The sequence below is a fragment of the Heptranchias perlo genome, chromosome 20, assembly GCF_035084215.1.
Source record: "Heptranchias perlo isolate sHepPer1 chromosome 20, sHepPer1.hap1, whole genome shotgun sequence".
NCBI lineage: Eukaryota > Metazoa > Chordata > Chondrichthyes > Hexanchiformes > Hexanchidae > Heptranchias > Heptranchias perlo.
This window is the reverse complement of record NC_090344.1, coordinates 6,342,775-6,414,863: the sequence shown is the minus strand read 5'-3', so window position 1 is coordinate 6,414,863 and position 72,089 is coordinate 6,342,775. Positions and strand designations below refer to the sequence as shown.

General features: G+C 45.0%; 6 non-coding genes across 6 annotated transcripts; 3 read left to right on the top strand and 3 right to left on the bottom strand.

The window, feature by feature from the left end:
• The first annotated feature begins 1,448 nt into the window (after positions 1-1,448).
• On the top strand, positions 1,449-1,530 carry trnas-gcu (transfer RNA serine (anticodon GCU)). The gene has a single exon. It is a non-coding gene; the product is annotated as a tRNA-Ser (tRNA).
• Positions 1,531-4,974: 3,444 nt separating this feature from the next.
• Positions 4,975-5,045, top strand: trnas-gcu (transfer RNA serine (anticodon GCU)). The gene has a single exon. It is a non-coding gene; the product is annotated as a tRNA-Ser (tRNA).
• A 17,108-nt stretch (positions 5,046-22,153) lies between these two features.
• trnak-uuu (transfer RNA lysine (anticodon UUU)) lies at positions 22,154-22,238 on the top strand. Its single transcript is given in 2 exon segments — positions 22,154-22,190; positions 22,203-22,238. It is a non-coding gene; the product is annotated as a tRNA-Lys (tRNA).
• A 19,845-nt stretch (positions 22,239-42,083) lies between these two features.
• Positions 42,084-42,176, bottom strand: trnac-gca (transfer RNA cysteine (anticodon GCA)). Its single transcript has 2 exons — positions 42,140-42,176; positions 42,084-42,119 (listed from the first exon to the last, which is right to left on the bottom strand). It is a non-coding gene; the product is annotated as a tRNA-Cys (tRNA).
• A 3,582-nt stretch (positions 42,177-45,758) lies between these two features.
• Positions 45,759-45,851, bottom strand: trnay-gua (transfer RNA tyrosine (anticodon GUA)). Its single transcript has 2 exons — positions 45,815-45,851; positions 45,759-45,794 (listed from the first exon to the last, which is right to left on the bottom strand). It is a non-coding gene; the product is annotated as a tRNA-Tyr (tRNA).
• A 3,584-nt stretch (positions 45,852-49,435) lies between these two features.
• trnay-gua (transfer RNA tyrosine (anticodon GUA)) lies at positions 49,436-49,528 on the bottom strand. The gene is made up of 2 exons: positions 49,492-49,528; positions 49,436-49,471 (listed from the first exon to the last, which is right to left on the bottom strand). It is a non-coding gene; the product is annotated as a tRNA-Tyr (tRNA).
• Between the last annotated feature and the right edge of the window lie 22,561 nt (positions 49,529-72,089).

The window sequence follows — 72,089 nt, the reverse complement described above, 5'->3', positions numbered from 1 at the left end:
GGGTGTTTTCAGGAAAACAGCCATTCTGAAATCATAAAAATGAAACCAGAAAATGCTGAAAACACTCAGCAGGTCAGGCAGAACCTGTGGAGAAAGAGCCAGAGGTAACGTTTCAGCTCTATGACATCTTTCAGCCGCAACGAATCGATTGCCATGTGGGACAGTGGCTTAGTTTTCGAAAATGTTAGATTTGGTTTCTGAACTGCAAGGTTCGAATTCCACCGCTGTAAGAATTTGCTGGTGCTGTTCAGTTTGGTCTCTTCACCAAAAATCCTTCTTTTCTAAGAAGTGCCTTTCCGCATTGCTGGCGAACATCTGTTTGCTCAAATCAGCAAAGTCAAATTAGCACCTAAACTGTTTCTTGCACGGAGGTGTTGGGACTGTAAAGTGTGATCTAGGTGAATTATCAATCAAAGTGCACAATGGTCCCCTGGTAAACCGAGTATCTCTAGTGGTCAGCATAAGATAAAAAATAAGTACAATAATTATGAATTTCTTCTTTCCCTCACACTAGGATTTATTATCAGGGAATGTACATGATCAGGTCGATTGACGTCACGCTCCGGTCGTTTTGCATCGCCTCCTACAAATAGAATAGAATCATAGAAATGTTACAGCACGGAAAGAGGCCATTCGGCACATTGAGTCCGTGCCGGCTCTCTGCAAGAGCAATTCAGCAAGACCCACTCCCCCACCCTTTCCCTGTAGCCCTGTATTTTTTTCCTTTCAAATACTTATCCAGTTCCCTTTTGAAGGCCATGATTGAATCTGCCACCAACAACCCCTCGGACGGTGCATTCCACATCATAACCACTCGCTGTGTAAAAAAAAGTTTTTCCTTCAACTTTGGTTCTTTTGCCAAAGACCTGAGATCTATGTGCTCTGGTCCTTGACCCTTCCGCCAACGGGATCAGTTTCTCTCTATCTACTCTCTTCATGATTTTGAATACTTCTATCAAATCTCCTCGCAACCTTCTCTGTTCGAAGGAGAACAACCTCAGCTTCTCCAATCTATCCATGTAACTAAAGACCCTCATCCCTGGAATCTTTCCAGTAAATCTCTTCTGTGGGAGATTACCATTACTATGGCATTACCATCGCCGAATCCCCCCGAGTAACATCCTGAGGATCACCATTGACCAGAAACTTAACTGGGCCAGCCACATAGATACTGTGGCTGTAAGAGCAGGTCAGAGGCTGGATGTTCTGCGGTGAGTGACTCACCTCGTGACTCTCCAAAGCTGTTCTCCGATCTGCAAGGCGCAAGTCAGGAGTGTGATGTAATACTCATGTGATGGTCATCGACCTGAAACGTTAACTCTGTTTCTATATATAAAGATTCTGCCTGACCTGCTGAGGATATCCACATTCACTGTTTTTATTTCAGATTGGCAACATAACCAGTATTTTCATTTTGAGTAAAAGGGATTTCGCAGGTTTCCTCATGTGACGAGGTGGCCGAGAGGTTAAGGCGATGGACTGCTAATCCATTGTGCTCTGCACGCGTGGGTTCGAATCCCACCCTCGTCGTTATTGTGTTTAAGTCTTCTTTCCCGAATTCAGGATGTCCAGCAGGTCTGGTTAAAGTCCCATCCTTCTCGAAACGGCGGGCAGAGGTTTTTGCGTTGTTTGCTGAAATCAGCAAAAGTTCCTTCCACGAACGTGTTGAAATGAGAATGGTCGCGAAGTATCAAAGAGAAAAGCGGAGTCATTGAAAAAGGAGCAAATCTTATGGTCAACGTCAGAAAAACATAATGATGATTTATGTCCGCATCATTCCGTGCCTGTGTCTGTTTAAAAGGGATGTGCTGCAAGTCCCGGATCATTCCGTGTCTGTGTCAGTTTCAATGGGAATTGCTGTCAGTCTCGGATCATTCCGTGTCTGTGTCACCCGATTTTCTTGATACCTTTTTCCTTCTGAACTGAAATGACGATCCTCTCTCGAGAAGAAGGTTCACCGCCTGCTTGGGGCAACTGGTAGGAAAAATAACAAAAACTGATGAGACCAAGTTCTTTCTGATGAGCTTCCATTCCAATCTCCGCACTCTATCCCCCATTCAGTCCCACCCCGCCTGGATATTATAATCTGCGATATTCATAAGGGAATAGAAAAGCCGAATTTCACGGTTAAAATTCTCCTCAACTCCCCTCTAGTTCTTTTGCCAATTATTTTAAATCTATGACCTCTGGTTACTGACCCACTTGCCAGAGGAAGCAATTCCTACCTACTTGATCTTTCAAAACCCCTCATTACTTTGAATACATCCATTAGATTCACTCCTTAACCTTCTCTGCTGTAACTGGAATAATTCCAGCTTCTCCAATCTCTCCACATAACTGAAGTTCCTCAACCCTGGTATTATCCAGGTCAACCTGCTCTGAATCCTCTTCAATGCCTTTTCATTCTAAAGTGTGGTACCCAGAACCGTACAATATATTCCAGCTGAGCCGAACCAATGATTTGTAATGGTTTAGTATGACTTCCTTGTTTCTATATTCAATGTCCTATTTACAAAGCGAAGTACCCCATTCGCTTGCTTAACCGCCTTATCAACTTGCCCTGTTTTGTGAATATGCACTCCAGGTCCCTCTGCTCTTGCAATCAGCCAAAAATTGTTCTTCTTCCAAAAGTGCATCACTTCAAACTGATCTGCGTTAAATCTGTCACGTGACTTCCCGTTTCACTAGTCTGTCTATGTCCTCCTGAAATCTGCTACTATCTTCCTCACTATTTGCTACGTTGCCAAGTTTTGTATCATCCGCAAACTTCGAAATCGTACTCCCTATTCCCACATCCAAGTCATTTATAAAAACAAGAAAAGCAATAGTCCTAATACCGACCCCCGGGGGATCACACTGCATATTTCTCTCCAGTCAGAAAAACATCCGTTCACCACTTCTCTCTGCCTCCTTCCCTTTAGCCAATTATGTGCCCAGGTTATCACCTGCCCTTTAATCCCACGTTTCCGAATAAGTCTGTTATTGAGATGTGTCCTGAGACTAGCTGTAGCCCCATAATTTTATTCTTAAGCAATGAGAATACAGATATTAAGACCGAGTGATAGATCGGGTTCATTTCCATTACCGGGAGGTGACGGGACCCGAGGAGGGGAATTTCCATCTGGGTTTATATTTTCCGAAAGCGGAGACGAAAAACAGCAAAGCTCATCCCGTCGAAATAAAGCAACTGGACTGAAGATCCGACAGCCTTGTCCCATCCCGGGTTTCCAGACCTGGCCGTTCAAGGAAGCCTGATAAGTCCATCAGGGGAAATAGAGAGAAAGAAGAAACACAGACAGAGATAGAGAGATGCATGCAAAGAAAAATAGTATAAATCTCCAAATTCTGTGATTGAGCAGAATTTAAAGTACAGGTTAAAATAAATTCAGTCTCATGTCGTGAAATCTTTTAGGTGAACAATGGGCTGGATTATCCTTTATGCTCTGAGGGAGTAAACACTGCCTGGTAACTAGAGCTCTTATTTATTTGAGCATTTCACAGTGGCGATGTGAGGTGGTTTCAAGCCCCCATTGAATTACACGGCTATGTTTGACCCACTCCTTACGTAACCCACAGGAACTGCACGGCAGTGGAGCAGACTGCGTAGGGTTATCACGGGAACTCTGCCAGACTGCATGTTCTGGACATGTACCCAACGCTACACGTGCAGTTTGCAGTTGTGTGTGCATTAGTATTTCAGTGTCAGTATCTTCGCCTGCCGGTGGGAAATCAGGGATTTGGTTCCAGTCCAATTCAGCATCCTTTACCTTTTGTATTCTGTACCCGTGAGATCGCCTGAGTTGGGATAAATTAATTTGCCGGCTTCAGTCAGTCCAACTTCTAGAAAACTTGTCTTCATTTCGTCTCAGTGTGTTGCGTGGACAAACCCTCTGCATTCTGTCCTCTGGCGCTCAAACATTCTCTGCTGGAGATAAGTCAAAACCGCTGAAAAGCTGTGAGAAGCCAATTGGTGATTTTTGACCAAAAATGGGGACACAACGGGGCTGATCCGGCACTTGAACCAGTGAAACTCCCTGAGCGAGAATCAGACCCAAAGACCAACTGGCAACAGAGCCGTGCAGCCAGTGTAAAATTTCGCTGCCTTGAAGCCGATCCACCATCCTTTCAGAACGCTCTGTCCCTCCAATCTCGCTTTCTTGTACGATGTACGATGTAGAGCAACATCAGGTTCTACACGAATTATTTCACATCGACAATATTAGCCTCTCTTTATCAAATTCGTTTTGAATGTACGACTTGTATTTTCAAGTAACAATTTACAGAACGAATTGCTCCGAAACGACATTGTCGTCTGTCTCGGCATCGTCATAGTTAACACTCTACCATAAGTATGCTTCACTCAAATTGCTGCTTCCATTCACTATGAGGGCGAAGAGACATAAATGTGGGTACATTAGCTCCGAATTTATCAGCTGGGTTCCACCTTTAATTGTCCAACCGCCTCAATCTTTTTATTGTTTACCCTTCTCTGCTGGTTTTGCAGTTTCGATCAGCCTTCGCTGTTCAAGGAAGCCTCAGAATTACATCGGGGACAACACAGAGAGACAAGAGTCAGAGACAGGGGGAGATAGAGAGATGCACGAAAAGAAAATGAAGAGTAAAAATGTCAGGTCTTGTAAACTAGCAGAATTTAAGTTACAGATTGGGAGAGATTCCTTCTCGGGTCTTGAAATCTTTCAAGAGAAGTTTGGGCACCCAATCAAAAGCACCGGCCACGCTGAAATATCTGTCATGCTGAGCGAGAAATAAATGCGGTCAACTAACTCCAATTTTTCTATTTCAGCATTGAAGAGATCTTTAAACAGTGACGCTGCGAGCAGAATTCAAATCGAGGGAGAAAAACACCATTGGAATTTTGAGACCAACGCTTCAATCACTCGGCCATCCCAACAGCAAACGGCATGTTCGTTCAGAGATCATTTCAAATGGAAACAAGCAAGGTACCCCTTATGAGCATTGGTGGTTCAGGGGTAGAATTCTTGCCTGCTACGCTGGAGACCCGGGTTCGATTCCCGGCCAATGCAGCAAGTTTTTGCATTCTGGACCATGCGGAACTCAGGAACAGGAGTGGGCCATTTGGGCACATCGAGCCTGTTCCACAATTCAATGAGATCATGGCAGATCTGTGACGTAACTCCATATATGGGCCTTAGCCACATATCTCTTAACACCTTTGGTGAACAAAATAATTTCAATCTCAGCTTTAAAATCAACAATTGAGCTCGCATCAACTGCCGTTTGCGAAAAAGATTTTCAAACTTCCACCTCCTTTTGCTGATGGAAGTATTTCCTAACTTCAATCCTGAAAGTCCTGACTCCAATGTTTCGGCCGTGTCCCCCCATCCTGGACTCCCCAACCAGCGGAAATGGTTTCTCACCATCAACCCCATCAGTTCTCATTAATATCTTGAAAACTTCGATCAAATCAGCCCTTAATCTACTAAATTTCGGGGAATATAGCCCCAGTTTGTGTAATCTCTCCTCGTAATTTAACCCTTGGAGTCCAGGTATCATTCTAGTAAATCTACGCTGCACTCCATTCACGGCCAATGTATCCTTCCTAAGATGCGGTGCTAGAACTGAACACAGTACTCCAGGTGTGGTCGAACAAGAGGTTTGTATAGCTGTAGCATAATGTATATCCCCTTGTCGTCTAGTCCTCTAGATATAAAGGCCAGCATTCCATTAGCCTTTTCGATTATTTTCTGTACCTGTCCATGATATTTAATGATCGATGGACATGGACCCTATGTCCTTTTGGAACTCCACAGTTTCGAGTTTTTCTCTATTTAGATCGTATTCTGATCTATCCTTTTTAGGTCCAAAGTGGATGACCTCACACTTGCGTCAATTCAAATCCATTTGCCACAGTTTTGCCCATTCATTTATTATATTACTGTCCCTCTGCAATTTTATGCCTCTATCTACTCTGCTTACAATGCTGCCCATCTTGGTGTCATCAGCAAACTTGTATATGTGGCTCTCTATCCCATCATCCAATATCAATGAGACCGTCTGAATTGAGATAAATTCACAATCAGCTTCAATCTCCTCATCATCTTGAGACATTTTATTTACTTCACTTGTGTTGTGACATGGAAACTTCCGAACTCTGTCCTCTGGAGCTCAAACATGCTCTGGATGTAATTCAATTCTACCAACAGCAACACTGGAAAGATGTCAGAATCCAATTGGAGACTTTTCACTAAAAGCAGCGAGACAGCAGGGCTCGTCCGCGATTTGAACCCAGGATCTCTCGCATATCAATCAATAAAACCCCCGAAGCGAGAATCATATCCCGAGACCAACGAGCCGCTCTCACTGTGCAGCCAGTGTAAACGTTCACTGCCTCCGACAACCGCTTGGCCATCCTGTCAGACTTCTTCTGTCCATCCAATCTCGTTTTCTATTCCGGTGTGCAGCAATATCAAGTTGTACACTAACTATTTCCAGTCACCAATATTAGTCTCCCTTCACCAAATTGGTTTCGATTTATGACTTGTATTATCAAGTGAGACGTTCCAGAATTAGTTGCTCTGAAACCACATTGCTTGGGAGGATACTGAGAGGTGGAGACAAACAGCGGGAACTTGGAGTGCATGTCCACAGATCACTGAAGGTAGCAGGACAGGTAGATAAGGTGGTTAAGAAGACATTCGGAATACTTTCCTTTATTAGCCTAGGCGTAGGATATAATAGCAGGGAGGTTATCTGACAACTACATAAAACACTAGTAAGGCCACAGCTCGAGTACTGCGTACAGTTCTGGTCACCACATTAGGGGAAAGATGTGATTGCTCTAGAGAGGGCCATGATGTGGAGATGCCGGTGATGGACTGGGGTGGACAAATGTAAGAAATCTTACAACACCAGGTTATAGTCCAACAATTTTATTTTAAAATCACAAGCTTTCGGAGATTATCCCCTTCGTCAGGTGAATGAGTGAAAGGTTCTCAAATTGCATATCTTATATTAGGCTGGGACAGCATCACACCAATCAAAAGGTGTCGTTGTTGTTCAAACAGGCCAGTCACGGAGAACAGTACGTCCCAGTACACTGAATAAACATTGTGTCAATTACACAGACAGAGAGAAAGAGACCCAAATGGCAGAGAGAGAGAGAGAGAGAGAGAATATTAAAGGGTACAGAGGAGATTTACGACGACGTTGCCAGGAGTTGAGAATTTTAGCTATGATGAAAGATTGGATAGGCTGGGATTGTTTTCTTTGGAACCAAGGACATTTAGACTCTTATTGTCCAAGTAGCATGCGGCCTCCTTGTTCTTTCTACCAAAATGCTCCACTTCACCCGCATCTGCATTTAGATTCATTTGCTAATTATACACCCATTTTGCCAGTTTATTAATGTTTTCTTGTATTTGGTCGCAATCTTCATCAATATTATCTATACCCCACCCCACCCACCCACAGCCCCCCGCCCCGCTAATCTGGTGTCATCCGTAAATTTTGAAATTGTACTTCCGATTCCCGAGTCCAAATCGTTTATGTAAATTGTGAACAGTGTCCCAGAACCGATCCTTGTGGAACACCTCATTCCACCTTATACAGTCTGAGTAGCGACCCTTAACCCCTGCTATCTGTTATAGAGCAGTGATCAAGAGCAACTTCTTTACGTAGGGAGTTGTGAGACTGTGAAATTCACTTCCACGGTTAGTGTTTGGGGCACAACCTACTGTAATGACAAGTGGTCCTCATGTTTTTATCCAAGACAGGCCTCAGCCCAGTCATTTACTCCAAATGTTGATGCAATGGTTAAAGCTAAGAGGTGCCAGGTATCGGGAGCCGCAGTAGCAGTAAATGAAACCCAAATGCAAGTAAGCACCAATATAGTCCATCTTCATCTATTTCTAGTTTACAACTTTTGTTGAATGTGGCCCAGGCCAAGTGCCAGGATATCGGATCAGGCCCACCATAGAAAATGAGTTTCGCACCCCTGAGATAGACAATGTGAACCGGATTACCCTCATCCACTAATCCGGTAACTTCTTCAAAAAACTCAAGCAAGTTTGTGAGACACGACCTTCTTTCCCGGAAGCCGTGTTGAGTATCTCTAATGGCTCCTTCTTTTTCCCCGTGATAATAAACAGCATCTCTAAGGATCCCTTCAAGCATCTTCCCTCTGATCGAGGTCACACTGATGGGCCTGTCATTCCCCGGCTCTGATTTGTCCCCGTTAATGAAAATGGGAACTACGTGAGCTACCTTCCAATCTTAGGGAACAATCCCTGACTCTATTGAGCAGTTGAAGATACAGGCAAGGGGCTCACAGAGCACCCGTTCCATCTCTTTAAACACCCGGGGGTGGATATCATCTGGACCTGGAGCACAAAGTATTTTGAGATTTCATACATTATCCAAGATCACATCCCTTTCTATTTTAATATTTATGATGCTATTGTCGACAGCACATCCCACAGCTGGAATCTGAGCATCATCCACAGGAGTGTAGACTGATGAGAAATAGTCATTTAACAGCTCTGCCATAGCCCGGGAATCTGTCCTGAACTTTCTTTCAGTGGCCCTTATCCATCTTTCATGGTCTTCTGACTCCTGACGCAGCTGGAAAAGCTTTGACTATTATTAAAATTGTGCACCATCTTCTTTTCCAAAGATCTCTGAGCTTCTCTAATGGCTGCTTTTGTCTCCCTTGATTGTGGGTGATATTTGTCCCAATTCTCCTGTGAACTGAATTCATCCTGGCCTGACCTGAGTTAAATGTAAGACAGTTCGGGGACTCAGGAATCATTCACCCAGAGACCCACACTGACAGGTAAAACCCCAGACGGTTCCTTAGTGAGGATTCCTCTGGTTCCTCGGCATATATTTGTCAGGATACTGAAACCCAGCTTTCTTACAGTCCACTCCTGGAGGCCCGACTCCCTGAGCCTGCAACCTTCAGCAGGGTCAGTGGTGGAGTCCCGCAGCGGGGGTGATCCCAGAGTAACTGTCGGGATCGCCCCCACACCGTGAATGGTCAGGGTCGTGTATCTTTCATTATCCTGGTGTCTAACACAAAGACATCAATAAAACAGGGAATTCTGGAAACACACCGCAGATCCTTCTTTACCTACAGATCAAATGCCTGTTGTATAATTGTACCAGCAGTTAACAGGCTCATGTGAATGACCTCTTCTGCTATTTTATTGCACGCTTTAACCCACTGATTTTAAATGGGTTTATTTTCGCCTTCCTTAATTGGTGGACTCAGGACTGTCACACAAACAATTTAAATCTTCATAGAATAATTACCAGTTATTTTTAGACTGGAGACTTAAACCTGCCGTTTCACTTCCAGTCAGGAATCGATCACAGTTTTACACCAATCTCTGATTTGACAGCACTTTTCCAGCATTCACCATTGTCCTTCTTGACTCCATTGGAAAGGACCCTTCTGTTCCGTGCCTAGGAGATCTGAACCATGAAAGAGAGCAGCTGGGACACATTTCTTACACACAAGATAAACCCGCACGGCGACTTTACTGTCAGTGAAGAGAGACGAGAAAGACCAAAGTGCCGTTTGCCCCTCTCAGTGTGGCCCTGAAGGACTGTGTCCAGGTTGAAGTTCTGTTCCCACCGGACGATCCTCCCCCCAGATTGTCCTTTCTGGGATCCAGCCAGGTGATGCTAAACACTCAGGTGGGAAAGACCAAAATCAACAATAAAGAGTTTAAAACAAAGCTAATTGATTTAACAGATATCCAGAATATTAAACTCCAGCCCAGTTATAGGGGTTATTAACATCAGCAGAAACAAACCCCAACTGTCAGAATGAACATGGTTCAGTCCAGGATGGGATTAACAGCAGAATCCAACCCCTGCAGTCATATGTGAACTCGCTGGTGTCTCATCACGTGTGATGACTGAGTGAATCCCTTCCCACACACGGAGCAGGTGAACGGTCTCTCCCCAATAGGTGTGAGTTGATGTGTCAGCAGTTCATTTCTGCTTTTGAAGCTCTTCTCACAGTCACTGAGTTTAAAGGTCACTCAATAGTGTGAACAAGTTGATGTCTCAGAAGGTGTGATGACTGAGTGAATCTCTTCCCACTCACAGAGCAGGTGAACAGTCTCTCCCCAGTGTGAGTGTGTTGGTGTTTCAGGAGATCATTTGTGCTTTTAAAGCCCTTCTCAGTCAGAACATTTAAAAAGTCTCTCCCCAGTGTGAGTACGTTGGTGTGTCAGCAGATTCCTTTTGATTTTTTATCTCTTCCCACAGTCAGAGCATTTAAAAGGTTTCTCATCAGTGTGAACTCGCTGGTGTCTCAGCAGGGTGGATGACTGAGTGAATCTCTTCTTACACACGGAACAGGAGAATGGCCTCTCCCCAGTGTGAATTCGCTGGTGTCTCAGCAGGGTGGATGACTGAGTGAATCTCTTCTTACACACTGAGCAGGAGAATGGCCTCTCCCCAGTGTGAATTCGCTGGTGTTTCAGCAGGGTGGACGAACGAGTAAATCTCTTCTTACACACAGAGCAGATGAACGGCCTCTCCCCAGTGTCACTGTGCTGATGTCTCAGAAGTTTGTTTCTGCTTTTAAAGCTCTTCCCACAGTCAGAGCATGTAAAAGGTATCTCATCAGAGTGAACTCGTTGGTGTGTCAGCAGGTGGGATGACTCAGTGAATCCCTTCTTACACACGGAGCAGGTGAACGGCCTCTCCCCGGTGTGAATGCGTCGATGAATTTCCAGCTGTGACGGGTAATTGAATCCATTCCCACAGTCCCCACATTTCCACGGTTTCTCCATGGTCCGGGTGTCCTTGTGTCTCTCCAGGTTGGACGATCAGTTGAAGCCTCCTGTACGGTGTCTCCCTGCTTTGAATGGTGCAATGTTTTTTCAGGCTGTGTAACTGGTTAAAGCTCTTTCCACAGTCAGTGCACTGGAACACTCTCACTCGGGTGTGTGTGTCTCGGTGCTTTTCCACTCACACTGATGTTTGAAATCTTTTCCCAAAGACAGAACAGACAAACATTTCTCCTTCCACATTCAAAGGCCGATGATATTCAGGTCCTGATGAATCGAGTGACTCTGTCAGATCTTGACATGGTCTTTGGTTTGAGTTTCCTGTCTGCAAATCCACCCCTTCAAATACCCTGTAAAAGGAGTTTATAAAAGTTATCACTGTAAGTACAGGAAACAAATTTAGAACAGACAATTCTAGTTTCTATGGAACATTCTTTCCTCTCTTGTTCCTCAAAGCTATAAATCCCCATCCCACACACTCTCCCTCCTCCTTGAGCTGAAATCCAAACCCATCGCATCATCTTTCAGTGGTGCTAAACCATGAGTGAAAGGGTGAGAGAGGAATGTGAGAGTGAGCGTGAGAGAGTGTGAGATAGTGAATGTGAGAGAGTGAATGTGAGAGAGTGAATGTGAGAGAGTGAATGTGAGAGAGTGAATGTGAGAACAGCAGTGCGCTCGGTGTGGAGAATGAAGTGGGGCATGTGGATCATGTTTCAGTGGGGCAGCAGTGATCATAATCTCATTGAGTTTAGAACAGTTATGCAAAAGGACAAGGGACAGTCAAATGTGAAAGTTCCTAACTGGAGGAGGGCTAATTTCAGTGAGTTAAAAAGGGATCTTGTCCAGGTGGATTGGAATCAAAAATTGGCAACAAAACAGTAATTGAACAATGGGAGGACTTCAAGGAGGAGTTGGTTTGAGTACAGAGTGGACAGATTCCCACGAGGAGGAAAGGAACGGCCTCCAAAGCTAGAGATCCCTGGATGACTCAAGGTGCAGAGATCGTTATTTCTCCTTCATTTACAGACACTCCCTGACCGATCACTATTTCTCCTTCATTTACAGACGCTCCTTGACCGATCACCATTTCTCCTTCATTTACAGACGCTCCCTGACCCACCATCACTTCTCCTTCATTTATAGACATTCCCTGACGTGTCAGCATTTTTAACTTCATTTACAGACTCTCCCTGACCGATCACCATTCCACCGTCATTTCCAGACGCTCCCTGACCGATCACCATTTCTCCTTTGTTTACAGACGCTCCCTGACCGATCACCATTTCTCCTTCATTGACAGACGATCCCTGACCGATAACCATTTCTCCTTCATTTACAGACACTCCCTGACCGATCACGATTTCTCCTTCATTTACAGACGCTCCCTGACCGATCACCATTTCTCCTTCATTCACAGATACTCCCTGACCGATCACCATTTCTCCTTCATTTACAGACGCTCCCTGACCGATCACCATTTCTCCTTCATTTACAGACGCTCCTTGACCGATCACCATTTCTCCTTCATTTATAGACACTCCCTGACCGATCACCATTTCTCCTTCATTTACAGACGCTCCCTGACCGATCACCATTTCTCCTCTATTTACAGACGCTCCCTGAGAAGTCCCAGATTACACCGCGCATGCGCGGGGCCGCGGCCTTTTGTTGAGAGTTGGTCCGGAGCGAAACGGGAGAAACCGGAAACCGGCGGGTAGTGAGGGGGGATAATGTTCACTGTTTTATATTCGGGTCTGGGGCCGCACTCGGGGTTTGTGAAGCCTGAGCCTGGGCCTGAGCCCGGACCCGGGCCCCGGGGTTTATTGATCCTCTTGCTCCGATCCTCTCACCTGCACCGAACGCGCTCCTCCCGCAGCCTCGACTGACCGCGCATGCTCAGGACTCACTGCCTTATCATGAGTCACTAATGCGCCTGCGCACTGTGCTCCACTGATTCAGATAGGGCACAATCTGTACTGCGCTGCATGCTGGGTGGTACTGCCGCCATTGCTTATCTTAATCTCTGGTCGAAAAGCGAAAATATTTGAAGCAGGGAGAGCCCGTTTGGATCAAGGATAATGAAATAAACTGAAAGCCCAGCCCTTCGTGCCATTTAAACCGGCACAAACACACGGCATAGAAGCCCCCCCCCCCCCCCCCCACACACACTTTGGTGAACTCCAGAAAATATTTTATTCGGTAACTTGTATTAATTTCGTTTCATTAATTGTTGCAACTGACGGGTTCAATTAATGTTTATTTTCCAACTGCACCTCAGAACCGTCAGTTTCTCCATTAATCCCGCCATGGTGATTAACGAGATATCCGGACCAAAAGGAGCAGCAGGAATTTATCGGAATTTCCTGTAACGAGTGGGGTGCCACAGCGATCAGTGCTGGGGCCTCAACTTTTTACAGTATATAATAATGGCTTGGATGAAGGAACAGAGTGTCTTGTGGGCAAATTTGTTGATGATACAAAGATAGGTGGAAAAGCAAGTTGCGATAAGGACACAAAGTGACTGTAAAGAGATATTGACAGGTTAAGCGGATGGGCAAAAATTTGGTAGATGGAATATAACGTGGGAAAATATGAAGTGATGCACATTGGGAGGAAAAATAAAAAAGCAAAATATTATTTGAATGGAGAAATATTACAAAATGCTGCGGTACAGAAGGATCTGGGTGTCCTCGTACATGAAACATAAAAAGTCAACATACAAGTGCAGCAGGTAATCCGGAAGGCAAACGGAACATTGGCCTTTATTTTGAGGAGGATGGAGTATAAAAGCAGGGAAGTCATGCTACAACTGTACAGGGTGCTGGTGAGACCACATCTGGTGTACTGCGTACAGTTCTGGTGACCTTTTTTAAGGAAGGGCAGACGTGCATTGGAGGCAGTTCAGAGAAGGTTCACTCGGTTGATTCTGGGTATGGAAGGGCTGTCTTATGAGGAAAGATTGAAGAGGTTGAGTCTATAATCATTGGAGTTGAGAAGAATGAGAGGAGATCTTATTGAAACATACAAGATTCTGAGGGGACTCGACAGGGTAGATACTGAGAGGTTGTTACCCCTCATGGGGGAATCTAAAACTAGGAGGCATAGTCTCAGAATAAGTGGTCGCCCGTTTAAGACGGAAATAAGGAGGAATTTCTTCTCCCAGAGGGTTGTGAATCTTTGGAATTCTATACCCCAAAAAGCTGTGGAGGCTGAGTCATTGAATACATTCAAGGCTGAGTTCGACAAATTTTTGATTCGCAAGGGAGTCAAAGGATATGGGGAAAGGGCGGGAAAGTGGAGTTGAGGTAAACATCAGATCAGCCATGATCTCATTAAATGGCGGAGCAGGCTCGAGGGGCCGAATGGCCTACTCCTGTTACTCTCTCTTATGATCTTATGGTCTTATGGTAAATTGACTGGAGGGATGAGAGAACAGTTGGTCCTCCAACCAATCGGAGTGTGTGAGGGGCGTGAGTTGCGGCACCGAATGGGCGGGTCTCAGCCCAGATGTCCTCATTGGCTGAAGCATCATTTAAAAAAAATAATTTATCTTAAGCTCCAGGAGCAAACTCGACCTGTCTGTTGTGGCTTGAAACAGATGAAACCAGATGAGGTGGAGCAAACATTTCAACATTTGTCAGATAAACACATTAATTAAGAATAGCCAACATGGTTTATTTGAGATAACTCGAGTCTACCGTTAAAGGGAATGTAGCGGAGGTTGTGTGGATGGATTGTGAAGAGGCATTTGATAAGATGCCGGACAGGAGGCTTGTTGATAAAATTAACACTCACGGTATTAAAATGAATGGGGCAGTGTGGATAGGAAGTTGTGTAAAGGGCAGAAAACAGATAGTAGTGTTTAATGGATGTTCTTCAGACAGGACAGAGGTAAACAGTGGTGTCCCCCAGGGTCAGTGTTGGGACCATTGCTCTTCTCAATACAGAGAATGATCTGAGCTTGGGTATGTGGGACACAAGGTGAAAATCTCGAGATGACGCCAAAATTTGCAGCGTGGCGAACTGTGAAGAGGAGTCAGTGACGTCATTGTGACGTCCACAGGTTCGGAAACAGGCAGGTGAAGTTTAATGGAGAGAAATGTGACGTCATACATTTTGAGAGGAAGAAAAATGAGATGAAATGTACACTAAATGGTCACAGTTTAAAGTAGAGGAGCAGAGAGACTTCGGGGTGAAAGATTCTAACTGATGCATTGTCTTATTAATTGACAATTCTGAGAGTCAGCAACTTTAATTCCTTATTAAGAAATATATGAGCAAATTCTCTTTCCTCTACCGCACCAGAGTAAAGATGCAAGTCCCCCGTGTACACGAGATGATCCCGCTGGATAGAACCTCAGGCATCCTGAGCTTGATCTCCGGTGTCTCCACTCCCGACTGCCCCTTACATCAGTATCCTTTCACTGTTATACCCTGTAGTGATCCATCTCTGGCACTGGAGCTGGAACTTCCCTAATCTGTGGTTTACAAGGACACATTGCTTGGTTCCCAGCAGTTACTTTTCTTAGTAACGTTCTCATGACCCCTAAACTACCATGTTTACTGTTAATTAGAATCAGCGACGCCCACATCCCGTGAACGAATAAAAAAAAATTACGGCACAGAAAGAGGCCATTCGGCCCGTCGTGTCTGTTCCTGCCGAAAAAGAGCTATCCAGCTTAATCCCACTTTCCAGCTCTTGGTCTGTAACCTTGTATGTTATGGCAATTTGAATATATACCCACGTACTCTTTAAATGCGATGAAGGTGTCCGCCTCCACCACCCTTTCAGGCAGTGTGTTCCAGACACCACAACCCTTGGGTGAAAGAATTTCTCCTCAGCTCCCCACTAATCCTTCTACCAATCACTTTAAATCTATACCACTGTTTATTAACCTCTCTGATCAGGCCCCTCATAATTTTGTACACGTTAATTAAATCTGCCTTTCGCCTCCTCAGTTCCAAAGAAAACAATTCCAGCCTATTCAATCTTTCCTCTTAGCTAAAATTCGACAGTCCAGGCAACATCCTTGTAAATATTTCTTGCTTCGTATAAAATGTCTGCTATTTGAAAGTTGTGACATTGATCAAAGTCTGCGTTAAGTTTTCTTGCCATTTGTGTCAAGATTTGGAAAAGTTCTGCTTCCTAACACTTTAAATGTTGCTGACCTTTAACTGAAGCTCACAGTGTCCGAACAGTCACTGTAATCATTGGCCTCCATCTCCTTAACAACACTTGCTGATCACAGCATAGTTTCCTTCAAATTGAATCCCAGTGTGAAAAAATGCACAATTTCAAACACGTGCAAGATTGGAAGGAGAGTGCGACTGGGGATAATTGGCTTGGATCAGTGATCTCTTCAGCATTAAGACATTCATTATCTGAAAAAAGCACGGAGATGAGATTTTTGTCCATATTTATCAGTACAGAAAAGAAGCAGGGAGTTGAGATCCTTTTCACCTATACGTCACATTCTGTTGGGGGTTCAGACTGTTTTATCTTTGTCTATTTCGCTTGCCCGTTTACTTGTGAATCCAGATACTGACTGCGTTTCAGGCTGTGTTTATCTTTGTGTATCCATCAGTGCGTTGATGCACGGATGAATATTTGTGCTTGTGTTTATTTGTTACATTAAATAAACTAAAGGATCAGACAATTCTCGCTCTGACACTGAAGAACTAATTAAGCAAATTTCACAGCGAAGTGTTGTTTATTGTGATGCTGAAACTAAAAAAATCATAAGAGGTGAAAAAAGGGAAAACGAGAAAAACTTGTGAGGGAAATTAAGGACAAGTCTCAAGGTTTTTACACGTGTATTAAGAGAAAGAAGGGTGACTAAGAGTAATGTGGGACCCTTAAAGACAAATGGCGATGATATTGTAATTGAAAATCAGGAAATGGCAGACCAGCTAAATACTCGAAAAGGATGAGGATAATATACCAGAGACACGAGGAAAACTGGAAATAAATCAAAGCGATTCAGTGTAAGTAAAATAATGGTAATGAAGAAACTAATGAGACTGATGATAGACAAATCTCCAGGATCTGATGGTTACCACCACAGGGGATTAAAAGGAGTAAGTGAGGAAATTTTACAAGCTTTGGTCATGATCTTTCATAGTGTCATGATTCAGGATTTGTTCCATGGATTGAAAAAATGCCAATGTCATTCCATTATTTAGGAAGGGGAGGAGAGATAAAGTAGGAAATTATAAACCTATTAGTCTGATGCCTGTTGTGGGGAAGTTACCCGTATCTGTTATTAGGGAAAGAATGACTGAGCACTTGGATAAATATGAATTGATCAGAGTGAGCCAGCATGGATTTGTAAAGGGTAAGTCAAGTGTAACAAAACTAGCTGAACATTTTGAAGATGTAAATAACGTGGTAGATAATGCAGTGTCTATGGGTGTTATATGTACATTGACTTCAAGAGGCATTCGATAAGGTACCACATAAGAGAGTGTTAACAACAATGAGAGCGCATGGAAATTAAAGTAACCTATTGACATGGGTAGGGAGTTGGTTAGGAGGTAGGAGACAGAGAGTAGGGATAATGGATCTGCGCTCAAATTGACAGGATGTGATTTGTGGTGTTCCCCAGGGATTGGTACCGGGGCATCAGCTTTTTACCATATGTATAAATGAGGCAAATGAAGAAATAGAGAGACATATATCCAAGTTTGTCGACGACACCAAGTTAGGTGGCACAGTGAGTAATGTCGATGGCAGCATGAAGTTACAAAGCGAAATTGATAGATTGAGTGAGTTGGTAAAACTGTGGCAGATGGAGATTACATAGAATTACATAAAATGTACATCACAGAAACAGACAATTCGGCCCAACTAGACTATGCCGGTGTTTATGCTGCAGACGAGCCTCCTCCAACTCCTCTTCATCTAACCCTATGAGCAAACCCGAATAGTTCTTTCTCCTCCATGTGTTTACTTAGCTTCCCCGTAAATGCATCCATGCTTTTTGCCTTAGCTACAACTTGTGGTAGCGAGTTGCACATTCTAACGACTCTCTGCGTAAATATGGCTCTCTTCAATGTTATATTGCATTTATTAAACACTATCTTATATTATTAGCCCCAGGTTTTGGAGTCCCTACCCCCAAAGTACATACACCTTATCTACATCTGACCTATCAAAATCTTGCATAATCTTAAAGTACTATATCAGGTCACCCTCAACCTTCTCGTTTCTATAGATAAGACCCCCAGCGTGTTCAAACTTTCAATATGGGAAAGTGTGAGGTCATTCACTTTGGACCTAAGCAAGATCATTAAGAGCATTTTCTAAATGGAGAGAAGCAAGCAACTGTGGGGAAGCAGAGATATTTCGGGGTCCAAGTACAGCAATCACTAAAAATCAGTGGACAGGTACAAAAGTAATTAAAAAGGCTAATGGAATGTGGGTCTTTATCTCAAGGGAGCTGGAATACAAAGGGTGGAAGTTATATGCATGCTGAACAGCAGAAGCAACATGATATAGACAGAGTTAAACGATTCCACAAACAATGGAACAGATCCAAGTTGTGCAGTCCTGCCACATCCAGTCGTGAATGGTGGTGGACAATTAAACAACTAACGGGAGGAGGAGGCTCTGTAAACAATCCCATCCTCAATGATGGTGGAGTTCAGCACGGGAGTGCAAAAGACAAGGCTGAAGCGTTTGCAACCATCTTCAGCCAGAAGTGCCGAGTGGATGATCCATCTCCGCCTCCTCCGGATATCCCCACCATCACAGAAGCCAGTTTTCAGCCAATTCGATTCACTCCACGTGATATCAAGAAACGGCTGAGTGCACTGGATACAGCAAAGGCTGTGAGCCCCGACAACATCCCGGCTGTAGTGCTGAAGACTTGTGCTCCAGAACTAGCCGCGCCTCTAGCCCAACTGTTCCAGTACAGCTACAACACTGGCATCTACCCGACAAATTGGAAAATTGCCCAGGTATGTCCTGTCCACAAAAAGCAGGACAAATCCAATCCGGCCAATTACCGCCCCATCAGTCTACTCTCAATCATCAGCAAAGTGATGGAAGATGTCATCGACAGCGCTATCAAGTGGCACTTACTCACCAATAACCTGATCACTGATGCTCAGTTTGGGTTCCACCAGGACCACTCGGCTCCAGAGCACATTACAGCCTTGGTCCAAACATGGACAAAAGAGCTGAATTCCAGAGGTGAGGTGAGAGTGACTGTCTTTGACATCAAGCTAGCATTTGACCGAGTGTGGCATCAAGGAGCCCAAGTAAAATTGAAATAAATGGGAATTAGGGGGAAAGCTCTCCAGTGGCTGGAGTCATACTTCGCACAAAGGAAGATGGTGGCGGTTGTTGGAGGCCAATAATCTCAGCCCAAGGACATTGCTGCAGGAGTTCCTCAGGGCAGTGTCCTGGGCTCAACCATCTTCAGCTGCTTCATCAATGACCTTCCCTCAATCATAAGGTCAGAAATGGGGATGTTCGCTGATGTTTGCACAGTGTTCAGTTCCATTCGCAACCCCTCAGATAATGAAGCAGTCCGTGCCTGCATGCAGCAAGACTTGAACAATATGCAGGCTTGGGCTGATAATGGCAAGTAACATTCGCGCCAGACAAGTGCCAGGCAATGACCATATCCAACAAGAGAGAGTCTAACGACCTCCCCTTGACATTCAACGGCATTACCATCGCCGAATCCAACACAATCAACATTCTGGGGATCACCATTGACCAGAAACTTAACTGGACCATCCACATAAATACTGTGGCTACAAGAGCAGGTCAGAGGCTGGGTATTCTGCGGCGAGTGAATCACCTCCTCACTCACCAAAACCATCTACAAGGCACAAGTCAGGAGTGTGATGGAATACTCTCCACTTGCCTGGATGAGTGCAGCTCCAACAACACTCAAGAAGCTCGACACCATCCAGGACAAAGCAGGCCGCTTGAGTGGCACCCCATCCACCACCCTAAACATTCACTCCCTTCACCACCGACGCACTGTGGCTGCAGTGTGTACCATCCACAGGATGCACTGCAGCAACTCGCCAAGGCTTCTTCGACAGCACCTCCCAAACCCGCGACCTCTACAACCTAAAAGGACAAGGGCAGCAGGTACATGGGAACAAAACCACCTGCACGTCCCCCTCCAAGTCACACATCATCGCGACTTGGAAATATATCGCCGTTCCTTCATCGTCTCCGGGTCAAAAGCCTGGAACTCCCTTCCTAACAGCACTGTGGGAGAACCTTCACCACACGGACTGCAGCGATTCAAGAAGGCGGCTCACCACCACCTTCTCAAGGGCAATTAGGGATGGGCAATAAATGCCGGCCGCGCCAGCGACGCCCACATCCCTTGAACGAATAAAAAAAATGTTACAGTTGCATAAACTCTGCTGAGACCACATTTAGAGTACTGCATTCAGTTCTGGACACCACGCCTGAGGGAGGATATATTGGCTTTGGCGGGGGTGCAGTGCAGATTCACCAGAATTGACCAGAATGATACCTGGGCTAAAATATTTAAATTATGCGAACAGGTTGCGTGGACAAAGTTTGTATTTCCTTGTGTATAGAAGATTAAGTGTTGATGTAATCGAGTTGTTGAAGGTGATTAAATGAGCCAATGGTGTGTGTGTGAGCTGTGAGACAGCTTGAAATACCAATCCTCTCCACCACTGGGGACTGAGTCTTCCAACAGACAGGGATTTTCACTCGTGCAAGTTTCATCCACATTTTCTGCTCTTCATTTCTCCGACCTGCTTGTTGCGTCTTTCCCTTCAATTCAGGACTGACAGGAAAAACTTGATTCTGCGGTCAATCTTCGGGTCACATGGTGAGATTTCAAATAATTGAAATCGACCCTTATCAACCCCAATATCGGCACCTACACGTTTGACGAATGCAAAGCGGCTTCTCTCGCGGTTTGGCTGCACAACTCGTTCAAAGATACTGTCGGTAATTGGAGGGTCTTTCAAGTCATGACACGAACATAACGGTTCGCACTGCCGTTTTCCGTAAGACGCTTCAGATTCATGGGGAATAATTTCAGTCTGGCGGTTAAATCCGTTCCCTCTTCACAAATCCGCCTTTGACCCCGTGTCTTTTAGTATTTTTGATAACCGACACTAAATCGGTTTGCCCTGTACTGTACATAACTTTTTAAATATTACAGATAAGCAGAGCACTTGAGCTGTCACAGCTGTGACTTTGACTTTTCTCCCTCTCCTCTAGATCTCCCCGGCAACTGCCACTAACCACAATCTTCTGTCTCACTTCTCCATCAGAAAGTTCCGAGCCTCGGTTTTCAAATGAAATAACGCCCATCTCTTCAATCAACGACATCCCAGAGAGAGTTTCTCAGTTTCAGCTCCAAATTTCCCCAAATGTTCTAAGTAGCATGAAAATAATTGTCCTTAAGTTAATAATAATAATATAATTAAAAGTTCTTATCGTCTGGGGTTTTGTTTCAGATTCCACGGCTTTTAAATGTCGCTGCGGATGTTTAACGAATCGCCTCTTGGTTGGAGGCTTCTGTGTGGGAAAGATCACGAAGCGATAATTGAGAGACCGAGGATGAAGCTGTTTGATGGGAGCACTGGTGACACAGACCGTGCGCGGCTCCAGTGGCTCAATTTTGTCAGTGCGCGTTATTTCTACAATAATTATACGCTCGAGAAATGCCGAGGTTGTGAGTTCCAGCGCCATCTAAAGTAGTTGAACCTTCTCAACATTTTGACTGGAGTTCAAGGTAAAACCGGTTCCATAACGCATCGACTTCTTCATGTCCCCATGTGGGCACTGAGGCTCCTCTGGCCTCCCGTCTTGCAACAGCAGGTGAGAGTTTATTTGTTTATGGGAGGGAGAGAGGGCGATTGGTGATAGATGAAATGGTAAAGCGGCTGGCACAACATCTTTAAATCCAAAGAACCAAAAACACAATTCTTCTTTCCGTGAAGCAGGTATTCATCGGTTTGAAGTGTCGTGTAGGGAATATTCGGGAGGCAAACCTGCTGCCTGGTGTCACGGTGTATCGGGTGAAATTATTCAGCTTTCAATTGTTGATCGGCTGAAAGGTCGAGAGGCCTTTTCCAGCTCCCGTGTGGAACAAGTTTAGCTTTTGAGCCATTTTGTGAAGTGTTTTTTTTAATTGGTGCTAACGAATGACAAGACATTTTATACAAACAAGAAGAATTGCAAAATCACGAGTTCACTGTCCATGTTTCTCACATCATGTTCAACAGAAACAAGGATTCTCCTCAACACGTTGCTGAAAATTCTATCGAAGGGATATTCCCCCGAATTCGGCTTCGCCAGGGATAATTCAGAGTCCCACCATGAATCTCTATGATGGAAACTAGTGTAGCGGGGCGCCTGGATAGCTCAGTCGGTAGAACATCACACTTTTAAAACAGGTAGTGATCTGAGAGTCCAGGGTTCAAATCCCTGTTCAGGCAAAAAATTTTAAAACAGCTGGCAAGTTCTGCTTTTCCAGCGGACCAACATCAGCGAAAGGAGCAAGAGTTGGCCATCCAGTCCCTCGAGCCTGCTCCGCCATTTGATAACGTCATCGCTGATCTTCGACCTCAACTCTCCTTCCCCGGCCTATCCCCATATCCCTTGAGTTCCTTCGTGTCCAAAAATCTATCTGTCACTGTTTTGAATCTATCCAATGGCTCAGCATCCACAGCCCTCTGGGGTAGAGAGTTCCAATGGTTCACAACCCTCTCAGTGAAGAAATTGTTCCTCATCTCTGTCCGAAATGGCCGGCCCCTTATCTTGAGATTATAACCATTAGTTCTGGACTCTCCAGCGAGGGGAAACAGCTTCCAAGGATTTAACCTGTCAAGCCCTCTAAGAATTTAACATGTTTCAATTGGATCATCTCATTATTGCAAACTGCAGAGAATATCGGCCCATTCTACTCAATCTCTCCTCACAGGACGGTCTTGTCATCCCAGGAATCAATCTAGTGAACCTTTGTTACACCCACGCTCAGGCAAGTGTATCGTTCCGCAGGTAAGGAGATCAAAACTGTACACAGTACTCCAGATGCGGTCCGACCAAAGCCCTATATAATTACAGCAAGGCTTCCTTATCTTTGTACTCCAACCACCTCACAATAAAAGCCAACATACCATTTGCTTTCCGAATTGCTTGCTGCATCTGCATGTTAACTTTCTGTGATCCGTGTCCAAGCACACACAAATCCCTCTGAATACAAACATTTCTTAATCTCTCACCTTTTAAAATGTATTCTGCTTTTCTATTCTTCCTACCAAAGTCAATAACCTCACATTTCCCCACTTTATACTTCATTTGCCAACTTCTAGCCCACTCGCTTAACCTGTCTGTATCACTTTGCATCCTCTTTGCGTCCTCCTCACAGCTTACTTTCCCACCTAGTTTGGTATCGTCAGCAAACTTGGATACATTACACTCGGTCCCCTCATCTAAGTCATTCATATAGATTGTAAATAGCTGAGGCCCAAGCATTGATATTCACGGCACCCCACTAGTTACAACCTGCCAACCCGAAAATGACCTATTTATTCCGACTTTCTGTTTTCTGTACGTCAACAAATCCCCAAACCCTTTCATAAACCCATGCTGACTCTGTCCAATCCCGTTAATGCCTTCCAAGTGTTCTGTTATCACATCCTTTATAATGGACTCCAGCATTTTCCCCACTACTGATGTTAGGCTAACTGGTCGGTAGTTCCCTGTTTTTTTCTCTCCCTCCTTTTTTAAATAGTGGGGTTACATTTACCACCCTCCAATCTGGAGGAACTGTTCCAGAGTCTATCGAATTTTGGAAGATGACCACCAAAGCATCCATTATTTCCAAGGCCACTTCCTTTAGTACTCTGGGATGTAGATTATCAGGCCCTGGGGATTTGTCAGCTTTCAGCCCCATTAATTTCCCAAGCACTATTTTTTTTTACTAATACTGATTTCCTTCATTTTCTCCCTCTCACTAGACCTTTGGTACCCTAACATTTCCGGGAGGTTATTTGTGTCCTCCTCTGTGAAGACAGAACTAAAGTACCTGCTATCTACACCCTCAAAACCTCTAATAGAGTTGTCATACACAATTTCCCTTTCATAAAACCGTGTTGCATGTGCCTAACCATATTATGATTTTCTAAGTGCCCTCTTACCAAGTCCCTAGTAATAAATTCTCGCAATTTCCCGACTATTATTTTCAGGCTAAATGACCTGTAGTTCCCTGTTTTCTCTCTCCCTCCTTTCTTGACTAGCGGGGTTACATTTGGTACCTTCCAATCCATGGGGACCTTTCTAGAATCATGGGAACTCTGGAAGATAAAACCAACTTTCTCTGCAGCCAACTCTTTTAAAACCCTAGGATGTCGGCCATCAGGGCCAATGAATTTGTCAGCTTTTAGTCCCATTAATTTGTACTTTTTCATTACTAATATTAATTGCTTTAGGTTCCGCACTCTCATGAGAACCTTGGTTCCCCAATAGTTCCGGTATGATTTTTGTGTCATCGACTGTGACGACAGATACCAAATACTTGTTTACATCTCTGCCATTCCTTATTCTCCATTATAAATTCTCCAGTCTCTGCCTCCAAGGGACTCATGTTTACTTTCGCTAATCACTTCCTTTATACATACTTGTAGAAGCTCTAACAATCCATTTTTATATTTCTTGCTGGTTTACCCTCATTCTATTTTCTCCCATTTTAGCAATTTCTTGGTCATCCTTTGCTGATTTCCAAAACCCTCCTAATCCTCAGGCTTACTACTCATTTTGGCAACATTGTAAGCCTCTTTTAACCGAATTCTATCATTAATTTCTCCAGTTAACCAAGGTTGGGCCACTTTTCCGGTGGAGTTTTTAATCCTCAAACGAATGTAATTTTGTTGAGGAATAATGAATTATTTCTTTAAATGTTCGCCATTGCTTAACTACCATCATATTTTTAATCTAATGTCCCAAACTCCTAAGCCAACTCACCTCTCATAACAACGTTATTGGTTTTGTTTAAATTTTAAGACCCTAGTATCGGACTTAACGACATCACTCTCAAACTCAATATTAAATTCTATCATATTATGATCATTCTTCGCCAGAGGATCATTTACTATAAGATTACTAATTAATCCTGTCTCATTACACAATACTAGTTCTAAAATAGCCTGTTCCCTTGTTGGTTCCTCGACATATTGATCCAGAAAACTGGCTCGAATTCATTCCATCAACATAAAACAGCTCATCTTGAGTTGCTAACATGATGTCAGCACGATGGGACGTATTATGACTCGAAGACACGGCCTGATCTGCCAGGTGAATTAGATGTTTGCTGCAAACACGGAGAATTAATGAAACCAAGACTTCCCTGCAGAGCAAGGAGTTGGAAAGAAAGATGCTGGGTATTGAGAGGCGAAGGATTTTGTCTGTTGCAGGATGAATGGACAAAAGGATCTCAACTCCCTGCTTCTTTTCTACACTGATAAATCTCGACAAAAATATCATCTCCTTGCTTCTTACAGATAATGAATGTCTGAATGCTCAAGAGATCGCTGATCCAAGCCAATTATCTCCACTCGCACTCTCCTTCCAATCTTGCACACGTTGCTGAGCTTTGAAATTGTTCATTTTTTCACACTGGGATTCAACTTGAAGAAAACGATGCTGTGATCAGCTGGTGTTGTTCAGGAAATGGAGTGCAAGAAGATACATAAAAGGCTAATGATAACAGTGACTGTTCGAACACTGTGAGCTACAGTTAAAGGTTCTTCAACATTTAAAGTGTCAGGCAGCAGATCTTTTCCAAATCATGACAGAAATGGCAAGAAAACTTCATGCACACTTTGATGAGCGGCACGACTTTCGAACAGGAGGCATTTTACAGAAGGCAAGAAAGTGCATTGTATATCGCTCTTATGGGTTGTAAAATTGAAGAATGATGGGCTGCTGGCTGTTCAGGCAGGAGCGGTGAAATTGCTCATGTTGATCAGGAGCGAGCTTTGTGCTCAGTCGGGGGAATTTGGTTGGTGCTATTTTGAACAACACCAGGAAATTCAAGTTCCCTGATCGGGAATCAAACATGGTGCCGCGGCGGCGAGAGCGCCGAATCCTCAGCACTAAACCACCAGCGAATCCGCTGCAATTTTCATTCAAGCAAGCAGACCAACGCTGCCTTTCCGACTTGTACCTTTGAAACTCACGTCACTTTCGTCCCAGACAAGTTGCTCGCACAAAATGGAATTTGCTGTTAGAACATGAAAGACTTGTTCAGACAACGACAGCGCCAAGTGCGGGTAGGCAGGTATATGAAATGGACAGTGAGGGGAAATATTACCACAAGCTGCTGGTGTAACTGTTTCCATTTCCAAAACGCATGCACCGAATCAGTGCAGCTCCTGGGAAAGGTGCAAGGCAACGCAGGGCTGTCATGTCTCACTTGTAGCAATTGACACACACAAGATTCTGCCATCACGAGCCATCTCCTGTTTCTGTCATTACTTTATCTCCAGCTTCCTCTGCACCTCCAGATGCCGGTGAATTAGATGTTCAAAGCAAATACTGCGACTTAACGAGAAAAAAAAACCTTAACTGGAAAGCAGGAAAGGGGGAGAATGATGCTGGGTGTTGAGAGACGATGGATTTTGCAGACACCAGGATAAATAGACACAACGGCCTCATCTTCCTGCTTCTTCGGATACTGAATATCTTAATGCAAAGAGATGTTCTCACTGCCCCAGGCCCATTATCTCCAGTCGCATCTCCCACCAATCTTGCCTATGTTGCTTCGCTGTGAAATTGTGCAATTTTTCACACTGGGATTCCATTTGATGAAAACATTGCTGTGATCAGCTAGTGTTGTTAAGGAGATGGAGCACAAGGAGATACATAAAAACCTAATGATATCACTGCCTCTTCGGACACTGTGAGCTACAGTTAAAGCTGGGCAATATATAAAGTGTCAGGCAGCAGGTCTTTTCCAAATCTTGACACAAATGGCAAGAAAACTTCACGCAGACTTTGATCAGCGTCATGACTTTAAAAAAGCCGGCATTTTATACAGGCATTCCACACTCTGGACCTTGACCCTTCCCCTGGGATTCTCACTATGAACCGGTGGGATTTGTTTAGAGAAAGGATGTCCCAGCTCTCCACCTTAAAAGGGACACGGACAGGACCACATGGGCTGAATGGCACTGGTTTAAGACATCACTGCAGTGCCGAATAATCCTGCTCAGTAAGGTCTGTGAGTGTTGGATGGGACAGTGTAGAGGGTGTGTTACTCTGGGCCCGATTTTACCAGGGGTGCGGGTACTCGGCGGGTAGGCCAGCGGGCGCGGTGAAATTAGTGGGTTGCCCGCGCGATCGGAGCAGGCAACACACGAATTGGATCCACTGACCTGCTCCTCCGGGTTCCCCGATGCTGATCTGCGCTTCGGGCGGCCTGCGCATGCGCAGTAAGATCTGTCAGCTGGAGGCGCTCTATTTAAAGGGGCAGTCCTCCACTGACAGATGCTGCCACAAACAGCAAAAATTACAGCATGGAGCAGCCCAGGTGGAAGGCTGCTCCCAGTTTAATGATGCCTCACCCCAGGTATCATTAGATGGGGTGAGGAGGAGTGGGAGGACAGAGATCTTCCCCCCGGCGGGCGGGAGGAAGCGGCCCACCTCTGCCACCAAGAAGGCCTGGCTCGAGGTGGCAGAGGGGGTCACCTGCGCCACCAACATATCGCCCACCTGCATACAGTGCAGGAGGCGCTCCAATGACCTCAGTAGGTCAGCAACAGTGAGAACACGTAGTCTTTCCCCTACACTCCGCCTGCCACAACACTGCCCCCAACCCACATCTCGTTCGCCACTGCCAACACTACTCTGTCACATGACCCCTCATACCCACTCAAACCTCATCCTCAACTTACCTGCACCTACTCACCTCGCGAGTACTCACCCCGCCACTACCACGCAACCCAATCCTCATACAATCAAATGGCTCTATCCCATACTCACCCTCTCGTGCATCTCTCTCACGGCCAGCCTCACTCAACCTGCCACCACCTGTGCTGCAGCCACAGGGCATGCATCACATATGTGCAGTAGGCAGCGTAAGGCAAACGTGTCGTGAGCATGAAGGGGATGCACAAGGGTGTTTGAGGGATTGTCATGGTTCTTACTTCTATTGAATAAAAGAACAACTCACATCACACATTATATTGGCACCACTACTGCCATGTCTTCGCGAATCCTGTCCGGTTTGTGCAATAATGCCCGCTCCTGGGTATCACTATGAGGACCCACCACTGATGCCACCCAGTGTGTCACTGCAGAGTGGGTGTAGGTGTATTTGCAGGGCTCTTCTGCGCAGACGACTGAGAGACATCGGGGATGTCCCCGGTTGCAGCCTGGAAGGCTGTGGAGCAGAAGTTCGGGAGGGCAGTGGTGACTTTGACAGCGACAGGTAGGAAGATGGTGCATGGGCCAGCCAGGAGCAGCTCGGCATGAAAGAGGCTGCAGATGTCCAAGGCTACATGTCGAGTGACTCTGAGCCTCCGTGTGCACTGCTGCTCAGAGAGGTCCAGGAGGCTGAGCCTCGGTCTGTGGAACGTGTGGCGAGGGTAGTGCCCTCTGCGACGCATCTCTCTCTGCGGTAGCCCTCCCTCCTGCTGTACAGGTGGATGTGTCACAGCACTCTGTTGTGGAGCTCCACGTGTCAGAGGTGGACGGCGTGGATGGCGAGGCTGGTGAGGCTGGTGATGCCGTTCGCCCTCCGAGGAGGGCATGACTGCAGCTACGGCGGTCCCCATCCGCAAGATGTACATCTGAGGAGGTCCGCAAGGTAGGTACATGTCTCCAGACCCCTGGGTAAGTGTGCAGGTTGGTGACTTCGACCATCAGGAGGAGGGTGGTGGAGGCCAAACTTTGTCCCAAGTGACAGAGCGGCCTCCTGCAATGGCTGAGGGTCTCCCCCCACCCCACCTGTCAAATGGACCTTTGCAGCTGCCACAGGCTGACGGCTGCAACACGTCCATTTCAACTGGGACTGTTTCCCCCAGTATGTGAAACAGTCCCATGTTTATCCAAAATCACACACAGTCCCTTAATCAGGTCAGTTAATGACCTGAACAAGCAAAATAAATACACTCAAGTGGCATCCCGTTGGCTTTAATTGCCTGCGGGATTCCCACCAGCGGGGGCTGCGCACGCACCCCTGCACGTCAGCGCGGAACCCGGACGTGGGCGGGATCGAGGCGCGATCCGGTCCCGCTCCGGGATTTCGGGATTTTCGCCCCCCCCCCCCCCCCCCCGCGCTGGAAACCCACAGGAAACCCGACGGTAAAATCGAGCCCTCTGTGTCTAACCTGTGCTGTCGTTATCCTGGGTGTGTTTGATAGGGCAGTGCTGAGGGAGCTTTACTCTGTATCTTACCCGTGCTGTACCTGCCCCAGGAGTGTTTGATGGGACAAAGTAGAGGGAGCTTTATTTTGTATCTAACCCGTGCTGTACTTGCCCTATGAGGGTTTTGTGGTACAGTATATGTAACCCCTGCTGTACCTTTCCTCGGAGTGTTTAATGGCAAAGTAGGCAAAGTAGAGAGGATCTCAGCTTTGTATCTAACTAGTGCTGTACCTGTCCTGGGAGGGTTTGATGGTACGGTGTAGAGGGAGCTTTACTCTGTATGTAACCCGTGCTGTACCTGTCCTGGGAGTGTTTGATGGTACAGTGTAGAGGATCTTTAGTCTGTATCTAACCCATGCTGTACCTGAGTGGAGAGTGTTGACACTGGGTGCTCACCTCGATGAGAACAACATTTAACCAGAAGATGATAAGATAAACCCATCTGCTCCTCGCCTGTACACAGACATTAGGAGACATTGAGTGTCCCTAACACATTTAGACAATGCCCATAATCAAATTTTGAACACTACCCTGAGATCTCCCCTTACCGTTCTTTGATCTATGAAGAGTCCCAGTTTCTCCAGTCTCTCCTCATAACTAAAGTCTCTCGTCACTGATATTTCACATTTCAGTGAATCTCTTCTGCGCTCTCTCCATGGCCTTGACATTTTCCCTAGTGTAAGATCCCCAAAACTTGACACAATATTCTAACCGCAGCCTAACCAATAACTTGTACAGGTTTACATGGCCTCTGTCCTTTTGTGCTCTATACCCCTATTTGTAAAACCGAGGATCACATGAATTTTTTCAACCACTTGATCAACTTGACCTCCCACTTTTAAAGGTTTGTGTATCTGAACTCTTTGCAGGCTTTAGAAATATTAACATAACATGGCTAAAATACATTGACATTAAATGTCTGATATAATGTGTATTATGGGAAAGAGAAGTTTAATCTGAGTTAGAAACTCAAACAGGCGCTTGACTGCAGGCAGGTCGCCATGGCAACACTAATCAGCCATTCCATTCCACACAATCGGCTGGTTGGAATCTCTAATCCGATAAGGGGAAGGAACAGGACTTTTTCTGTTATTAACCATAATGTAAACCTAAACCAGAGTGAGCAATATAATAGATCAGATTGTAATGTGTGATGCTTATTTAATGAATATAAAATTTTATCTCCTGATGTCAAGCAGCATACAGGGTAAGATAAGGCAGAAAAGGAAAGCTCATGTCAGACACCGAGAGCTCAATAATACAGAAAGCCTAGAGGAGTATAAAAAGTGCAGGGGTGAAATTAAAAAGGAAATTAGGAAACCAAAGAGAGGGAATCAAAAAATATTGGCAAATTAAATCAAGGAAAATCCAAAGATGTTTAATAAATACATTAAGAACAAGAGGATAATGAAGGGAAGAGTAGGGACTTTTAGAGACCAAGAAAGGAACCTATGTGTGGAGGCGGATGATGTAGGTATGGTTCTTAATGAACACTTTGCTTCCGTCTTCACAAAAGAGAGGGATGGTGCAGACGTTGTTGTTAAGGAGAAGGAGTGTGAAATATTGGATGCGATAAACTTAGTGAGAGAAGCAGCATTGAGGGGTTCAGCATCTTTGAAAGTAGATAAATCATCAGAGAGGGATGAAATGTATCGCAGAGTGTTAAAAGAAGCAAGGGAGGAAATAACGGAGGCTCGAACCATCATTTTCCAATTCTGAGTGGATACAGGCGTGGTGCTGGAGGATTGGATGACTGCTAATGTACTATTGTTTAAAAAGAGACCGAGGGACAGATCGAGTAATTACAGGCCAGTCAGTCTAACTTCGTTGGTGGGCAAGTTTAAGAATCAATTCTGAGGGACATGATAAACCATCACTTAGAAAGGCACGGAGTAATCAAGGACAGTCAGCGTGGATTTGTTGTGGGAAGGTCGTGTCTGACTAACTTGATTGAATTTTTTGAGGAGGTAACAAGGAGAGTCGATGAGGGTAATGTATTTGATATAGTCTACATGGATTTTAGCAAGAGTTTTGACAAGATTGCACATGGCAGACTGGTCAAAAAAGTACAATCTCATGGGATCCAAGGCAAAGTTGCAAGTTGGATCCAAAATTGGCTCAGTGGCAGGAAGAAAAGGGTGATGATCGACTGGTGTTTTTATGACTGGAAGGCTGTTTCCAGTGGGTTTCCGCAGAGCTCAGTACTCGGTCCCTTGCTTTTTGTGATGTTTATTAATGATTTGGACTTAAATGTAGGGGGCTTGATCAAGAAGTTTGAAGATGATACAAAATTGGCCGGATGGTTGATCGTGAGGAGGAAAGTGAAGGAAGATATCAATGGACTGGTCAGGGAGGCGGAAAAGTGGTAAATGGAATTCAATCCAGAGAAGTGTGAGGTAATGCATTTGGGGCCGGCAAATAAGGCAAGGGAGTACAAATAAATGGGAGGATACTGAACGGTGTAGAAGACGTGAGGGACCTTGGAATGCATGTGCACAGATCCCTGAAGGTAGCATGACAGGTAGATATGGTGGTTAAGAAGGCATGTGGAATACGTTCCTTTATTAGCCACGGCAGAGAATATAAGACCAGGGAGGTTATGCTGGAACTGTATTAAACAATGTTTAGTCCACAACTTGAGTACTGTGTAGAGTTCTGGTCACCACAATACAGGAAGGGTTTAATTTCACTAGAGAGGGTACAGGGGAGATTTACGAGGAGGTTGCCAGGACTGGATAATTTTAGCTATGAAGAAAGATTTATAGGCTGCGATTGTTCTCTTTGAAACAGAGGAGGCTGAGGAGTGATTTAATTGAGGTGTACAAATTTATGTATGGCCGAGATAGAGTGGATAAGAAGGACTGATTTCCCTTAGCAGAGAGGTCAGTAAACAAGGGGCAGGGCATAGATTTAAAATGATTGGTAGAAGGATTATTGAGGAGCTGATGAAAACATTTTTCACCCAGAGGGTGGTTGGTGTCTGGAAGTCACTGCCTGAAAGGGTGGTCGAGGCAGAAATCCTCAACTCATTTAAAAGGTACCCGGATATGCACCTGACGTGCCGTGACCGACAAGGTTATGGACCAAGTGCTGGAAAGTGGGATTCGGCTGGGTGGCTCATTTTCGGCTGGCGCAGACACGTAAGGCCAAATGGCCTCGTTCTGTGCCATAAATTTTCTATGATTCTATGATTCTAATTAACAGTAAACAGGGTAGTTTAGGGTTCATGAGAACACGACTGAAGAAAAGTAACTGCTGGGAACCAAGCAATGTGTCCTTGTAAACCACAGATTAGGGAAGTTCCAGCTTCACTGACAGACATGGATCACAACAGGGTGTAAAAGTGAGGGGCTACTGATGTAAGGGGCAGTTGGGACTGGAGACACCGGAGATCAAGCTCAGGGCGTCCGTGGTTCCATCCAGAGGACTGATCTCGTCGACACGGGGGATTTGCATGTTTACTCTGGTATGGTCGAGGGAAGAGAGTTTGCTCATATATTTCTTAATGAGGCTTTAATGTTGCTGACTCTCAGACTTGTTAATTAATAAGACAATGCATTGGTTAGAACCTTCCACCCCTCAGTCTCCCCGCTCCTCTACTTTTAAACTTTGACCATTTAGTGCACATTTCATCTCATTTTTCTTCCTCTCAAAACGCATAACGTCACATTTATCTGCATTACATTCTACCTGGCCCATTTACTATCCCGTGGACGTCACAATGAAGTCACTGACACTCCTTCACAGTTGCCCCAATTGTGGCGTCATCCAGAAATTGTCACCTTGTGTCCCACATACCCAAGCTCAGAACATTCTCTATATTGAGAAGAGCAATGGTCCCAACACTAACCCTGGGGGACAGCACTGTTTACATCCCACCAGTCTGAAGAACATCCATTAACCACTACTCTCTGTTTTCTGTCCTTTACACAACTTCCGATCCAAATTGCCTCATTCCCTTTAATACGGTAAGTATTAATTTTATCAACAAGCCTCCTGTCCGTCATCTCACCAAACACCCTTTCGCAATCAATGGGCACAACATTCACTGCATTTCCTTTATCAGCAGACTTGAGTTATCTCAAATGATCCATGTTGGCTGTTCTTAATTAATGTGTTTTTCTAACAAATATTGAAATGTTTGCACCACCTCATCTGGTTTCATCTGTTTCAAGACGCAACAGAAAGGTCGAGTTGTCTCCTGGAGTTTAAGATAAATTAGGTTTTAAAAATTATGTTTCAGACAATGAGGGACGTCTGGGCTGAGACCGCCCATTCGGTGCCGCAACTCCCACCCCTCACACACTCCGATTCGTTGGAGGATCAACTCACCCCTCACCCCTCCAGTCAATTTCCGCTCCTCCTTTTGGTCTGGAACTCTCCTTAATCACCAGGGCGGGATTAGTGTTGAGACTGACATCCTCAGGTGCAGTTCGAAAATAAACATTAATTGAACCCGTCAGTTGCAACATTTAATAACACGAAATTAATAAAAGTTACCTTAAAAAATATTTTCTGGAGTTCACCAAAGTGGTGGTGCGTCTACACTGTGTGTTTGTGCCGGTTTAAATGGCACAAAGAGCTGGGGTTTCAGTTTATTTTATTATTCTTGATCCATACGCGCTCTCTCTGCATCCAATGTCTTTGCTTTTCGGCCTGATATTAAGATCATTAATGGCGGCTGTATCACCCAGCATGCAGCGCGTTGCAGATTGTGCCCTATCTGAATCAGTGGAGCACAGTGCGCAGGCGCAGTCTGACTCATTATCGGGCAGTGTGTCCTGAGCATGCGCGGTCAGTCGAGGCTGCGGGAGGAGCGCGTTCGGTGCAGGTGAGAGGATCGGAGCAAGAGGATCAATAAACCCCGGGGCCCGGGTCCGGGCTCAGGCCCAGGCTCAGGCTTCACAAACCCCGAGTGCGGCCCCAGACCCGAATATAAAACAGTGAACATTATCCCCCCCTCACTACCCGCCGGTTTCCGGTTTCTCCCGTTTCGCTCCGGACCAACTCTCAACAAAAGGCCGCGGACCCGCGCATGCGCGGTGTAAATTGGGACTTCTCAGGGAGCGTCTGTAAATGAAGGAGAAATGGTGATCGGTCAGGGACCGTCTGTAAATGGAGGAGAAATGGTGATCGGTCAGGGAGCGTCTGTAAATGAAGGAGAAATGGTGATCGGTCAGGGAGCGTCTGTAAATGAAGGAGAAATGGTGATCGGTCAGGGAGCGTCTGTAAAAGAAGTTGAAATTGTGATCGGTCAGGGAGCGTCTGTAAATGAAGGAGAAATGGTGATCGGTCAGGGAACGTCTGTAAATGGAGGAGAAATGGTGATCGGTCAGGGAGCGTCTGTAAATGAAGGAGAAATGGTGATCGGTCAGGGAGCGTCTGTAAATGAAGGAGAAATGGTGATCGGTCAGGGAGTATCTGTAAATGAAGGAGAAATGGTGATCGGTCAGGGAGTATCTGTAAATGAAGGAGAAATGGTTATCGGTCAGGGAGCGTCTGTAAATGAAGGAGAAATGGTGATCGGTCAGGGAGTATCTGTAAATGAAGGAGAAATGGTGATCGGTCAGGGAGCGTCTGTAAATGAAGGAGAAATGGTATTCGGTCAGGGAGCGTCTGTAAATGAAGGAGAAATCGTGATCGGTCAGGGAGTGTCTGTAAATGAAGGAGAAATGGTAATCGGTCAGGGAGGGTCTGTAAATGAAGGAGAAATCGTGATCGATAAGGGAACATATGCAAATGAGGGGGAAATTGTGATCGGTCAACGAGCGTTTGTAAATGAAGGAGAAATGGTGATCATTCAGGGAGCATCGGTAAATGAAGGAGAAATGGTGATCAGTCAGGGGGAGTCTGTAAATGAAGGAGAAATGGTGATCAGTCAGGGAGCATCGGTAAATGAAGGAGAAATGGTGATCAGTCAGGGGGAGTCTGTAAATGAAGGAGAAATGGTGATCAGTCAGGGAGCATCGGTAAATGAAGGAGAAATGGTGATCATTCAGGGAGCATCGGAAAATGAAGAAGAAATGGTGATCAGTCAGGGAGCGTCTGTAAATGAAGGAGAAATGGTGATCAGTCAGGGGGAGTCTGTAAATGAAGGAGAAATGGTGATCAGTCAGGGAGCGTCTGTAAATGAAGGAGAAATGGTGATCTCTTTTTCTTTCGTCATCCAGGGAGCTCTAGCTTTGGATGCTATTCCTTTCCTCCTCGTGGGAATCTGTCTACTCTCTTCCAAACCCACTCCTCCTCGAAGGCCTCCCATTGTTCAATTACTGTTTTGTTGCCAATTTTTGATACCAATTCACCTGGACAAGATCCCTTTTTAACTCATGAAATTAGCCCTCCTCCAGTTAAGAATTTTCACATTTGACTGTCCCTTGTCCTTTTCCATAACTGTTCTAAACCAAATGAGATTATGATCACTGCTGCCCCACTGAAACATGCTCCACCTGCCCCACTTCATTCTCCACATCGAGCCCACTGCTGTACTCACATTTGCTCTCCCGCATTCGCTCTCTCACATTCACTCTCTCACATTCACTCTCTCACACTCACTCTCTCACATTCACTCTCTCACATTCACTCTCTCACACTCTCTCACATTCACTCTCTCACATTCACTCTCTCACATTCACTCTCTCACAGTCACTCTCTCACATTCACTCTCTCACAGTCACACTCTCACACTCACTCTCTCACACTCACTCTCTCACATTCACTCTCTCACATTCACTCTCTCACCCTTTCACTCATGGTTTAGTACCACTGAAAGATGATTTGATGGGTTTGGATTTCAGCACAGCGAGGAGGGAGAGTGTGTGGGACGGGGATTTACAGCTTTGAGGAATAAGAGAGGAAAGAATGTTCCATAGAACGACGAGTTATCTGATCTGAATTTTTATCCTGTACTTACAGTGATAACTTTTATAAACTCCTTTTACAGGGTATTTGAAGGGGAGGATTTGCAGACAGGAAACTCAAACCAAAGACCACGTCAAGATCTGACAGAGTCACTCGATTCATCAGGACCTGAATATCATCGGCCTTTGAATGTGGAAGGAGAAATGTTTGTCTGTTCTATCTCTGGGAGAAGATTTCAAACATCAGTGTGAGTGGAAAAGCACCAAGACACACACACCCGAGTGAGAGTGTTCCAGTGCACTGACTGTGGAAAGAGCTTTAACCAGTTACATAGCCTGAAAAAACATCACACCATTCACAGTGGGGAGAAACCGTACACGTGTTCTGTGTGTGGACGAGGCTTCAACTGATCGTCCAACCTGGAGAGACACAAGGTCACCCGGACCACGGAGAAACCGTGGAAATGTGGGGACTGTGGGAAGGGATTCAATTACCCTTCACTGCTGGAAACTCATCGACGCAATCACACTGGGGTGAGGCCGTTCCCCTGTTCCGTATGTGGGAAGGGATTCACTCAGTCAGACAGCCTCCTGATGCACCAGCGATTTCACTCTGATAAGCGACCTTTTAAATGTTCGGACTGTGAGAAGAGGTTTAAAAGCAAAAGTAATCTGCTGACACACCAACGCATTCACACTGGGGAGAGACCGTTCATCTGCACCGTGTGTGGGAAGGGATTCACTCGGTCATCTCAGCTTCTATCACACCAGCGAGTTCACACTGGGGACAGCCCATTCACCTGCTCCGTGAGTAAGAATAGATTCACTCAGTCATCACACCTTCTGCAACACCAGCGAGTTCACTCTGATGAGAGACCTTTTAAATGTTCTGACTGTGAGAAGAGGTTTAAAAGCAAAAGTCATCTGCTAACACACCAACGCGCTCACACTGGGGAGAGGCCGTTCACCTGCTCCGTGTGTGGGAAGAGATTCACTCGGTCATCCATCCTGCTGACACACCAGCGAGTTCACACTGGGGAGAGGCCGTTCATCTGCTCTGTGTGTAAGAAGAGATTCACTCATTCATCACACCTTCTGTCACACCAGCAAGTTCACACTGATGAGAGACCTTTTAAATGTCCTGACTGTGAGAAGAGATTTAACATCAGAAACGAAATGGTGAGACACCAACGCAGTCACACTGGGGAGAGACCGTTCACCTGTTCCTTGTGTGAGAAGAGATTTACTCGGTCATCCAACCTTCTGTCACACCAGCGAGTTCACTCCGATGAGAGACCTTTTAAATGTTCTGAGTGTGAGAAGAGATTTAAAAGCAAAATTTATCTGCTGACACACCAGCGCACTCACACTGGGGAGAGGCCGTTCACCTGCTCCGTGTGTGGGAAGGGATTTACTCGGTCATCCACCCTGCTGAGACACCAGCGAGTTCACACTGGTGAAAGACCTTTAAATGTTCTGACTTTGGGAAGAGATTTAAAATCAGAAACGAACTGCTGAGACATCAACACATGCCCATTGGGGAGAGACCGTTCACCTGCTCCGTGTGTGGGAAGGGATTCACTCGATCATCCCACCTTCTGAAACATTAACTTGTTCACACTATTGAGTGACCTGTTAATGCACTGACTGTGAGAAGAGCTTTAAAAGCAGAAATGAACTGCTGACACATCAACACATGCTCATTGGGGAGAGACTGTTCACCTGCTCCATGTGTGGGAAGGGATTCACTCAGTCATCACACGTGCTGAGACACCAGCGAGTTCACATTTGACTGCAGGGGTTGGATTCTGCTGTTAATCCCATCCAGGACTGAACCATGTTCATTCTGACAGTTAGGGTTTGTTTCTTCTGATATCAATAACCCCTATAACTGGGCTGGAGTTTAATATTCTGGATATCTATTAAATAAATCAGATTTGTTTTAAACACCTTGTTGTAGATTTTAGTCTTTCCCACCTGAGTGTTTAGCATCACCTGACTGGAGCTCAGAAAGGACAATCTGGGGGGAGCAGAACTTCAGCCTGGACACAGTCCTTCAGGGCCACACTGAGAGGGGCAAACGGCACTTTGGTCTTTCTCATCTCTCTTCACTGACAGCAAAGTCGCCGTGCGGAGTCCAGTCTAAAAATGACTGTGGTAATGATTCTATGAAGATTTAACCTGTTTGTGTGACAGTCCTGAGTCTACCATTTAAGGCAGGCGTTAACTCATTTAAAATAAACCCGTTAAAAATAAATGATTTAAAGTCTGCATCAAAATAGCAGTGGGAGGAGTTCACAGGAGCCTGTTAACTGCTGGTACAATTATACAACAGTCATTCGATCTCCAGATAAAGAAGGACCTGCAGTGTGTTTCCAGAATTCACGGTTTTATTGCTGTGTGCGTGTTAGACACCAGGATCACTAAAAATACACGACCCGGACCATCCACAGGGTGGGGGCGATCCCGACAGTTACTCTGGGATCACTCCCACTGCGGAACTCCACCTCTGACCCTGCTGAAGGTTGCAGGCTCAGGGAGTGGGGCCTCCAGGAGTGGACTGCAAGATAGCTGACAAATATATGCTGAGGTACCAGAGGAATCCTTACTAAGGAACCGTCTGGGGTTTTACTTGTCAGTGTGGGTCTAGCGGTGAATGATTCTTGACTCCCCGAACTGTCTTACAGTCAGATCAGGATGAATTCAGTTGACAGGAGAATTGGGACAAATATCACCCACAATCGAGGGAGACACAAGCAGCCATTAGAGAAGCTAAGAGATCTTTGAAAAGAAGATGGTGCACAAATGTGCTAATAATAGCAAACGCCTTTCCAGCTACGTCAGGATTCAGAAGACCATTAAAGATGGTTTAGGGCCACTGAAAGACAGTTCAGGGCAGATTCCCAGGCTATGGCAGAGCTGTTAAATGACTATTTCTCATCAGTCTACACTCCTGTAGATGATGCTCAGATTCCAGCTGTGGGATGTGCTGTCAACAATAACATCATAAATATTAAAATAGAAAGGGACGTGATCTTGGATAAAATATGAAATCTTAAAATAGGTTTAGCTCCAGGTCCAGATGATATTCACCCCCGGGTGTTTAAAGAGATGGGACGGGTGCTCTGTGAGCCCCTTGCCTGTATCCTCAACAGCTCAATAGAGTCAGCGATAGTCCCCTGAGATTAGAAGGTAGCTCACATAGTTCCAATTTTCATTATGGGGGACAAAATTGAACAGCAAAATTGAAGTCAATGGGAATCGGGGGAATACTCTCCAGTGGCTGGAGTCATACCTGGCACAAAGGAAGATGGTAGTGGTTGTTGGAGGCCAATCATCTCAGCCCCAGGACATTGCTGCAAGAGCTCCTGGGTCCAACCATCTTCAGCTGCTTCTTCAATGACCTTCCCTCCATCATAAGGTCAGGAATGGGGATGTTCACTGATGATTGCACAGGGTTCAGTTCCATTCCCAACCCCTCAGATAATGAAGCAGTCCGTGCCTGCATGCAGCAAGACCTGGTCAACATCCAGGCTTGGTCAGATAAGTGGCAAGCAACATTCGCGCCAGAGAAGTGCCAGGCAATGACCATCTCCAACAAGAGAGAGTCTAACCATCTCCCCTTGACATTCAACGGCATTACCATCACCGAATCCCCCACCATCAACATCCTCGGGGTCACCATTGACCAGAAACTTAACTGGACCAGCCATATAAATACTGTGGCTACAAGAGCAGGTCAGAGGCTGGGTATTCTGCAGCAAGTGACTCACCTCCTGACTCCCCAAAGCCTTTCCACCATCTACAATGCACAAGTCAGGAGTATGATGGAATACTCTCCACTTGCCTGGATGAGTGCAGCTCCAACAACACTCAAGAAGCTCGACACCATCCAGGACAAAGCAGCCCGGTTGATTGGCATCCCATCCACCGAGCACCAATCACACATCCCACCACAAGATCTTTAATATCCCGTCTCATACCCGGCCACCATCTCATTTATCCAAATTTTTCCTCCATATCTTCCCATTTAGGGTGTCCGCCTGTGTTAGAGCCACGGATCCACTGCATTTCCGAATCGAATTGGGAACCTCTTGAAGTAAATCACTCTCCTCCTCACAGTTTATTATCCTCACTGTTCACTGCACTTTCAAGTTTGGAAATTGTGCCCTGTCGACCCAAGTCCAAGTCATTAATATATATCAAGAAAAGCAGTGGTCCCAGCACCGACCCCTGGGGAACACCACTGTACACCTCCCTCCATTCCGAAAAACAACTCTTCACCACGACTCTCTGTTTCCTGTTATTGAGCCAATTCTGTATCAATGCTGCTACTGCCCCTTTTATTCCATGGGCATTAATATTGATGACAAGCCCATTATGCGGCACTTTAACACCTTTTGAAAGTCCAAACACACCACATCAACTGCATTGCCCTCATCGACCCTCTCTGCTCCTCATCAAAAAACTCTATCAAGTTAGTTAAACACAATTTGCCTTTCACAAATCCGTGCTAGCTTTCCCTAATACTTGTCCAAGTTACTGCTAATTCTATCCCGGATTATCGTTGCTAGAACTTTCCCCACTACCGAGGTTAAACTGACTGGTCTGTGGATGCTGGGTTTTATCTTTCACCCTTTCTTGAACAAGGGTGTAACATTTGCAATTCTCCAGTCCTCTGGCATCACCCCCATATCTAAGGATGTTTGGAAGATTATGGCCAGTACCTCTGCAATTTCCACCGTTACTTCCCTCACTAACCGAGGATGCATCCCATCCGGACCAGGTGACGTTTCTACTTTAAGTACAGCCAGCCTTTCAAGTACCTCCACTTTATGAATTTTTAGCCAATCCAGTATCTCAACTACATCTTCCTTTACTGACATTCTGGCAGCATCTTCTTCCATGGTGAAGACAGATGGAAAGTATTTATTTAGTACCTCTGCCATGCTCACTGCCTCACAATGCTACTTCCTCACTATAATTGTGACTAGTGGTGCAATGGATAACGCATATGATTATGGATTAGAAAGCAAGAGGTTCGATTCCTACTTGGTTTGGGAATTTTTTTGCAAACTGTACATTATTTTATTGCTTTCAATACCTTGCAAACTGTCCAACTTGGTGGTGCTGCCTGGCTCCAGACCTGGTAAGTGCCTTCTCAGTGCAGCAAGCAGTGCATCAGTGTCATAATCTGAAGGTCCTGAATTCAATCTTCAGAGAAGGCATCAGGGATTACAAAGCTTTTTTTCCATCTCTCACCTCATCTTTCCATCTTTGGTGCAGAGCAAAATCAAGAACTTTTGCTGACTGCAGCCCATCAAAAGATGTTCTGCCCCTTGACCTCTCTGTACTCAAACACACAGTAAAGTTTAGGAAGTACATGGGCTATGGACTCGCTGACAACACTCTTCTTTCTGTATAATTGCACCAAGACAATCGGTGAGTGGAGAATATAATCAATGATCCCACTACTTCTCACATGCCAAGTGAGCGCTCTACCAGTTGAGCTAATTCCTCGTTTGCTGTTTGTAAATCGTCCTTCACAGTTCCCGCCTCGCACTCGCCTCCAAGCTGCTCCACGACCAGCAGAGAAATCTTGATTTGGGTTGCCGCTCCTTGAATATATTAAATACTTTGCTCCAATCGGCGGTATCGAGCATCAGCAAGTGAGGAACAGCAGAACGGGAAGCCGCAGTAATCATGAATGATGCTGAGAAGAGCCCGAGCCTGCGGAAGGAAGACGAGGTCACCGGAAAGCAACAGCCGCCCGAGCTTGAGGGAGCAGCGTGAGCCCTGACTGACTGATCGAAGACCTTTTTGCCTGAAATTGAGGGCGATTTGAAGTGTTGCTGCTCAAAGGCACTCCCTGCTGGTGAGCAGAGGGAAATGCTCGAGTGAAACAGCCGTGCTCGGGCAGAGACAGAAAGCTTTAAGGTTTGAGAAAGGAAAAGTGGTGTCCTGTGACTCAGTGGCAACATGTTAATCTGTAAACTGCCGTTAAAGTTCAGAGAGTGACCTTGAGGTAATTGCTGCTTATTCCAAAAGCACACTCACTCCTTCGAGCCGGAATTGAACCAGCGACCTAAGGATTACTTCAATTGTTTAATTCACTGCAGTCCTCCACTCTACCAGCTGAGCTATCCAAGGGATGTGATACAAAAAATTGTCTTTGGTGATTGTTCACCGTGCGCCTGTTGACATTTTCAGACTCGTGGAGTCCGGAGCTGATCGAAGACTTCTTTTGCCTGAAAGTGAGAGCTGAGTGTTTTGAAGTATTGCTGCTCAAAAGCACTCCCTGCTGGTGAGCAGAGGCAAAACAGCCTTGTTTGGGCAGACACAGAAAGTTTTAAAGTTTGAGAAAGGAAAAGAGGCGTCCTGTGCCTTCATGGCAACATGTTAATCTGCACGTTGCGTGTAAAGTTAAGAGAGCGACCTTGAACTAACTGCTGCTTATTGCAAAATCACGCGTACTCCTTCGAGCAGGAATTGAACAAATGACGTAAGGATGACTTTATCTTATTTTCCACGACAGTCTTGTCGCGCTACCAGCTGAGATATCGAAGGGAAGCGGCAAAAATATTTCACTTTGGTGATTGTTCACCGTGCACCTTTGACACACCCGGACTCGTGGATTCCAGTGCTCATGACTGAGGCTGACTCGGTACCTGCTCATACCGCAGCGCTGTGGGAGTGTGAGCTGCTCTGTGTTCTCCACAGCCTGGGCCAGTGACACAATGAATAATGTGACTGATTATTGATCTGGAGATTTTGGGTTTAAGTTTACGGAGGGTGTCAAGTGGAAGGCCGGGCCTGGAGAGCATTGGAATAGTCGAGTCTAGAAGCAAACAAAGGCACGGATGAGGGTTTCAGCAGCAGAACTTCATTCTGGCAGTTGGGATTTGTTTCTGCTGATGTTAATAACCGCTATAACTGGGCTGAAATTCAATATTCTGGATCTATGTCAAATAAATCAACTTTGTTTCAAACGGAATGGTTCAATTACTTGCTGAATTCAAGATAAGAGACTAATTGATGTCCTAATTACCGATTATTATGCCTATTCTCCTTTCTCACTGCAGATTATTTCAGCTCGCATACCTTCAATTACTCTCATGGCCAAGTCCCAGTTCCCCGGTCCTTCCTGATTGCCTTATCCAGCCTTCAGATCCATGGAAGGTATCGGTAATGTACCCGGGATCACTAAACACAAAACCCAGTCTGTGAATCACTTTCAGCTACTGGACTTATCGTGTGTCCCACAGCATCTCTCTCACCTTCAATGCGTGAATAGAGCATCAGGCCTGGAAATCTCGTCTTCAATTTAAATACACTCATCAAATGTATTTAACAAAATATAAACAAGTAAACACATCACGGACCAATAATCCAGCACTAAATTCAAAGGAGTAAGTCTGTTATCAAACTCCTTGAGTGGACAGAATAAAGAAAAATCCCAACTCTAAGATTCCCTCGAATCCTTTGCAAATACCTTACAAATCTTGACAATAATCAACAAGTCAAATTTAATGTTGACCTTTATCTTGAGTGGGGTTGGAATACAGAAGTGATGCTTCAGTTGCAAAGAACCTTGGTCAGACCCCATCTGGAGAACTGGGCACTGAACCGAGAGAGAGATCAATCGGCCTTGGGAAAGATACAGTGCAGATTCACCAGAATGATGCCGGGGTTAAAAGGATTAAATTATGAGGATAGGTGGCATGAACTTGGTTTTTATTCCCATGAGTTTGGAACATTGAGATGTGATCTCACCGAGGTGTTTAAAATAATAAAGGTATACAATAAGGTAGATACAGAGAAATGATTTCTTCTGGAGGGGGAATCCAGAACAAGTCAGCAATATTATCAAGAAAAGCAGTGGTCCCAGAATCGACCCCTGGGGAACACCACTGTATACCTCCCTCCATTCCGAAAATCAGTCATTCACCACTACACTCTGCTTCATGTTATTCAGCCAATTCTGTATCAATGCTGCTACTGCCCCTTTTATTCCATGGGCTTCAATCTTGATGACAAGCCTATTATGCGGCACTGTATCAAACGCCTTTTGAAAGTCCATACACACCACATCAACCGAATGGTCCTCATCGACCCTCTCTGTTACCTTGTCAAAAAACTGTATCAAGTTAGTTAAACACGATTTGCCTTTAACTAATCCGTGCTGGCTTTCCCTAATCCTTGTCCAAGTGACTGCTAATTCTATCCCGGATTATCGTTGCTAGAACTTTACCACTACCGAGGTTAAACTGACTGGTCTGTAGATGCTGGGTTTTATCATTCACCCTTTCTTGAACAAGAATGTAACATTTGCAATTCTCCAGTCCTCTGGCATCACCCCCATACCAAGGGATGTTTGGAAGATTATGGCCAGCACCTCTGCAATTTCCACCGTTACTTCCCACAGCAAAGTAGGATGCATCCCATCCGGACCAGGTGACGTTTCTACTTTAAGTACAGACAGCCTTTCAAGTACCTCCTCTTTATGAATTTTTCGCCAATCCAGTATCTCAACGACATCTTCCTTTACTGACAATTTGGCAGCATTTTCTTCCTTGGTAAAGACAGATGCAAAGTATTTATTTAGTGCCTCCGCAATGCCCACTGCCTCCTATTGCTACTTGCTCACTCTATCCTGGGCCAGTGGTGCAATGGATAACGCATTTGACTAAAAATCACAAGATTATAAGTTCGACTCCAATTAGGCTTGGATTTTTTTTTTGCAAACTGTGCATTATTTTATGGCCTTCAATACCTTGTAAGCTGTCCTACTTGCTGGTGCTGCCGGGCTGCATACCTGGTAAGTGCCTTCTTAGTGCAGCAAGCAGTGCATCAGTGTCATAATTTGAAAGTCCTGAATTCAATCTTCATAGAAGACATCAAGGAATACGAAGCTTTTTTTTCCATCTCTCACCTCACCTTTCCATCTTTGCTGCAGAGCAAAATCAAGAACTTTTGCTTGCTGCAGCACATCAAAAGATTTGCTGCCACTTGACCTCTCTGTCCTCAAACACACAGCGAAGTTTAGGAAGTACATGGGCTATGGAATCACTGACAACACTCTTGTTTCTGTGGAATTGCACCAAGACAAACGGTGAGTGGAGAATATAATCAATGATCCCACTACTTCTCACATGCTAAGTGACAGCTTTACCAGTTGAGCTAATTCCTCGTTTGCTGTTTGTAAATCGCCCTTCACAGTTCCCGCCTCGCACTCGCCTCCAAGCTGCTCCACGACCAGCAGAGAAATCTTGCCTTGGGTTGCCGCTCCCTGAATATATGAAATACTTTGCTCCAATCGGCGGTATCGAGCATCAGCAAGTGAGGAACAGCAGAACGGGAAGCCACAGTAATCATGAATGATGCTGAGAAGAGCCCGAGCCTGCGGAAGGAAGATGAGGTCACTGGAAAGCAACAGCCGCCCGAGCTTGAGGGAGCAGCGTGAGCCCTGACTGACTGACTGATCGAAGACCTTTTTTGCCTGAAATTGAGGGCGATTTGAAGTGTTGCTGCTCAAAGGCACTCCCTGCTGGTGAGCAGAGGCAAATGCTCGAGTGAAACAGCTGTGCTTGGGCAGAAACAGAAAGCTTTCAGGTTTGAGAAAGGAAAAGTGGTGTCCTGTGACTCAGTGGCAACATGTTCATCTGGGAGGTGCCTGTAAAGTTCAAAGAGCGACCTTGAGGTAATTGCTGCTTACTCCAAAAACACACTCACTCCTTCGAGCCGGAATTGAACCAGCGACCTAAGGATTACTTCAATTGTTTAATTCACTACAGTCCTCCGCTCTACCAGCTGAGCTATCGAAGGGAAGTGATAAAAATTGATGTCTGTGGTGATTATTCACCGTGCGCCTGTTGACATGTTCAGACTCGTGGAGTCCGGTGCTGATCGAAGACTTCTTTCACCTGAAAGCGAGAGCTGAGTGTTTTGAAGTATTGCTGCTCAAAAGCACTCCCTGCTGGTGAGCAGAGGCAAAACAGCCTTGTTTGGGCAGACACAAAAAGTTTTGCGGCTTGAGAAAGGAAAAGAGGCGTCCTGTGCCTTCATGGCAACATGTTAATCTGTAAGGTGCCTGTAAAGTTAAGAGAGCGACCTTGAACTAACTGCTGCTTATTGCAAAATCACGCATACTCCTTCGAGCAGGAATTGAACAAATGACGTAAGGATGACTTTATCTCATTTTCCACGACAGTCTTGTCGCGCTACCAGCTGAGATATCGAAAGGAAGCGGCAAAAATGTTTCACTTTGGTGATTGTTCACCGTGCACCTTTGACACACCCGGACTCGTGGATTCCAGTGCTCATGACTGAGGCTGACTCGGTACCTGCTCATACCGCAGCGCTGTGGGAGTGTGAGCTGCTCTGTGTTCTCCACAGCCTGGGCCAGTGACACAATGAATAATGTGACTGATTATTGATCTGGAGATTGTGGGTTTAAGTTTACGGAGGGTGTCAAGTGGAAGGCCGGGCCTGGAGAGTATTGGAATAGTCGAGTCTAGAAGCAAACAAAGGCACGGATGAGGGTTTCAGCAGCAGAACTTCATTCTGGCAGTTGGGATTTGTTTCTGCTGATGTTAATAACCGCTATAACTGGGCTGAAATTCAATATTCTGGATCTATGTCAAATAAATCAACTTTGTTTCAAACGGAATGGTTCAATTACTTGCTGAATTCAAGATAAGAGACTAATTGATGTCCTAATTACCGATTATTATGCCTATTCTCCTTTCTCACTGCAGATTATTTCAGCTCGCATACCTTCAATTACTCTCATGGCCAAGTCCCAGTTCCCCGGTCCTTCCTGATTGCCTTATCCAGCCTTCAGATCCATGGAAGGTATCGGTAATGTAGCCGGGATCACTAAACACAAAACCCAGTCTGTGAATCACTTTCAGCTACTGGACTTATCGTGTGTCCCACAGCATCTCTCTCACCTTCAATGCGTGAATAGAGCATCAGGCCTGGAAATCTCGTCTTCAATTTAAATACACTCATCAAATGTATTTAACAAAATACAAACAAGTAAACACATCACGGACCAATAATCCAGCACTAAATTCAAAGGAGTAAGTCTGTTATCAAACTCCTTGAGTGGACAGAATAAAGAAAAATCCCAACTCTAAGATTCCCTCGAATCCTTTGCAAATACCTTACAAATCTTGACAATAATCAACAAGTCTAATTTAATGTTGACCTTTATCTTGAGTGGGGTTGGAATACAGAAGTGATGCTTCAGTTGCAAAGAACCTTGGTCAGACCCCATCTGGAGAACTGGGCACTGAACCTAAGGAGAGATAAATCGGCCTTGGGAAGGATACTGTGCAGATTCACCAGAATGATGCCGGGGTTAAAAGGATTAAATTATGAGGATAGGTGGCATGAACTTGGTTTTTATTCCCATGAGTTTGGAACATTGAGATGTGATCTCACCGAGGTGTTTAAAATAATAAAGGTATACAATAAGGTAGATACAGAGAAATGATTTCTTCTGGAGTGGGAATCCAGAACAAGTCAGTAATATATATCAAGAAAAGCAGTGGTCCCAGAATCGACCCCTGGGGAACACCACTGTATACCTCCCTCCATTCCGAAAATCAGTCATTCACCACTACACTCTGCTTCATGTTATTCAGCCAATTCTGTATCAATGCTGCTACTGCCCCTTTTATTCCATGGGCTTCAATCTTGATGACAAGCGTATTATGCGGCACTGTATCCAACGCCTTTTGAAAGTCCATACACACCACATCAACCGAATGGTCCTCATCGACCCTCTCTGTTACCTTGTCAAAAAACTGTATCAAGTTAGTTAAACACGATTTGCCTTTAACAAATCCGTGCTGGCTTTCCCTAATCCTTGTCCAAGTGACTGCTAATTCTATCCCGGATTATCGTTGCTAGAACTTTCCCCACTACCGAGGTTAAACTGACTGGTCTGTAGATGCAGGGTTTTATCATTCACACTTTCTTGAACAAGACTGTAACATTTGCAATTCTCCAGTCCTCTGGCATCACCCCCATACCAAGGGATGTTTGGAAGATTATGGCCAGTACCTCTGCAATTTCCACCGTTACTTCCCCCAGCAAAGTAGGATGCATCCCATCCGGACCAGGTGACGTTTCTACTTTAAGTACAGACAGCCTTTCAAGTACCTCCTCTTTATGAATTTTTCGTCAATCCAGTATCTCAACGACATCTTCCTTTACTGACACTTTGGCAGCATTTTCTTCCTTGGTAAAGACAGATGCAAAGTATTTATTTAGTGCCTCCGCCATGCCCACTGCCTCCTATTGCTACTTGCTCACTCTATCCTGGGCCAGTGGTGCAATGGGTAACGCATTTGACTAAAAATCACAAGATTATAAGTTCGACTCCAATTAGGCTTGGATTTTTTTTTTGCAAACTGTGCATTATTTTATGGCCTTCAATACCTTGTAAGCTGTCCTACATGCTGGTGCTGCCGGGCTGCATACCTGGTAAGTGCCTTCTTAGTGCAGCAAGCAGTGCATCAGTGTCATAATTTGAAAGTCCTGAATTCAATCTTCACAGAAGACTTCAAGGATTACGAAGCTTTTTTTTTCCATCTCTCACCTCATCTTTCCATCTTTGCTGCAGAGCAAAATCAAGAACTTTTGCTTGCTGCAGCACATCAAAAGATTTGCTGCCCCTTGACCTCTCTGTACCCAAACACACAGCGAAGTTTAGTAAATACATGGGCTATTGAATCACTGACAACACTCTTGTTTCTGTAGAATTGCACCAAGACAAACGGTGAGTGGAGAATATAATCAATGATCCCACTACTTCTCACATGCCAAGTGACAGCTTTACCAGTTGAGCTAATTCCTCGTTTGCTGTTTGTAAATCGCCCTTCACAGTTCCCGCCTCGCACTCGCCTCCAAGCTGCTCCACGACCAGCAGAGAAATCTTGCCTTGGGTTGCCGCTCCCTGAATATATGAAATACTTTGCTCCAATCAGCGGTATCGAGCATCAGCAAGTGAGGAACAGCAGAACGGGAAGCCACAGTAATCATGAATGATGCTGAGAAGAGCCCGAGCCTGCGGAAGGAAGATGAGGTCACTGGAAAGCAACAGCCGCCCGAGCTTGAGGGAGCAGCGTGAGCCCTGACTGACTGACTGATCGAAGACCTTTTTGCCTGAAATTGAGGGCGATTTGAAGTGTTGCTGCTCAAAGGCACTCCCTGCTGGTGAGCAGAGGGAAATGCTCGAGTGAAACAGCCGTGCTCGGGCAGAAACAGAAAGCTTCAAGGTTTGAGAAAGGAAAAGTGGTGTCCTGTGACTCAGTGGCAACATGTTAATCTGTAAACTGCCGTTAAAGTTCAGAGAGCGACCTTGAGGTAATTGCTGCTTATTCCAAAAGCACACTCACTCCTTCGAGCCGGAATTGAACCAGCGACCTAAGGATTACTTCAATTGTTTAATTCACTACTGTCCTCCGCTCTACCAGCTGAGCTATCGAAGGGAAGTGATACAAAAGATTGTCTTTGGTGATTGTTCACCGTGCGCCTGTTGACATGTTCAGACTCGTGGAGTCCGGAGCTGATCGAAGACTTCTTTTGCCTGAAAGTGAGAGCTGAGTGTTTTGAAGTATTGCTGCTCAAAAGCACTCCCTGCTGGTGAGCAGAGGCAAAACAGCCTTGTTTGGGCAGACACAGAAAGTTTTAAAGTTTGAGAAAGGAAAAGAGGCATCCTGTGCTTTCATGGCAACATGTTAATCTGCACGTTGCGTGTAAAGTTAAGAGAGTGACCTTGAACTCATTGCTGCTTATTGCAAAATCACCCGTACTCCTTCGAGCAGGAGTTGAACAAATGACATCAGGATGACTTTATCTTATTTTCCGCGACAGTCTTGTCACTCGACCAGCTGAGGTATGGAAGGGAAGCGGCAAAAATGTTTCACTTTGGTGATTGTTCACCGTGCACCTTTGACACACCCGGACTCGTGGATTCCAGTGCTCATGACTGAGGCTGACTCGGTACCTGCTCATACCACAGTGCTGTGGGAGTGTGAGCTGCTCCGTGTTCTCCACAGCCTGGGCCAGTGACACAATGAATAATGTGACTGATTATTGATCTGGAGATTGTGGGTTCAAGTTTACGGAGGGTGTCAAGTGGACGGCCGGGCCTGGAGAGCATTGGAATAGTCGAGTCTAGAGATAAGCAAAGGCTAAGATGAGAGTTTCAGCAGCAGAACTTCATTCTGGCAGTTTGGATTTGTTTCTGCTGATGTTAATAACCGCTATAACTGGGCTGAAATTCAATATTCTGGATCTATGTCAAATAAATCAACTTTGTTTCAAACAGAATGGGTCAATTACTTGATGAATTCAAGATAAGAGACTAATTGATGTCCTAATTACCGATTATTATGCCTTTTCTCCTTTCTCACTTCAGATTATTTCAGTTCTCATATCTTCAATTACTCTCATGGCCAAGTCCCTGCTGCCCAGACCTTCCTGAGTGCCTCTCCCAGCCTTGGGATCCAGGGAAGGTATCGGTAATGTACCCGGGATCACTAAACACAAAACCCAGTCTGTGAATCACTTTCAGCTACTGGACTTATCGTGTGTCCCACAGCATCTCTCTCACCTTCGATGTGTGAATAGAGCATCAGGCCTGGAAATCTCGTCTTCAATTTAAATCCACTCAGCAAATGTATTTAACAAAATACAAAGAAGTAAACACATCATGGCTCAATAATCCAGCACTAAATTCAAAGGAGTAAGTCTGTTATCAAACTCCTTGAGTGGACAGAATAAAGAAAAATCCCAACTCTAAGATCCCCTCGAATCCTTTGTAAATTCCTTGCAAATCTTGACAATAATCAACAAGTCTAATTGAATGTTGACCTTTATCTTGAGCGGGGTTGGAATACAGAAGTGATGCTTCAGTTGTAAAGAACCTTGGTCAGACCCCATCTGGAGAACTGGGCACTGAACCGAGAGAGAGATCAATCGGCCTTGGGAACGATACAGTGTAGATTCACCAGAATGATACCGGGGTTAATAGGATTAAATTATGAGGACGGGTTGCATGAACTTAGATTTAATTCCAATGAGTTTAGAATATTGAGGCATGATCTCATCGAGATGTTTAAAATAATAAAGGGATTCAATAATATAGATGCAGAGAAATGATTTCTTCTGGAGGGGGAATCCTGAACAAGAGGGCATAAGAAATAGGAACAGGAGTGGGGATACGGCCCCTCGAGACTGCTCTGCCATTCAGTAAGTACATCGGTGATCTTCTACCTTAATTCCACTTTCCTGCCCGATTCCTTGATTCCCTCGGTGTTCAAAAATCTCTCGATCTCATTCTTGAATATACTCAACGACTAATTCCAAAGATTCACCACCCTCTGAGTGAAGACATTTTTCCTCATCTCAGTCCTAAATGGCCGATCCCTTTTCCTGAGACTTTGCCCCCTAGTTCTAGACTCTCCAGCCAGGGGAAACAGCCTCTCAGCATCTACCCTGTCAAGCCCTCTAAGAATTTCAGACGTTTCAATGAGATCACCTCTCATTCTTCTAAACTCCAGAGAATATAGGGCCATTCTACTCAATCTCTCCTCATACAACAACCCTCTCATCCCAGGAATCAATCTAATGAACCTTCGTTGCACCCGCTCTAAGGCAAGTATACACTTGCTCAGGTAAGGAGACCAAAACTGTACACAGTAATCCAGGTGAGTCTCACCAAAGCCCTATATAATTGCAGCAAGACTTCCTTACTTTTATTCTCCAACCCCCTTGCAATAAAGGCAAATATACTATTTGCTTTCCTAAATGTTTGCTGCACCTGCATATTAACTTTCTGTGATCCATGCACAGGGACACCTAAATCTCTCTGAACACCAACATTTCTTAGTCTCTCACCTTTTAAAAAAATATTCCCCTTTCCATTCTTCCTACCAAAGTGAAAAAATTCCACATTTCCACACATGATACTCCAGCTGCCACCTTCTTGAAAATCTTAAAATTAGAGCTAGGTGATTTACAAGCAAAATAAGGTGGCAATTTTTCACACAAAGCGTAGTGGAAATGACAAACTCACTTCCCCGAAAGGCTGTGGATGCTGGGGCTCGATTGAAATTTTCAATATTGAGATTGATGGGTTTGTGTTGTGTGAGGTTTGCAAGGGATATGGAACAAAGGCGATTAAATGGAGTTGTGATACAGATTAGTCCTGATCCAATTGAATGGGGGAGCAGGCTTCAGGGGCTAAATGGCTAATTCCAGTTCCAGGAAGCTGTGGAAGCTACATCATTAAATAAATTTAAAACAGAAATAGACAGTTTCCTAGAAGTAAAGAACCCCTAGAATTAGGGGTTATGGGGAGAGGGCAGGAAATTGGACATGAATTTAGATTTGAGGTTAGGATCAGATCAGCCATGATCTTATTGAATGGCGGAGCAGGCTCGAGGGGCCGATTGGCCTACTCCTGCTCCTATTTCTTATGTTCTTATGTAACCCAGTCACTGACATCAATCACCTCCAGTCTGATAAAAAAAACAGTCACAGACACCAATTTCCTCCTGTCTGATATAAAACAATCCCACAGTCACTGACACCAATCTCCTCCTGCCTGATATAAACCAACCCCACAGTCACTGACACCAATCTCCTCCTGCCTGATATAAACCAACCCCACAGTCACTGACACTAATCTCCTCCTGTCTGATATAAAACAATCCCACAGTCACTGACACCAATCTGCTCCTGTCTGATATAAACCAACCCCACAGTCACTGACACCAATCTCCTCCTGTCTGATATAATCCAACCCCATACTCACTGATACCAATCTCACTGAATGGTGGAACAGGCTCGAGGGGCTGAATGGCCTACTCCTGTTCCTAATGTTCCGATGTCACCCTGAAGTTGCTAACATTCCCCTTCACAGTTCTTAATGCTCCCTATCTTGGTGTTGTCAGGAAATGTTGATCTTCTGCCCTTGTTCCCAAGCCCAGGTCATTTCTCTATATTGAGAAGAGCAATGGTCCCAACACTGCCCCTGGGGGACACCACTGTTTACATCCCCACAGTCTGAAAAACATCCATTAACCACCACTCTGCCCTTTCTCCAACTTCCCATCCACACTGACCCACTCCCTTTAATACCGTGAGCTTGAATCTGATCAACAAGCCTCCTGTCCGGCATCTTCTCAAACACTTTTTAACAATCCATCTTCACAACCTCCATTGCATTTTATCCCCACACTGTGTTATTCCCTCCAATAATCCCTGCTGTCTGTCCTGAATTAATCCATTTCATTCCCAATGTTGAAATCTTTGCTCCACCCACTCGGTTCCATCGGTTTTTCTCCACAACACAAAGGGCCAGTTTTCCCCAAGAGTTTCACACCAATCAGCTTTCAAAATGAGGCAGAGTTTCAGCCAATGAGGGAGATCCGGGCTCAGCCCCGCCCACTCGGTGCCGCAAGTCCCGCCCCTCACACACTCCCATTGGTTGGAGGACCAACCGCCCGCTCGGTCCTCCAGTCCCTCTCCGCTCTTCCTATTGGTCCGGAGCTCCCGTCAATCACCCGGGCAGTGTGAGCTGAGCATGCGCGGCGGGCGGGGAGTGAGGCCGAGATCGTGTCCGCAACAGGTGAGAGATGGGCGGGGGGAGCGGGTTAATAAACCCCGGGGGAGGGGGCGGGGGCGGGGGCTTCACAAACCCCGAGTGCGGCCCCGGGCCCGAATATCAAACAGTGAACATTCTCCTCTCTCTCTCTACACTCCGGGGGCTCCGGTTTAGATCAGACCAGAAACTCGACAAACGGCCCGCGGCCTCCGAGCATGCGCAGTGTCAGCGTCAAACCTCGTGACTCATCGAATCAGGGAGCGTCTGTAAATGAAGGAGAAATGGTTATCGGTCAGGGAGCGTCTTAAATGAAGGAGAAATGGTGATCAGTCAGGGAGCGTCTGTAAATGAAGGAGAAATGGAGATCGGTCAGGGAGCGTCTGTAAATGAAGGAGAAATGGAGATCGGTCAGGGAGCGCCTGTAAATGAAGGAGAAGTGGTCCTCGGTCAGGGAGCGTCTGTAAATGAAGTTGAAATGCTGATCAGTCAGGGAACATCTGTAAATGAAGGAGAAGTGGTCCTCGGTCAGGAAGCGTGTAAATGAAGGAGAAATGGTGATTGGTCAGGGAGCGTCTGTAGATGAAGGAGAAATGGTGATCGGTGGGGGAGTGTCTGCAGATGAAGTAGAAATGATGATTGGTGGGGGAGCTTCTATAGATGAAGGAGAAATGGTGATAGGTCAGGCAGCGTCTGTAAATGAAAGTGAAATGGAGATCGGTTAGGGCGCATCTGTAAATGAAGAAGAATTGGTCATCGGTCAGGCATCGTCTGTAAATGATGGAGAAATGTGCATCGGTCAGGGAGCATCTGCAAATGAAAGAGAAATGGTGAAGGTCAGGGAGTCTGTTAATGAAGGGGAACTGGTGATCGGTCAGGGAGCATCTGTAAATGAAGGAGAAATGGTGATCGGTCAGGGAGCATCTGTAAATGAAGGAGAAATGGTGATCGGTCAGGGAGCATCTGTAAATGAAGGAGAAATGGTGATCGGTAAGGAATCGTCTCTAAATGAAGGAGAAATATTCAATGTCAGGGAGAGTCTGTAAATGAGGAAGAACATGTGACGGTTCATAAGAAATAGGAGCAGGAGTAGGCCGTACACCCCCTTGAGCCTGCTCTGTATTCAATAAGATCAAGGCTGATCTTCGACCTCAACTCCACTTTACTACCCGATCCCCATATCCCTTGATTCCCTTCGAGTCCATAAATATATCGATCTCAACCTTGCATTAACTCAACGACTGACCATTCACAGCCCTTTGAGGTAGAGAATTCCAAAGATTCACAACCGTCTGAGTGAAGAAATTCCTCCTCTTCTCAGTCCGAAATGGCCGACCCCTTATCCTGAGACTATGCCCCTAGTTCTACACTGTCCAGCCAGGGGAAACATCCTCTCAGTATCGACCCTCTCAAGCCCTCTCCGAATCTTATAAGTTTCAGTGAAATCACCTCTCATTCTTCCAAACTCCAGAGAGAATGAATTAGCCCATTTTACTCAATCTCTCCTCATAGGAGAACCCTCTAATCCCAGGAATCAATCTAGTGAACCTTTGCTGCACCGGCTCTAAGGCAAGTATATCCTTCCTTAGATAAGGAGAGCAAAGCTGTACACTGTACTCCAGGTGTGGTCTCACCAAAGCCCTGTACAATTGCAACAAGACTTCCTTATTCTTCTACTCCAACCCCCTTGCAATAAATTCCAACATTCCAGTTGCCTTCCGAATTGCTTGCTGTACCTGCATGTTATCTTTCGGTGTTTCTTATACGAGGACATCCAATCTCTCTGAACACCAACATTTAATAGTTTCTCACTGTTTAAAAAATATTCTGTTTTTCTATTCTTCCTACCAAAGTGAATAACCTCACATTTCCCCACATTATACTCTATCTGCCACCTTCTTGCCCACTCACTTAACCTGTCTATATCCCTTTGCAGACTCTTTGTGCCCTCCTCACAGCTTACTTTCCCATCTAGCTTTATATCATCAGCAAACTTGGATACTTTACATTCGGTCCCATCATCGAAGTCAATGATATATATTGTATATAGCTGAGGCCCAAGCACTGATCCTTGCGGCACCCCATTTGTTACACATCTCGGTCATCAATATATATCAAAAAGAGGCATGGTCCGAATACCAATCCCTGTGGAACACCACTGTATACTTCTTTCCAGTCTGTAAAACAACGGTTCACCACTGCTCTCCACATTCTGTCTCTCCGCCAATTTTGTATCCATGCTGCCATGGGCTTCAATTTTACCAACAGGTCCATTCGGTGGTACTTTACCAATCGCCTTTTAAATGTCCACGGACACAACATCGAGTCACTACCCTCATCAACCCTTTCCATTATTTCATTGAAGAACTCAATCAAATTAGTCAGACATGATTTTGCTTTTAACAAATCTATATTGACTGTCATTTATTAACTCACGTTCTTCCAAGTGAGAATTAATTTTGTCCCAGATTCTGGTCTCTAGAAGTTTCCCACCACCGACGTTAGGTTGACTGGCCTGTAATTGCCGGGTTTTCCCTCTCCTACATTTTTGAACAGGGGTGTGACACTTGCAATCCTCCAGTCCTCAGACACCACTCCCACATCCAAGGCGGATTGGAAGATTGTGGTCAGAGCCTCCTCTATCTACACCCTTACTTCACTCAGTAATCTAGGAGGCATCCCATCTGGACCGAAAGACTTTTTTACTTTGAGCACTACCAATATTTTAAGTACCTCCTCTTCATCTATTTTTATCGTCTCCAGTATCACTACGACCTCCTCCTTAACTGCGACAATGGCAGAATCCTCTTCTCTGGTGAAGACGGATGTAAAGTACTCATTTCGTGCCTCAGCCATGCCCTCTGCCTCCACAAAAAGATATCTTTTATTTCCCTAATCGACCCCACCCTTCCTTTCACTACCCTTTTACTGTTTGTATGTTTTTAAAAGACTTTTGGATTCCCTTTTATGTTAATCGCCAATCTATTCTCATACTCTCTCTTTGCACCTCTTATTCCCTTTTTTAGATCTCCTCTGTACTTTCTTTGTTCAGCCTGGTTCTCTACTATATTATGAACCTTACATTCATCATAAGCCTCCTTTTTCTGTTTCATTTTAATCTCTATCTCTTTAGTCATCCAGGGAGCTCTAGCTTTGGATGCCCTTCCTTTCTCCCCCGTGGGGATCTGTCTGCTCTGAACCTGAACCAACTCCTCCTTCAAGGCCTCCCATTGTTCAATTACTGTTTTGTTGCCAATTTTTGATTCCAATCCACCTGGACAAGATCCCTTTTTAACTCACTGAAATTAGCCCTCCTCCAGTTAAGTATTTTCACATTTGATTGTTCCTTGTCCTTTTCCGTAACTATTCTAAACCTAATGAGATTATGATCACTGCTGCCCCATTGAAACATGCTCCACCTGCCCCACTTCATTCTCCACACCGAGCCCACTGCTGTACTCACACTCACTCTCTCACATTCACTCTCTCACATTCACTCTCTCACATTCACTCTCTCACATTCACTCTCTCACACTCACTCTCTCACATTCACTCTCTCACATTCACTCTCTCACATTCACTCTCTCACATCACTCTCACATTCACTCTCACATTCACTCTCTCACATCCACCTCTCACATTCACTCTCTCACATTCACTCTCTCACATCACTCTCTCACATTCACTCTCTCACATTCACTCTCTCACATTCACTCTCTCACATTCACTCTCTCACATTCACTCTCTCACATTCACTCTCTCACATTCACTCTCTCACATTCACTCTCTCACATTCACTCTCTCACATTCACTCTCTCACATTCACTCTCTCACATTCACTCTCTCACATTCACTCTCTCACATTCACTCTCCACATTCACTCTCTCACATTCACTCTCTCACATTCACTCTCTCACATTCACTCTCTCACATTCACTCTCTCACATTCACTCTCACATTCACTCTCTCACAATTATTCTCTCACATTCACTCTCTCACAATCATTCTCTCACATTCACTCTCACATTCACTCTCTCACATTCACTCTCTCACATTCACTCTCTCACATTCACTCTCTCACATTCACTCTCTCACATTCACTCTCTCACATTCACTCTCTCACATTCACACTCACTCACATTCACTCTCTCACATTAAATCTCTCACATTCACTCTCTCACATTCACTCTCTCACATTCACTCTCTCACATTCACTCTCTCACACTCACTCTCTCACATTCACTCTCTCACATTCACTCTCTCACATTCACTCTCTGACATTCACTCTCTCACATTCACTCTCTCACATTCACTCTCTCACTTCACTCTCACATTCACTCTCTCACATTCACTCTCTCACATTCACTCTCTCACATTCACTCTCTCACACTCACTCTCTCACATTCACTCTCTCACATTCACTCTCTCACATTCACTCTCTCACATTCACTCTCTCACATTCACTCTCTCACATTCACTCTCTCACATTCACTCTCTCACATTCACTCTCTCACATTCACTCTCTCACATTCACTCTCTCACATTCACTCTCTCACATTCACTCTCACTCTCTCACATTCACTCTCTCACATTCACTCTCTCACATTCATCACTCTCTCACATTCACTCTCTCACATTCACTCTCTCACATTCACTCTCTCACATTCACTCTCTCACATTCACTCTCTCACATTCACTCTCACATTCACTCTCTCACAATTATTCTCTCACATTCACTCTCTCACAATCATTCTCTCACATTCACTCTCACATTCACTCTCTCACATTCACTCTCTCACATTCACTCTCTCACATTCACTCTCTCACATTCACACTCACTCACATTCACTCTCTCACATTAAATCTCTCACATTCACTCTCTCACATTCACTCTCTCACATTCACACTCTCTCACATTCAATCTCTCACATTCACTCTCTCACATTCACACTCACTCACATTCACTCTCTCACATTAAATCTCTCACATTCACTCTCTCACATTCACACTCTCACATTCAATCTCTCACATTCAATCTCTCACATTCACACTCTCTCACATTCACTCTCTCACATTCACTCTCTCACATTCACTCTCTCACATTCACTCTCTCACATTCACTCTCTCACATTCACTCTCTCACATTCACACTCACTCACATTCACTCTCTCACATTCAATCTCTCACATTCACTCTCTCACATTCACTCTCACACATTCACTCTCTCACATTCAATCTCTCACATTCAATCTCTCACATTCAATCTCTCACATTCACTCTCTCACATTCAATCTCTCACATTCAATCTCTCACATTCAATCTCTCACATTCACTCTCTCACATTCACTCTCTCACATTCACTCTCTCACATTCACTCTCTCACATTCAATCTCTCACATTCAATCTCTCACATTCAATCTCTCACATTCAATCTCTCACATTCACTCTCTCACATTCACTCTCACACATTCACTCTCTCACATTCAATCTCTCACATTCAATCTCTCACATTCAATCTCTCACATTCACACTCTCACATTCACTCTCTCACATTCACTCTCTCACATTCACTCTCTCACATTCACTCTCTCACATTCACTCTCTCACATTCACACTCACTCACATTCACTCTCTCACATTCAATCTCTCACATTCACTCTCTCACATTCACACTCACTCACATTCACTCTCTCACATTCAATCTCTCACATTCACTCTCTCACATTCAATCTCTCACATTCAATCTCTCACATTCAATCTCTCACATTCAATCTCTCACATTCAATCTCTCACATTCAATCTCTCACATTCAATCTCTCACATTCACTCTCTCACATTCACTCTCACACATTCACTCTCTCACATTCACTCTCTCACATTCAATCTCTCACTTTCAATCTCTCACATTCACTCTCTCACATTCAATCTCTCACATTCAATCTCTCACATTCAATCTCTCACATTCACTCTCTCACATTCACTCTCTCACATTCACTCTCTCACATTCAATCTCTAACATTCACTCTCTCACCTTCAATCTCTCACATTCACTCTCTCACATTCACTCTCTCACATTCACTCTCTCACTTTCACACTCTCTCACATTCACACTCTCTCACATTCACTCACTCACATTCAATCTCTCATAATCATTTTCTCACTTTCACTCTCTCATTCACTCTCTCACCTTTTCACACATGGTTTAGGGCCACTGAAAGATGATGCGATGAGTTTGGATTGCAGCACAGGGAGGAGGGAGAGTGTGTGGGACGGGGATTTACAGCTTTGGGGATCAAGAGAGGAAAGAATGTTCCATAGCATCTAGAATTGTCTGTTCTGAATTTCTATCCTGTATTTACAGTGATGACTTTTATAAACTCCTTTTACAGGGTATTAGAAGGGGAGGATTTGCAGAGGGAAACTCAAACCAAACATCACACAAAATCTGACAGAGTCACTCGATTCATCAGGACCTGAAGATCATCGGCCTTTGAATGCAGAAGGAGAAATGTTCGTCTGTTCTGTCTCTGGGAGAAGATTTCAAACATCAGTGTGAGTGGAAAAGCACCGAGACACACACACCCGAGTGAGAGTGTCCCAGTGCACTGACTGTGGAAAGAGCTTTAACCAGTTACACAGCCTGAAAAAACATTACACCATTCACAGCGGGGAGAAACTGTATACGTGTTGTGTGTGTGGACGAGGCTTCAACTGATGTGTCTCTCCAGGTTGGACTAAGGACACCCGGACCATGGAGAAACCGTGGAAATGTGGGGACTGTGGGAAGGGATTCAATTACCCTTCACTGCTGGAAATTCATCGACGCATTCACACCGGGGAGAGGCCATTCACCTGCTCCGTGTGTGGGAAGGGATTCACTCAGTCGTACGACTTGCTGATACACCAGCGCACTCTCACTGGGGAGAGACCATTCTCCTGCTCTGTGTGTGAGAAGTTATTCATTTGGTCATCCAACCTGCTGAGACACCAGCGAGTTCATTCTGATAATGGACCTTTCAAATGTTCTGACTGTGAGAAGAGGTTCAAAAGCAAATGTAATTTGCTGGAACACCATCGCACTCACACTGGGGAGAGGCCGTTCATCTGCTCCGTGTGGAGGAAGGGATTCACTCGATCATCCCACCTGCTGACACACCAGCGAGTTCACACTGATGAGACCTTTTAAATGTTCCGACTTTGGGAAGAGGTTTAAACGTAAAAGGAATCTGCTGACACACTAACCCACTCACACTGGGGAGAGGCCATTCACCTGCTCCGTGTGTAAGAAAAGATTCACTCGATCATCCCACCTTCTGTCACACCAGCGAGTTCACTCTGAAGAGAGACCTTTTAAATGTTCTGACTGTGAGAAGAGGTTTAAAAGCAGAAACGAATTGCTGAGACACCAACGCACTCACACTTTGGAGAGGCCGTTCACCTACTCCATGTGTCAGAAGAGATTTACTCGGTCATCCCACCTTTTGTCACTTCAGCGAGTTCACACTGGGGAGAGACCTTTAAATGTTTTGACAGTGAGAGGGCTTTAAAGGCACAAATGATCTGCTGAAACACCAACGCACTCACACTGGGGAGGGACTGTTCACCTGCTCCCTGTGTGGGAAGGGATTCACTAATTCATCCCACCTTCTGAGACGGGTTGCACCCAAGCAGAACCGGGACCAATATCCTCGCGGGGGCATTTGCTCGTTCTGTTGGGGAGGGTTTAAACTAGTATCGCAGAGGGATGGGAACCAGAGGGCAGGTACAGATAGGACAAATTCAGACCAGGAAACGGGAAGTAGAAAAGCAGTTAGTGACGTAGTTAGCGACTCAGAAAGGCAAAAGAAGCAAAGATTAAATAGTGTTCAGCACAGGAATTTGACGGGGTTAAAGGGTATATACTTCAATGCAAGGAGTATTACAAACAAAGCGGATGGGGTGATATCAATAGTGTACAAAATTATGAGGGGCACAGATAGAGTAGACAGGAAATACCTGTTTCCCCGAGCGGAGAGTTCAAGAACTAGAGGACATAGATTTAAACTGATTGGCGGAAGGATTACAGAGGACATGAGGGAAAACTTTTTTACCCAGAGGGTGGTGGGTGTATGGAATTCGCTGCCCGAATTGATGGAAGAGGCAGGGACCCTCAACTCATTTAAAAAGTACCTGGACCTGCACCTAAAGTGCTGTAAGGACTGAGTGCTGGAAGGTGGGATTAGAATGGGCACCTCATTGTTCTTCGAGCCGGCGCGGACACAATGGGCCGAATGGCCCTCTTCTGTGCTGTATTTATTCTATGGTTCTATGAGCTGAGGGCACAGATAGACACATGGCAGCATGATACCATTGCTATAATGGAAACCTGGGTTAAAGAGGGGGATAATTGGCAGCTCAATATTTGATTGTTTCGCAGGCTATTGAGTTTTCAGGCAGGATAGAGTGGGTGATAAAATGGAGGGTGGTAGCATTATTGGTTAAAGAATCAATTACAGTTGTGAGGAGGGATGATATGCTAAATGGATCATTAATCGAGGCCATATGGGTTGAGCTAAGAAATAAAAAAGGGGCAGTCACACCACTAGGAGTGTACTATAGACCCCTGAATAAGGAAAGGGAGATAGAAGAACAAATAAGTAGGCAAATTTCTGAGTGCAAAAATAAGAGGGCAATAATAGTAGGGGACTTCAACCACCCTAACATCAACTGGGATTCAAACAGTGTGAGGGGCACAGAGGGCGCAAAATTCTTGATCGGTGTCCAGGAGAACATTTTTTGCCAGTACGTGACAAGCTCAACAAGATGGGATGCAATTCTAGATTTAGTGCTGCGAAATGAAGATGGGCAAGTGGGTGAAGTGACAGTGGGTGACTATATTGGTGATAGTGACCACAATTCAGTTAGTATTAGTATTATTATGGAAAAGGACAGAGTTAAATCAGGAGCAAACATTTCAAATTGGGGGAAGGAAAATTTTACAGCACTAAGAGGTGATTTGGCAGAAGTGGACTGGACACAACTACTTGAGGACAAATCAGTGGCAAGCCAGTGGGAGGCACTAAAAAGTGGAATTCGACGGGTACGATGTAGACACGTCCCCTCAAAGAAAAGGGTGGCACTGCCAAATTTAGAGCCCCCTGGTTGTCTCGAAGTATACGGGGCAAGATAAAGCAGAAAAAGAAAGCTTATGACTGTCACAGAAAACTAAATACTGCAGAAAGCCGAGGGGAGTATGGAAAGTACAGGGATGACGTAAAAAAGAAAATAAGTAAAGCAAAGGGAGCGCATGAAAAAATATTAGCTGGTAAGATTAAAGAAAACCCAAACATGTTTTATCAGTACATTAAGAACAAGAGGATAGCGAAGGAAAAGGTGGGACCTATCAGGGATGATAAGGGTAACTTGTGTGTCGAAGCAGGGGATGTGGGTAGGGTTTTAAATTAATATTTAGTCTCCGTATTCACAAAGGAAGGGGATGATCCGGAGGTAGGAGTTGAAGAGGAGAGGTGTGAAATATTGGATAAGGTAAACATGACGAGAGAGGAAGTACTAGAGGGACTGGAATCCTTGAGAGTTGATAAGTCATCATGGCCGAATGGATTGTTTCCTAGGTTATTGAAGGAAGCCAGGGAGGAAATAGCGGATGCTCTGAGGATCATTTTCCAATCCTCATTAGAGACAGGGGAGGTACCGGAGGACTGGAAGACTGCAAACGTAGGACCATTTTTAAAAAAGGGTACGAGGGAAAGGCTGAACAATTATAGGCCGGTCAGTCTTACCTCAGTGGTGGGCAAACTATTAGAATCAATGCTGAGAGATAGGATAAACTGTCACTTGGAAAGGCATGGTTTTATCAGGGATAGTCAGCATGGATTTGTTCAGGGAAGGTTATGCCTCACAAATCTGATTGAATTCTTTGAGAAAGTGACAATGAGGATTGATGATGGTAGTGCTGTTGGATGTTGTCTCCATGGATTGTAGTAAGGCATTTGACAAGGTCCCACGTGGCAGACTGGTCAGAAAGGTTAAAGCCCATGGGATACAGGGAAATGTGGTGAATTGGATGCAAAATTGGCACAGTAACAGGAAAGGGTAAAAGTCGATGAATGTCTTTGCGAATGTAAATCCATTTCCAGTGGTGTGCCACAGGACTCAGTGTTGTGTCCCTTGCTGTTTGTGGTATATATTAATGATGTGGACTTGAATGTAGGGGGTACGATTGGCAAATTGCAGAAATTGGCTGTGTAGTTGATAGTGAAGAGGATAGCTGTAGACTCCAAGAAGATATCAATGGGTTAGTGGAATGGGCGGAAAATGGCAAATGGAATTCAACCCGGAGAAGTGTGAGGTAATGCACTTCGGGAGGGCAAACAGTAAAAGGGAATACGCAGTAAACAGGAATATATTGAGAGGGGTAGAGGAAGTGAGAGCCCATGGAGTGCATGTGCACTGGTCCCTGAAGGTGGCATTACAGGTAGATAAGGTTGTGAAGAAGGCATACGAATGGGCACCTGGTTGGTCTTTGAGCCGGCGCGGATATGATGGGCCGAATGGCCTCCTTCTGTGCTGTATCTTTTCCATGGTTACCTTATATCCAGTAATACCAGGTTTTAGCTGTTGTCAGGAATAGTCCCTTCGTGGTCGCCAATTGTAGGATTTAAACCACTATATTCAGGATTATAATCTAATCCAATCTAAGGACTGGTTCCTGACAACAAGATCACCACGGTACTGGTATTATGGTTAATGGCAAAACAGATTTATTAAGCACATCACAATTAGTACAAAAAGGTGATATTTAACATGGAAAAATGGTCAGTGTTCCTTGAAACCTCGGAAGTATCTCTCCAAGTGGCTGCGGCGCGGTCTCTCTCTCTCTCTCTCTTGCTGTGATCTGTTGACTGAAAAGTTCTCTTCCTTGCCAGAATGTTGAGCGCCTTCCTCAGCCTTTGAGGTCTCTTCTTATCCCCTTTTTCACTTTATGAGCAGTTCACGATCACATTCACATCTCTCAGCCTTACCATTATTCATGTCTCTCAACCGTCGGAAGTTACATTCCAAGCATAACTCCTGGTACCATCTGTGCCTTGTTGTTACAGATTTAACGGTACCTTACCTTAGAGCATTGCCAGCCTTCACAGAACCGTTTGTATAAAAAGACTTCTATTCGCTAGCTTGCGGAGGCTCGAGATAGAGAGGCCAAAGCCGGCGTGACTCCTTGATTTAATTAAACTTCAGTCACTTTATCTACATGTTGTTTAGACATTGTGCTATTCCAGCACATTCCTACCTTAGTGCCTGTGATTTCCCCAAGGTCTGTTCATTCCCACTTTAATGTTGTCAGCATCCTTTTAGTTTTAACTGCAAACTTGACTACAATAACCATCATGTATCCTTCTCGGCCCACCAGCACTTTCTTATTGAATACACGTTACATGGTTCATACTATATTAATACACAGTACAGTTTACATTTATAGACACATAGATTCATAGTACATTTCATTCTACTTCTACTATTGATTATAATTATACTAAATTATAACTGTTATTGGGTTAATCATTACACATTGTTCTTCCTGACTCTGAACACCAGAGTTCAGTCCTGGATGTGATTAACTGCAGAATCCAACCCCTGCAGTCACAATTGAACTCACTGGTGTCTCAGCACGTGTGATGACTGAGTGAATCCCTTCCCACACATGGAGCAGGTGAACAGTCTCTCCCAAATGGGCGTGAGTTGATGTGTCAGCAGTTCATTTCTGATTTTAAAGCTTTTCTCACAGTCAGTGCATTAAAAGGTCACTCAATAGTGTGAACAAGTTGATGTCTCAGAAGGTGGGATGAATTAGTGAATCCCTTCCCACACACGGAGCAGGTGAACAGTCTCTCCCCAGTGTGAGTATGTTGGTGTTTCAGGAGATCATTTGTGCTTTTAAAGCCCTTCTCACAGTCAGAACATTTAAAAAGTCTCTCCCCAGGGTGAGTACATTGGTGTCGCAGTAGATTCCTGTTGCTTTTATATCTCTTCCCACACTCAGAACATTTAAGAGGTCTCTTATCAGTGTGAACTCGCTGGTGTCTCTGCAGGTGGGTTGACTGAGTAAATCTCTTCTTACACACGGAGCAGGTGAACGGCCTCTCCCCAGTTTCACTGCGTTGATGTCTCAGCAGTTCCTTTCTGCTTTTAAAGCTCTTCCCACAGTCAGAGCATTCAAAAGGTCTCTCATCGGAGTGAACTTGCTGGTGTGTCAGCAGGGTGGATGACCGAGTGAATCTCTTCCCACACACAGAGCAGGTGAACGGCCTCTCCTCAGTGCCACTGCGTTCATGTCTCAGAAGTTCGTTTCTGCTTTTAAAACATTTCCCACAGTCAGAGCATTTAAACGGTCTCTCATCGGAGTGAACTCGCTGGTGTATCAGCAGGTTGCATGACTGAGTGAATGTCTTCCCACACACAGAGCAGGAGAACGGCCTCTCCCCAGTGTGAACTCGCTGGTGTGTCACCAGGGTGGATGACTGAGCGAATCTCTTCCCACACACGGAGCAGGTGAACGGCCTCTCCCCAGTGTGAGTGCGTGAATGAATTTCCAGCTCAGACGGGGAATTGAATCCCTTCCCACAGTCCCCACATTTCCACGGTTTCTCCGTGGTCCGGGTGTCCTTGTGTCTCTCCAGGATTGACGATCAGTTGAAGCCTCGTCCACACACAGAACACGTGTACGGTTTCTCCCCGCTGTGAATGGTGTGATGTTTTTTCAGGCTGTGTAACTGGTTAAAGCTCTTTCCACAGTCAGTGCACTGGGACACTCTCACTCGGGTGTGTGTGTCTCGGTGCTTTTCCACTCACACTGATGTTTGAAATCTTTTCCCAGAGACAGAACAGACAAACATTTCTCCTTCCACATTCAAAGGCCGATGATATTCAGGTCCTGATGAATCGAGTGACTCTGTCAGATTTTGTGTGATGTTTGGTTTGAGTTTCCCTCTGCAAATCCTCCCCTTGTAATAACCTGTAAAAGGAGTTTACAAAAGTCATCACTGTAAGTACAGGATAGAAATTCAGAACAGACAATTCTAGTTTCTACGGAACATTCTTTCCTCTCTTTTGCCTCAAAGCTGTCAATCCCTATCCCATACACACTCCCTCGTCCCTGAGCTGAAATCCAAACTCATCGCATCATCTTTCAGTGGCCCTAAACCATGAGTGAAAGTGTGAGAGAGTGAAAGTGTGAGAGAGTGAAAGTGTGAGAGAGTGAAAGTGTGAGAGAGTGAAAGTGTGAGAGAGTGAAAGTGTGAGAGAGTGAAAGTGTGAGAGAGTGAAAGTGTGAGAGAGTGAAAGTGTGAGAGAGTGAAAGTGTGAGAGAGTGAAAGTGTGAGAGAGTGAAAGTGTGAGAGAGTGAAAGTGTGAGAGAGGGAATGTGAGAGAGTGAATGTGAGGACAGCAGTGGGCTCGGTGTGGAGAATGAAGTGGGGCAGGTGGAGCATGTTTCAGTGGGGCAGCAGTGATCATAATCTCATTAGGTTTAGAATAGTTATGGAAAAGGAAAAGGGACAGTCAAATGTGAAAATTCTTAACTGGAGGAGGGCTCATTTCAGTGAGTTAAAAAGGGATCTTGTCCGCGTGGATTGGAATCAAAAATTGGCAACAAAACAGTAATTGAACAATGGGAGGCCTCCAAAGAGGAGACGGCTCGGGTACTGAGTGGACAGATTCCAACGAGGAGGAAAGGAACGGCTTCCGAAGCTGGAGCTCCCTGGATGAATAAAGATATAGAGATCACCATTGCTCCTTCATTTACAGACGATCGCTGACCGATCATCATTTCTCCTTCATTCACAGACGTTTCCTGACTTATCATCACTTCTCCTTCATGCAGGTGACAGAAGTGTTAGTGAGGGATCACTTTGGGACCAGTGATCATAATTCCATTAGTTTTAAGATAGCTATGGAGAAGGGTAGGTCTGGCCCAAAAGTTAAAATTCTAAATTGAGGAAAGGCCAATTTTGATGGTATTAGACAGGAACTTTCAGAAGTTGATTGGGAGAGTCTGTTGGCAGGCAAAGGGACGTCTGGTAAGTGGGAGGCTTTCAAAAGTGTGTTAACCAGGGTTCAGGGTAAGCACATTCCTTATAAAGTGAAGGGCAAGGCCGGTAGAAGTAGGGAACCTTGGATGACTCGGGAGATTGAGGCCCTAGTCAAAAAGAAGAAGGAGGCATTTGACATGCATAGGCAGCTGGGATCAAGTGGATCCCTTGAAGAGTATAGAGATTGCCGGAGTAGAGATGAGAGAGAAATCAGGAGGGCAAAAAGGGGACATGAGATTGCTTTGGCAGATAAGGCAAAGGAGAATCCAAAGAGATTCTACAAATACATAAATGGCAAAAGAGTAACTAGGGAGAGAGTAGGGCCTCTTAAGGATCAACAAGGTTGTCTATGTGCGGAACCAGAAGAGATGGGTGAGATCCAAAATGAATATTTCGCATCGGTATTTACGGTTGAGAAAGGCATGGATGTTAGGGAACTTGGGGAAATAAATAGTGATGTCTTGAGGAGTGTACATATTACAGAGAGGGAGGTGCTGGAAGTCTTAATGCGCATCAAGGTAGATAAATCTCCGGGATCTGATGAAATGTATCCCAGGACATTATGGGAGGTTAGGGAGGAAATTGCGGGTCCCCTAGCAGAGATATTTGAATCATCGACAGCTACAGGTGAGGTGCCTGGAGATTGGAGGGTAGCAAATGTTGTGCCTTTGTTTAAGAAGGGTGGCATGGAAAAGCCTGGGAACTACAGACCGGTGAGCCTGACATCTGTAGTGGGTAAGTTGTTGGAGGGTATTCTGAGAGACAGGATCTACAGGCATTTGGAGAGGCAGGGACTGATTAGGAACAGTCAGCATGGTTTTGTGAGAGGAAAATCATGTCTTACGAATTTGATTGAGTTTTTTGAAGGGGGAACCAAGAAGATAGATGAGGGCTGTGCAGTAGACGTGGTCTACATGGACTTTAGCAAAGCCTTTGACAAGGTACCGCATGGTAGTTTGTTACATAAGGTTAAATCCCACGGGATCCAAGGTGAGGTAGCCAATTGGATACAAAATTGGATTGACGACAGAAGACAGAGGGTGGTTTTTCAAACTGGAGGCCTGTGACCAGCGGTGTGCCTCAGTGATCAGTGCTGGGTCTGCTGTTATTTGTTATTTATATTAATGATTTGGATGAGAATTTAGGAGGCATGGTTAGTAAGTTTGCAGATGACACTAAGATTGGTGGCATTGTGGACAGTGAAGAAGGTTATCTGGGATTGCAACGGGATCTTGATAAATTGGGCCAATGAATGGCAGATAGAGTTTAATTTAGATAAATGTGAGGTGATGCATTTTGGAAGATCGAATCGGGCCAGGACCTTCTCCGTTAATGGTAGGGCGTTGGGGAGAGTTATAGATCAAAGAGATCTAGGAGTACAGGTTCACAGCTCCTTGAAAGTGGAGTCACAGGTGGATAGGGTGGTGAAGAAGGCATTCAGCATGCTTGGTTTCATTGGTCAGAACATTGAATACAGGAGTTGGGATGTCTTGTTGAAGTTGTACAAGACATTAGTAAGGCCACACTTGGAATACTGTGTACAGTTCTGGTCACCCTATTATAGAAAGGATATTATTAAACTAGAAAGAGTGCAGAAAAGATTTACTAGGATGCTACCAGGACTTGATGGTTTGACTTTTCGGGAGAGGTTGGATAGACTGAGACTTTTTTCCCTGGAGAGTAGGAGGTTTCGGGGTGATCTTATAGAAGTCTATAAAATAATGAGGGGCATAGATAAGATAGATAGTCAAAATCTTTTCCCAAAGATAGGGGAGTCTATAACGAGGGGACATAGATTTAAGGTGAGAGGGGAGAGATACAAAAGGGTCCAGAGGGGCAATTTTTTCACTCAAAGGGTGGTGAGTGTCTGGAACGAGCTGCCAGAGGCATTAGTAGAGGCGGGTACAATTTTGTCTTTTAAAAAGCATTTGGACAGTTACATGGGTAAGATGGGTACAGAGGGATATGGGCCAAGTGCAGGAAATTGGGACTAGCTTAGTGGTATAAACTGGGCGACATGGACATGTTGTGCCGAAGGGCCTGTTTCCATGTTGTAAACCTCTATGATTCTATGATTCTATTTACAGACATTCCCTGACCGATTACCATTTCTCCTTCATTTACAGACGTTACCTGCCTGATCAACATTTCTACTTCATTTACAGACACTCCCTGACCAATCACCATTTCTCCTTCATTTGTGGAATGTCGCTGACTGATCACCATTTCTCCTTCATTTACAGACGCTCCCTGACCGACCACCAATTCTCCTTCATTTACAGACGCTCCCTGACCGACCACCAATTCTCCTTCATTTACAGACGCTCCCTGACCGATCACCATTTCTCCATCATTTACAGACGCTCCCTGACCGACACCATTTCTCCTTCATTTACAGACTCTCCCTGACCGATCACCATTTCTCCTTCATTTACAGACGCTCCCTGACCGATCACCATTTCTCCTTCATTTACAGACGCTCCCTGAGAAGTCCCAGTTTACACCGCGCATGCGCGGGGCCGCGGCCTTTTGTTGAGAGTTGGTCCGGAGCGAAACGGGAGAAACCGGAAACCGGCGGGTAGTGAGGGGGGGATAATGTTCACTGTTTTATATTCGGGTCTGGGGCCGCACTCGGGGTTTGTGAAGCCTGAGCCTGGGCCTGAGCCCGGACCCGGGCCCCGGGGTTTATTGATCCTCTTGCTCCGATCCTCTCACCTGCACCGAACGCGCTCCTCCCGCAGCCTCGACTGACCGCGCATGCTCAGGACACACTGCCCGATTATGAGTCACTACTGCGCCTGCGCACTGTGCTCCACTGATTCAGATAGGGCACAATCTGCAACGCGCTGCATGCTGGGTGGTGCAGCCGCCATTGATTATCTTAATTTCAGGCCGAAAATCAATGACATTGGAAGCAGGGATAGTGCGTTTCGACCAAAGATAATAAAATAGATTGAAACCCCAGCTCCTCGTGCCATTTAAACCGGCACAAACACACTTTCGTGAAGTCCAAAAAAATTTCGTTGTGCTACACGTTGCAACTGACGGGTCCAATAAATGTTTATTTTCGAACTGCAGCTCAGGACCACCAGTCTCACCATTAACTCCGTCCTGATGATTAAGGGGAGTTCCGGACCAATTGCAGGAGCGGAAATTGGTTGGATGGATACCGCACAGTTGGTCCTCCAACTCATCGGAGTGTGCAAGGGGCGTGAGTTGCGGCACCGAATGGGCGGGTCGAAGCCCAGATGTCCGTCATTGTCTGAAGCATCATTTTTAAAAATGATTTTTTCATAAACTCCAGGAGAAAACTCGATCTTTCTGTTGCGTCTTGAAACAGATGAAACCCGATGAGGTGGAGCAAACATTTCAACATTTGTTAGAAAAACACGTTAATTAAGAACAGCCAACATGGATTATTTGAGATAATTCAAGTCTACTGATAAATGGAATGTAGTGGATGTTGTGTCGATGCATTGTGAAAAGGTGTTTGATAAGATGCCGAACAGGAGACTTGTTGATAAAATTAATACTCACGGTATTAAAATGAATGCGGCAGTGTGGATAGAAAGTTGTGTCAAGGGCAGAAAACAGAGAGTAGTGGTTAATGGACGTTCTTCAGACTGAAAGGATGTAAACAGTGGTGTCCCCCAGGTTCAGTGTTGTGACCATTGCTCTTCTCAATGTAGAGAATAAACTCAGCTTGGGTATGTGGGACACAAGGTGAAAATCCATGCCCTCTATCTATTGACTTCTCGGCTAAGGGAAATAGGTCATTCTTATCCACTCGATCTAGGTCTCTCGTAATTTTATACACCCCAATTAAATCGCCCCTCAGCCTCCTCTGATCCAAAGAAAACAGCCCCAGCCTATCCAATCTTTCCTCATAGCTAAAATTCTCCAGTCCTGGCACATCCTCGTAAATCTCCTCTGCACTCTCTCTATTGCAATTACACCCTTCCTGTATTTTGGTGACCAGAACTGTACGCAGTATCCGAGCTGTGGCCTAACCAGTGTTTTATCGAGTTCCAGCATAACCTCCCTGCTCTTACATTCTATGCCGTGTCTAATAAAGGAAAGTATTCCATATGCCTTCTTAACCACCTTATCTACCTGTCCTGCTACCTTCAGGGATCTGTGGACATGCACTCAAAGGTCCCTGACTTCTTCTACACCTTTCAGTATCCTACCATTTATTGTGTACTCCCTTGCCTTATTTGCCGTTCCCAAATGCATTATCTCACACTTCTCCGGATTGAATTCCATTTGCCACTTTTCTGCCCACTCAACCAGTCCATTGATATCTTCCTGCAGCCTACAGCTTTCCTCCTCACGATCAACCATACGGCCAAT